Raw genomic sequence first — 72,089 nt, 5'->3', positions numbered from 1 at the left:
TCACGAAGGATGCGGAAGGCCTTCGATATTTCCAAGTCTGAACAACGCCTGATGTGACTCACAGGTCCGTTGTGGAGACTGACTTGACTAGATCGCCGGATGTGACTCACCGGTCCGATTAGACAAGGTGTTTGCTCGGATGCTAACCACACCTAAGTAAACTAAGAACAAGTTCTTTGCAATGAACAAAGAGAGAAAACTTAAGAAGTTTTGAAGGGAAAAATCGATAATCTTTATTCAGAAATGATGGAGTACTTATACAAGTTTTAGTCAAAATGAAATAAATCATTTTGTGTGAAAATAAGACATAGAAAATATAACAAAGACCAGATCTGGTCAATACACAGAAAATTATGTTGACTGGCCAAAGTGAACCCTTTGCCTACTCTTGTCCAGATTCGATGAATCTGGATGCATGTCCCGCGGTAAGGAGCAGTACATGGTCCGGACGGTCTGCATGATCGGATGAAGGAAACTCATGAACTGATGTGTTCCAAATGTGTCCAATATCTTCAGAGAGCTTAAGTATCCTTCCCCTTGAGAAGCTCAGATGATCAAACTGAAGAATCGGATCAAACTGGTAAGTCGGATTTTCAGAACGTTCGGCGGTACGTTCGGCAGTGCCCGCGGTAAGAGCCAGTCGGGTCAGAAATGAGAAGCTGCGGTCTGATTCGAAATCGGTGCGTTCGGATGAGAGTTTGGCTTGATCGATCTTCCTAACTTGACGAGTTGGTCGGGGTAGCCGAGCTTCAGTACGGTCAGATCGATCGTCTGGACGTGGATCCAAACGAAGCTCCATTCCGGACGTACGCGGGTCGATCCGGTACACGGCCCGGTCAGTGCGTTTGGTACGGTCGTCCGGATGAACCTCTGTTGAATATCTCGGACTGTTCTGATCTTCATGTTGGACTTGTCCAACGAACTGCTCCATGATCTGAGGTGCATCATTCCCTCCTCCTTTAAGAGGATTTGTCCACAAATCCGGAACATCTGCAAGAAAAGGAGATAAATCAGAAACGTTGAAGCTTGAAGAGATATCATAATTACCTTTCAGATCCAATTGATACGCATTGTCACTGATTTTTCTGATGATCTGAAATGGTCCGTCCACACGGGGCATGAGCTTAGATTTTCTTTCTTCCGGAAAACGTTCCTTCCTCAAGTGAACCCAAACCAAATCTCCTTCTTCAAAAACGACCTCCTTACGTTTCTTGTTGGCTTGTCGAGTGTACCTTTCTGTTCTGGCCATGATGTTAGCTCGGACCCGTTCATGCATCTTCTTTATTGTGTCCGCCTTCTTCTTGCCATCTGTGCTAACACGTTCACTCAAAGGAAGAGGTAAAAGATCAAGTGGAGAAAGAGGATTAAACCCATACACAACCTCAAAAGGTGAAAACTGAGTAGCTGAATGCATAGAATGGTTATAAGCAAATTCCACATGCGGCAAACATTCTTCCCAAGTTTTCAAGTTTTTCTTTATCAAAGACCTAAGCAAGGCAGATAGTGAACGGTTCACAACCTCAGTTTGTCCATCAGTTTGAGGATGACAAGTAGTAGAGAACATCAATTTAGTGCCTAATTTAGACCACAAAGTTTTCCAAAAGTAGCTAAGGAACTTAGCATCTCTATCTGAAACGATAGTCTTAGGCATTCCATGCAACCTAACCACTTCTCTAAAGAACAGTTCAGCAATGTGAGTAGCATCATCAGTCTTATGGCATGCAATGAAATGAGACATCTTTGAAAATCTATCAACCACAACAAAGATGGAATCCTTACCTGACTTGGATCGCGGCAATCCAAGTACAAAGTCCATAGAAATGTCTACCCATGGATGAGAAGGGATGGGTAGAGCTGTATACAAACCTTGGTTCAAGACTTTGGATTTAGACTTTTTGCACACAACACATCGACTGCAAATCCTCTCAACATCTTTCATGAGACCCGGCCAATAGAAATGATCGAACACAACCTTGTAGGTTTTCTTCACACCAAAGTGTCCCATCAAGCCACCTCCGTGTGCTTCCCTGACAAACAACTCCCTCAAAGAACATTGGGGAACACACAAGCGGTTATCATAAAACAAGAAACCAGCAACCTGATAATACTTCCCATAAGCAGTTTTGGAACTCTTTTTGAAAACCTCTTTGAAATCCGGATCAGATGCATAAATCTCTTTGATAAATTCAAATCCAAGAAGTTTGGTCTCAAGAGCTGAAAGGAGAACATACCTGCGTGACAAGGCATCGGCCACAACATTTTCCTTACCTTGTTTATACTTGATCACGTATGGAAATGTCTCAATGAATTCAACCCAACGAGCATGGCGCTTGTTAAGCTTCTGTTGTCCCTTCAAATGTTTCAGGGACTGATGGTCGGTATGAATGACGAATTCCTTGGGCCAAAGGTAGTGCTGCCAAGTTTGAAGTGCTCTCACCAAAGCATAAAGCTCCTGGTCGTAGGTTGGGTAATTCAAGGTAGCTCCTCCAAGTTTTTCACTAAAGTATGCGATGGGTTTCCTATCCTGCATAAGAACAGCACCAATACCCACTCCGGAAGCATCACACTCAATCTCAAAAGTTTTAGAAAAATCGGGTAAAGCAAGAAGAGGGGCTTGAGTTAACTTCTCTTTTAGGATTTGGAAAGCTTCCTGCTGAGGTTGTTCCCACTTGAAACCCACATTCTTCTTGATAACCTCAGTGAGAGGAGCGGCTATAGAACTGAAGTCTTGGACGAACCGTCGATAGAAACCAGCAAGGCCATGGAAGCTTCGAACCTCACTTACGGACTTAGGAATGGGCCAGTCGCGGATGGCTTTGACCTTTTCTTCATCAACCTTCAGGCCATCTTTTCCTACAACAAAACCTAGGAAAACAACTTGATCTGTACCAAAAGAACACTTTCCAAGGTTAGCAAACAAACGTTCGTCCCTAAGGACTTCAAGAACGGCTCTCAAATGCCTTTGATGTTCCTCATGGTTTTTGCTATAAACAAGAATATCATCAAAATACACAACAACGAAATGACCAATAAAGGATCTCAACACATGGTTCATCAGACGCATGAAAGTACTAGGTGCATTAGTCAAACCAAAAGGCATAACTAACCATTCATACAATCCTAGTTTTGTTTTAAAGGCCGTTTTCCATTCATCTCCCTCTTTCATTCTAATCTGGTGGTATCCACTTTTCAAGTCTATCTTAGAAAAGACACAAGCACCATGAAGTTCATCAAGCATGTCATCAAGACGAGGGATGGGATGGCGATACTTTACCGTGATGTTGTTTATGGCCCGACAGTCCACACACATCCTCCACGACCCATCTTTCTTTGGCACGAGTAGGACAGGTACAGCACATGGGCTGAGGCTTTCTCGGATGTATCCTTTGTCAAGAAGATCATCAATCTGCTTTTGGAGTTCCTTGGTCTCGACGGGGTTAGTGCGGTACGCTGGTCGGTTTGGCAAGGACGCGCCTGGAACGAGATCGATCTGATGTTCAATGCCACGGATTGGAGGCAATCCTTTTGGATTTTCTTCAGGAAATACATCAGAAAACTCCTGCAATAATCCTTTCAAATCACTCGGAATGTCCGGTGCAAGGTGAGAAGAAGATGAGGCCATAAGAGATTCCTTATAAACAAGCAAAAGGAATGGCTTTTTGGTGGCAAGGGTTTTTCTTACCTGACCTTGTTTGATGTAGAAGTTGGAATTTCTTGCTGATGCCTCAGGTTTGGAGTCTTGTTCTCGTCCCTTCTTAAGTTGGATTTGATCTTGGTGAACTTCTAAGGGAGAAAGGGGAACCAAGGTGATTTTCTTTCCATTGTGTTCAAAGGAGTGGCGGTTTGTGTAGCCATCATGGACGGCCTTCTTGTCGAACTGCCAAGGTCGACCCAAAAGAATGTGACAAGCGTCCATGGGAAGGACGTTACACACGACCTCATCCTCGTACCGTCCGATAGTGATCGGAACAGTCACCTGTTCCTTGACGTATTGCTCTCCGTCCTCATTCAACCATTCCAACCTGAAAGGTTTGGCAAGTGGACGTGTAACAAGTCCAAGTTTCTTCACCAAGGTATCACTAGCCACGTTGGTACAGCTGCCACCATCTATAATCAAAGAGCAAACTTTAGAAGAAACAAAACATCTAGAGTGAAAGAGATTCTCCCTTTGTTCCTTCTCGTCGGTTTTAGGCTGAACACTTAAGGATCGTCTAGTGACAAGAAGAGGACCAGTAGCTGGAAAGCTGAGATTGTCCTCGTCGTAGACCGGTCCTGTTTCTTTAACAAACGAGGAACAGAACTCATCAATTACTTCCTCAATTTCGTCCTCTAAGATCGGTTCCTCCAAGAGCTTTCTTGTAACAAGAAGTGGTCCACTGGCTGGGTAATCAAAGGGCTCTTCTTCCTCATCAAAAATGGGACCAAGGTCCTCTTTTTCCTCTTTGTCCTCCTCGGATTCTACATCACCATTTTCCAAAAGAACCATCACCCGCTGGTTTGGACATTTGTTGGCATAGTGTCCGAGGCCCTGACACTTGAAACACCTTATGTCTCTTGTTCTGCTGGGGTTTTCCACTGCTTTTCCTTTATCCACACGAGTAGGAACATCAGTTTTCAAAGCAGTATTTGTTGTGGCAGGATACTTACCTTTGTCTTGGTAGCTAGGCTTAGATGGAAAAGGTGATTTTGAAGGGAAGGTGGATTTGGAGAGTCCTTTCCTTTTGACTTGCTGCTCAATCAGGATAGCCTTGTGTAGCATCTGTTCCAAGTCACTATAATCCTGAAGTTCCATGCGGTCTTGGATGTCCCGGTTGAGTCCAGTGAGGAATCTAGCCATGGTTGCGTCTACAGGTTCATCCACATCAGCCTTAAGCATCAAAGTCTCCATTTCCTGATGGTAGTCCTCAACCGACTTTGTTCCCTGAAGTAGCCTCCTGAGTTTGTGGTGTAGGTCGCGTTGGTAATGGTCCGGTACGAAGCGTTTCCGCATAAGCGTAATAAGCCCCAACCAAGTCTCCACTGGTGCTTCACCTGTTCTCCTCCTGTGAGTCACAACTCGGTCATACCAGTTAATAGCATAGCCAGAAAATTCAGAAGCTGCTAACCTAACCTTCCTAATATCAGACAAGTTTTGACAATCAAAAACCAGTTCAATTTTCCTTTCCCATTCTAAAAAGACATCAGGATCATTCTTTCCTTCAAAGCTTGGAATTTTCAATTTCAAAGCACCCAACCCATTTTCATTTCGTTCAGCTCTAGCAAAAGGATTGACTTCACCTGGGTTTCGGTTTCTATGTCCTCTCCTGGGTCGGTTGATGGATTGATCATCGTTGGTATCTTCGTCAAAGATTTCTAGATCGGATTGGCTGTTCCGTCTAGGTTGAGCTCGTCTGGTTCCGGTTCTAGATCTGGTTTGTTGGCTCTCCTGAATCTCATCTAACCTTTGATGGATCTGCTCAAGTCCTGCATTCATAAGGTTAGTAAAAGTATCGTTTAAAGCCCTCATTTGGAGGTTTGAGAGTCCGGCTACAGAATTTCCGGGACGGTTCCGTTCTTCCTCACTGCTCATGGTTCTTCCTGAAATTCTCAACAATAAACGTTAGGGTAACAAATACCTCACACTCTCAAGTGTTTGTTTCCTCTCCCACTCACGTGTTTCTCTCAAAGATTTGAAGTGGTTCACACAAGATTTTGGTTTGTTCTCAAAGTTCAGAGAAAGACAAGTCCAAAGATACTCAGTGGGTCAGATCCAATCAAACAAGGGTCACAAGAGAAGGTAGATAAGAGATTACAAGGGGAACCCGCCTTAACCAACTCAAAGGCCGGATTACTCTTCAGCCAGCAGGCTTTCTCTTCCACCACCACCACAATCTTTTTTTTTTTTTTTTTTATACTGTTTCTTTTTTTTTTTTTTTTTTTATATGGTGGTAATGAGTGGCCCGGGTTCAAGATAGATAGAAGAAGAACTTTTTAGATGAAGAAGATGGTAGATGAGAAGATGGAATGAGAAGATGATACCGGTTGAGTGGCTCTGATACCACTTTGATAGACCCTTAGATCGGAACACTCAGCCGGTACGGTATTTGATAGGATCTCCGGATGGAGAAGTGATGGATCGAGGGATCTCACGAAGGATGCGGAAGGCCTTCGATATTTCCAAGTCTGAACAACGCCTGATGTGACTCACAGGTCCGTTGTGGAGACTGACTTGACTAGATCGCCGGATGTGACTCACCGGTCCGATTAGACAAGGTGTTTGCTCGGATGCTAACCACACCTAAGTAAACTAAGAACAAGTTCTTTGCAATGAACAAAGAGAGAAAACTTAAGAAGTTTTGAAGGGAAAAATCGATAATCTTTATTCAGAAATGATGGAGTACTTATACAAGTTTTAGTCAAAATGAAATAAATCATTTTGTGTGAAAATAAGACATAGAAAATATAACAAAGACCAGATCTGGTCAATACACAGAAAATTATGTTGACTGGCCAAAGTGAACCCTTTGCCTACTCTTGTCCAGATTCGATGAATCTGGATGCATGTCCCGCGGTAAGGAGCAGTACATGGTCCGGACGGTCTGCATGATCGGATGAAGGAAACTCATGAACTGATGTGTTCCAAATGTGTCCAATATCTTCAGAGAGCTTAAGTATCCTTCCCCTTGAGAAGCTCAGATGATCAAACTGAAGAATCGGATCAAACTGGTAAGTCGGATTTTCAGAACGTTCGGCGGTACGTTCGGCAGTGCCCGCGGTAAGAGCCAGTCGGGTCAGAAATGAGAAGCTGCGGTCTGATTCGAAATCGGTGCGTTCGGATGAGAGTTTGGCTTGATCGATCTTCCTAACTTGACGAGTTGGTCGGGGTAGCCGAGCTTCAGTACGGTCAGATCGATCGTCTGGACGTGGATCCAAACGAAGCTCCATTCCGGACGTACGCGGGTCGATCCGGTACACGGCCCGGTCAGTGCGTTTGGTACGGTCGTCCGGATGAACCTCTGTTGAATATCTCGGACTGTTCTGATCTTCATGTTGGACTTGTCCAACGAACTGCTCCATGATCTGAGGTGCATCAGTAACCGTGTGGCGTCGTCGATCTCAGATCTCCCCTCTCTTGCATCTCAGATCCATCCAGATCTAGGCTAAGGTGAGGTGTTCTACCCAGATCTGTTCCATGTTCTTTTATATTGTTGAATGGGTTGCTAGGATTGATTAGATCCTGTTTGTTGTTAGGTTGATAGATCATATTGCATTAGAACTCTCGTACTGATTTAAGATTCTAAATAAACTGGTGTGTTGATGATTGATTGAATGTTTGATTGGTTGAAGACCTGTGGTCGTGAATGAGAGCTAGGATGGTTATAGAGAAATGAACGTAGGATCTTAAGAGAACGGTTAACCGGTCTGTTAGATGAATGATAGAAAATCTATGAATGATTGTTGAATGAATTGAGTGTGACACCGAGAACGGGTGGCGTCTAAAAAGGAAAGTAAGAAAGAGTCTAAGGGTTTAAGGAAAAGGAAATGATAAGGAAAAAGGAAAGGTTAAATGATTGAAATACGAACCACCGAGGAACGGGTGGGGAGTATGGGAAATGAATAGAAATGGAATACGAACCACCGAGGGACTGGTGGGGAGTATGGGAAAACGCGGCGGCCGTAGCGTTCAAAAACGGCAAGTAAGAATAGAGGCGCCGGTAAGATTGAGTCACGCCGAGTCTTGGCGGGAAGGGGTCGTAATACACTGCAAGGGGTATGGACTACATCCAAGGGAACCGGATGCCGGGTGTACCAGGGCAGGCGACCTCACAGGAATGCAGCAAGAAAGGGGAGGGTTGGTCCGCTTGAGCTGTGTAGGTCCTAGAGTTATAGGATGAATGGAGTCTTAAATAATAAACCGAATTGTGTGCATTGAGCGATGACTGAGTTCATTGCACTGCTTGTTTTTTGTGAAATGAACTTTAATAGTTGGTTAAGAAATGTGTGTAGCGACTAGTCGGTTCTCGTTTCGCATTGAGCAGTATAAAAGCTCATGGGGGAGACTGGTCTAGAATCGCTTCACTGAGTATTAATACTCACCCCTCTTTTCCCTCTTCCATTCTTGCAGAACCATAAGTGGAAATGCCGACGGTAAGGAAGGAAATGCACCTGAAACTCATGGGACCAGAAACGGGACACACGGAGATGTCGGAAAAGTAGACATGTGTGTCCTAAACCCCGCGCCCTGGAACCCCGGTTGGAAATGGGGAGGGACGGGTGTCTCAATTGGTATCAGAGCCAGGTTAAGGTCCCTTAATACTAACTTAAGGGATCAGCATTTCTGAAATTGCCCATTTTCCTTTATGGTTCTGATTGACCGTCTTAGCTCATGTTGAAGGAGAATTCGAACAACTCAGAGTCTCCGGCAAAGATCCGATCAACAAAAAGTCCTCGTACCGCGGTGTAATGGAGTCTCAGAGGTTCAGGGATGGGTAACAAGGTGTTGTAAGGCAAGTATACAGAGGGATTAGTCGCCTAGCACGTCAAGTTAAGGGGGAATGGAAAGCCGGACATTCGAGCTGGAGGGAAGCGTCTCGCGGACGACACCGCCCCACACCGGGCCGGGGAGGCCTGGGAAGGAGAGACGGATGCAAGGCCGAGGCGTGCGCAGCTTCATGGAAGGATTAAACCCTACAAAGAAAGGGACTTTGGGCATTCAGATATCACAGTGAAGCTTGTTCCCAGTAGAAAAAAAAAAAAAAAAAAAAAAGAGAAACATGGGCGTGGGTCCCACCACCAGGGCGTGGGCCCGCCGACGCGGAAGGAGCAAACCGGGGCGGTCAAGGGCGGACGGACGAGACAGTGGGAGAAAACCGATTTCAGATTATAGGGACTAGGCTGAGGATCATCTTGGGGTAAAAAGGATGATGGAGAGTCATCATGGAACAGAGTGCAGAATACTAATAAGGATATGAGATCTTCTTAGGGAAAAAGGGGTGACTGTAAAAAAAAGATCATCTTGGGGCAAAAAGGGATGATAAGAACCACACCGGGAATATTGTCTGTTTAAGCAGCGCTAGTTTGAGAATTGATTGAAAACTGCCATCTATGCATGACTACTACTATGTTCTGATCAGGTCTTTGTTTTTACGCTGCAGGATGTCTTCACCAGTGCATCACGAGCTCGGAGAAAGACGCATGCGCTATGGACCAAAGGGGACAAGGGCTTACGCCCGCAAGCCCTACCGTGACGCTTGGGGCGATGTGGTACCTGCATTCTTCCCAGACGAAGAGGAAGTGGAATTCGTGGAGCCGCCGAACGCCCCCATCCAGGAGACGACCGTGAGGCGTCGGATTCTGATGCCCCATTTCCAGCGGGCAGCCGAGTACAGGCGATTGTACCAGGGTCAGGGTACTTTCCAGTTTGCACCGGAAGTGGACATGACGCCGCCCACAAGGGGCCGAGGGCGCCCCAGGAAGACGGGGCCGACCAGGGAAGGTCCGGGACCGATCCGGATGGAGGACAGTGTACCAACGAGGAAGCGGGGACGCCCAAGGAAGATTCCGAGCATTGATGCAGAGAGTCTGAGGAGAATACCCGGAATATGTCAGTGTGGAACATTGACGCAGGCCAGGCAAGGACCACGCTCAGTCCGGGAGTACACAGAGGAATTCCTGGAGTCAGCCAAAAGATGCAAGCCCAAGTCAGCGGAGGATTGGTGCCGGTGGTATACGGCAGGACTCCGCGAGGAGATTCGGGGCAAGCTGATTGGTGTGTTGGAACCATGGGAATTCGCCTTGGTGAACCGGATGGCCGGTCAGGCAATGGAGGCGGAACGGACACTTGCTCATCGGGTCGTCGCCATCTCGAGCTCTGAGGAGGACGTAGAGGTGGAGGAGGAGCCATCGGAGGACTCAGCGTGGGAAGAGGAGCCGGCGTCGTCGACGGGGAGTGGCCGTGTGGCTGGTCCTAAGCCGGACGGGGAGCAGAAGTCTCCAGTTCGAAGTGGCTAGCTGTGATTCCAGAGTCAGCTAGTAGGAGTAGGACATGGTTTTTCTTCTTTGGTTTTAGCTTTTCCTTTCTTGTTATAAGGGTATTCGCGGATTTTGGCGATACCTTGAGACCTATCTTTTTATTGTAGTCCTACTCCATTTCATTTATTAAATTCATTGTTGGTTTTAAATGATCTTGAGCAAGTAGGATGTCATTTCGTGCTTCCCTTGATTGTGTTTGAAAACTCCCCTCGGGTTTTGGATGTTAAGGTTTAAAGCCTGAAGATTGGAATTCGGGGCGAATTCCGATTAACAGGGGGAGAATTGTAACACCCCAAAACCCAAGTCCAAAAACTTTTTGTGGACAGGCCCGCTCTGCGGCCCATTTGGATTAAAAACCCTAGGGTTCCTTGCTTCCCCTATAAAAGCAAGCCTCCACCCTTAGCCTTCCATCACAAATTTAGAAGCGAAGCCCTGCAGAGAAGTCCCGGAGATCAGAAACCCTAGCCGTCGTCTCCTTCCTTCTCTCTCCCTGCGCCGCCTCTCCTCTCTTTCTCTCTCTTCGCCGCGGATCTTCTCTCTCTCTCTCCTCGCCGCGCCTCTTTCTCTCTCTCGGACGACTCTCTCTCTCCTCGCCGTGAGCAGCCGCGAGTGGTGGGGGTAACCGTGTGGCGTCGTCGATCTCAGATCTCCCCTCTCTTGCATCTCAGATCCATCCAGATCTAGGCTAAGGTGAGGTGTTCTACCCAGATCTGTTCCATGTTCTTTTATATGGTTGAATGGGTTGCTAGGATTGATTAGATCCTGTTTGTTGTTAGGTTGATAGATCATATTGCATTAGAACTCTCGTACTGATTTAAGATTTTAAATAAACTGGTGTGTTGATGATTGATTGAATGTTTGATTGGTTGAAGACCTGTGGTCGTGAATGAGAGCTAGGATGGTTATAGAGAAATGAACGTGGGATCTTAAGAGAACGGTTAACCGGTCTGTTAGATGAATGATAGAAAATCTATGAATGATTGTTGAATGAATTGAGTGTGACACCGAGAACGGGTGGCGTCTAAAAAGGAAAGTAAGAAAGAGTCTAAGGGTTTAAGGAAAAGGAAATGATAAGGAAAAAGGAAAGGTTAAATGATTGAAATACGAACCACCGAGGAATGGGTGGGGAGTATGGGAAATGAATAGAAATGGAATACGAACCACCGAGGGACTGGTGGGGAGTATGGGAAAACGCGGCGGCCGTAGCGTTCAAAAACGGCAAGTAAGAATAGAGGCGCCGGTAAGATTGAGTCACGCCGAGTCTTGGCGGGAAGGGGTCGTAATACACTGCAAGGGGTATGGACTACATCCAAGGGAACCGGATGCCAGGTGTACCAGGGCAGGCGACCTCACAGGAATGCAGCAAGAAAGGGGAGGGTTGGTCCGCTTGAGCTGTGTAGGTCCTAGAGTTATAGGATGAATGGAGTCTTAAATAATAAACCGAATTGTGTGCATTGAGCGATGACTGAGTTCATTGCACTGCTTGTTTTTTGTGAAATGAACTTTAATAGTTGGTTAAGAAATGTGTGTAGCGACTAGTCGGTTCTCGTTTCGCATTGAGCAGTATAAAAGCTCATGGGGGAGACTGGTCTAGAATCGCTTCACTGAGTATTAATACTCACCCCTCTTTTCCCTCTTCCATTCTTGCAGAACCATAAGTGGAAATGCCGACGGTAAGGAAGGAAATGCACCTGAAACTCATGGGACCAGAAACGGGACACACGGAGATGTCGGAAAAGTAGACATGTGTGTCTTAAACCCCGCGCTCTGGAACCCCGGTTGAAAATGGGGAGGGACGGGTGTTTCATTGTTGAACAGGCCAGAGCCGGTGACACGTCATTTTTCATCTTAAGTTATTTTTCCCATCAAGAGTTGGATTCATCCTGAGTTCTTCTTCTTTGGGTTTTGTCCTCGCAGTGTTATATTTACGGGAACGGTAATTGTTTTACGGCCTGATATATCGGCACTGGCATCACCTGAGGAGAGAGCAGAATGCCGTCGAGACTCATCGCAGCAGAAAAGCTCCACCGCTGGACACGAAGGAGTCAAAGGTCTCAAGGCTCTGGCAGTTAGAGATTTGTCGTACCGGCTTGCCTTTATCGCAAACTCAGTGCAGGTTTGTCAACGATATTAACTGTCGAATCGAAAACTGAGGTGTCGAACCAATCTCAATGTTTACTCTTCTTTTCAGATTGCTGATGGTAGCAGGAACACTGACATGAGGAACCGCCAAAACGATTCCAACGAAGATGATCAGCAGCAGTTCACGGTGAGCTTATCTTCCAGGGGACCTCTTATATACTTAATATATATATACAACTAATGAAATTGGTACTTGTTAAAACTTGGTAGAGAGAAGAGCTAGATGAAATTCAGAACACTCCTGATTACTTCAATAAGTTAGTTGGAAGCATGGCGCCAACCGTTTTTTGTCATCAAGACATCAAGCGTGCAATTCTACTTATGCTCGTAGGCGGTGTACACAAAACCACTCATGAAGGCATCAACCTTAGAGGAGACATTAATGTTTGTATAGTTGGGGATCCCAGCTGTGCCAAATCCCAATTCCTAAAGTACTGATTCCCATTGAATATTAACAGTGACTGTGGTTTGCTTCTTTTTTTTTTGTTTTTTGTCTTTCTTAAATCTAATTCTAAACCCTTCAGTGTGTGTTTATTTGTTGTTTTCAGGTATACAGCAGGCATAGTGCCAAGATCTGTCTACACATCTGGGAAGTCCTCTTCTGCTGTTGGGTTGACTGCAACTGTTGCTAAAGAAGCAGAAACTGGTGAATTCTGCATTGAGGTAATTTTTTGCATTGATGAATAATAGTAGAATGTGGGTCTTCCTGTGTGTTTCTACGATCTTTGTTTAAGATCGTTTGCTATATCTAATTGTGGTCTATATTCAGTACAACTTTAACCTTCCACCTGCCATTCTCTCGAGGTTTGATCTTGTGTACGTTATGATTGACGGCCCTGATGAGGTGACGGATTACCACATTGCCCATCATATCGTGCGAGTTCACCAGAAGCATGAAGCAGCGCTTTTTCCTGAATTCACTACCGTACAACTCAAGCGCTACATTGCATATGCAAAAACCTTAAAGCCAAAGGTTGTAAACTAACTCAAAAAACGGTTTTAGTTGCTAAAGGATCTTTTGTTGGGGATGCTAAAAATCTTTTTGGTATCTTCCTTCTTCTGTATTACTGAAGCTAAGCCCAGAAGCAAGGAAGCTACTGGTCGATTCTTATGTTGATTTACGTAGTGCCTATACAACCCCTGGCACAAGAGTTGCGTATAGGATGACAGTTAGGCAGCTGGAGGCACTGATTAGGCTCTCAGAAGCCATTGCTAGGAGTCACTTGGAAACTCTGGTGATTATCCTTAACGACCGTCTCTCTCGTTTCTCTTCTGTCTCTCGCCGTTCAGTTGCTCTATCTGGGAAGCCAACTTTTTTTTTTCTGGTCTAGGTAAAACCAAGTCATGTTCTTTTGGCTGTCACACTATTGAAGACTTCTGTCATTAGGTAACTTTCAAACCTCTCCTAAGTTTCTCTTATTTTGTTCCAATATTATAACCATAAACAATCATGTTTGCTTCTCTTATCCAGTGTTGAGTCAGGTGATGTTGACCTCTCTGAGTATCAAGATGCCAACGTTGACAACATTGACAACACAGATGATATCGAAAATACTGGTAATCGAGATGAAGAGCAACACAATGGTGCAGCTGAGCCAGCTTCTGCAACTGCAGGTACATACTTACCGCATGATATTTTCATTTCATATTCCTTTTCTACTTCAGATCCGTAACAAACATTACTAATGTAACAACAGATAAAGGAGAAGCACCTCCAAATCTGGTGATTAGCGAGGAAGAATATGATAAAATCACCCACGCCTTAGTTATTCGACTTAGACAACACGAAGAAACTGTTAGCAAAGAGAGTAAGCAACATCACTCACTCTTCAATTCTCCATACTAATGAGTTCTTACAACTCTTGAAACACATGAGTAACATTTACTTTTTATATTCAACTAAGATATTTTTGTTACACAAATTAAAATTTTGATTACTTTTGTTATTTTCATGTAGATTGATTATTGTCTTAGATTTGTATATATATTTTTAGTAAGATTATGTATAATTTAGTATATGTTGTTTTGAGAATCAGATAGTAAAAGTAAACTAAAATGTTGATCTATTAAAAGTTACATAAATAAATATAACAATGATATTTAGTTGTAATAATTGGTTAATATATTTATAATATTATTTGAGAATTTCATATCTATTTAGTAATATGTGGAGTCGTTCTATAATTTATATGTATAAAAGTATTATTATAAATGATATTATTTTTTATTTAATATTTTACTTTATATACAAAATTGGATTGGTCTAGTTACTCATTTTGAATAAAAAGGAAACTGACTTATAATTATTATATATTAATTATTATATATTAATTATTATTTAAGAAAAATCTAAATATAAAAAGGAAAATAACATAAAATAAATATTGAATAATGATAATTAGATATATTTGATTTATTAAGGGTATCATCGTAATCAACCACCATGAGAGTTAACGTGAGCATGACACATAAGAAACTGACTTATAATTATAAAATAAAGTGATGATAAATACAAAATTGCATAAAAACATAACTGATACATTCTAAAAGAGAAGATTAATTCTTTACTTTAATATCAAAATTATTCTTCTAAACTTCCTTTTTATTAGATCACATTATGTATAAAAACTATATTTTTTTATGTTTTATAAATATTTTCTTTATCATATATGTTATTTGAAAAATATAAAAGGGAACATAAAAAAGATTAAATTATTTTGTAATAATTTGAGAAATAGACTGATTTAAATAAAATGCATGATACTTTTAAAATATACATTACTAGTATTAACCCCATGCTTCGCATGGGAATATTTTTTCTTACAAATACAATATAAATTGATTGTTATTAAGTATAGATGGATAGTTGCGAACACATGAAAGATCCTGAAAGAGTGCTTTACCCGATCAGAGCTAATCTATGTACCACAGACGCGAAACTCAAAAGCGGATAGTCTAGCACGCAGTGCTAGAAACCAATCGTCTTTTGTCGTTCACATGGATGCACATCACCCGGTTTGGTTTACAGAGTCGATATGAGTCTGTATAGTTGATAACAAAAAAAAAAAATGAGAAGCACAATGATTTTCCAAATATATATATCAAGAAATATTTCAAAAGACTACTTTACAGAAAATGTATCAAATTGCTCACCATAGTATATTGAAGGAAGTTTCCAATCTACCTTATTGATGCAAAACTTATTGCACAGTAGAAAAACAGTTCAGAAATATGGGGCCTGTTTGTTTCTCCATCTGGATGGACCATCTCGATGAAGATGAGAGTTTTGTTTGTTTAGGCACTAAAAGTACAACTCATTCAGATGGATCATCCGGATGACTTTTGAAAATTTAGGCTTAATTTTAAAGACCATTCAGCTGAACCAATTTGGAACATTTGAATGGAGATAGTTAATTCAAAATGGTATAATGTCTATTATACCCCTAATGTAATTCACAAATTACAAACCTAAACATAATATCATTTTTGTCACAAACGAAAACTGACAAAACTACAAAAACACTTTTTCCCGTGCTAAAAACTACTTTTTCACGCCAAAACCCCAAAACACATTTTTCCGCTAAAATTGCAAAAAATGTTTTCCCATCAAAATTGCAAAAACGTGTTTCCCACAAAAACCGAAAAACATGTTTTCATGCCAAAATCACAAAAAAATGTTTTCACGCCAAACCCCAAAATACATTTTTCCGCCAAAACACAAAAAACTTGTTTTCCCGCCAAAATCGCAAAATGTGTTTTCCCGCCAAAATTGCAAAAACGTGTTTTTCCGCCAAAACCAAAAAAATGTGTTTTCTCGCCAAAACCGAAAAATTTCTATTTTTCCGCCAAAACTGAAAAATCTTGTTTTTCTGCGAAAACCGTAAAAATGTGTTCCCGCCAAAAACATGTTTTCTCGCCAAAACCACAAAACGTGTTTTCCCGCCAAAACCGTAAAAACGCGTTTCCTCGCCAAAATCGCAAAAAAAAACGTGTTTCCTTCCAAAAACGCAAAAAATGTGTTTTCCCGCCAAAATCGCAAAACACGTGTTTCCCTCCAAAAACGCAAAAAATTCGTTTTCCCGCCAAAAATGTGTTTTTCCGCCAGAACCGCAAAACGCGTTTTCCCGTCAAAACCGCAAAAATGCGTTTTCCCGCCAAAATCGCAAAAACGTGGTTCTCTCCAAAACCGCAAAAACGTGTTCTCGCCAAAAACGTGTTTTCCCGCCAAAACCGCAAAAACCTGTTTTCTCGCCAAAACCGAAAATTTGTATTTTCCTGCCAAAACCGAAAAATCTCGGTTTCCCGCTATAACCGAAAAACCTTGTTTTCCGCCAAAACAGAAAAAATGTGTTTTCTCGCTAAAACCAAAAAATCTTGTTTTTCCGCCCAAACCGCAAAAACAAAACTCGTTAATTTTGAAATAATTCTAATGTAAATATATTAAACTAAATAATTAAATGTAATATAATTAAAATTAATATCAAACATATGATTAAATCAATACAAGGGTATTTTGGTAATTTGTTTACTAAACTCATTTGAATGGATATAAAAATAAAGAAACAAACATAAGATCCATTTAGATTATTCATCTAGATGAGCTATGTGGATGGACAAACAAACAATCACAAAAATCTAAATGGATCATTTGAATAGATCATACAAATGAATCATTTGGATGGAGATGACAAATGGTGAAACAAACAGCCCCATGATCTTTTGTGGTCAAACAATGTAAACACGTTTACCTTTTATCAAACCCTCTTCTTCTGATTGTTCCATATCTGCATTTGAATTTGTGTTTTATTTCTTTTTCTCTTTTACTATGTCTTCTGCAGAAAACCATCCTTCGTTTTGTTTGTAGTGTAGGCTTTTCTTTTTCTTAATTATCTATTGGCCCAAAAATTTTGTTTTGAAAACTTGTATGTACAACAAATTTTGGCATCAGTAGAAAATCTCAACAGAGAGAAAAATGAAAAAGATGAAGCCATGGAGGATGACAGAGAGAGATGAAAAAGAGATAACGGCATATCAAAGAGAGAGTAAAATAATAAGAGAGTGAAAGATATATAGAAGAATTTAGCAGTTTTAAATCGTGATTTTTTTTAAACGTGGTGGTGAAATATGAGAAATTTTAGAGATTTAGTTATTTGGAAATTCATCAAATTTGGAAAATATTTTTTTAGTTAATTTTTTTTGCCAAGTGTCACATTTTGATTCGTCATATGACTTGTGCTTTAGTATATAAAGAATGTTGTTTAAGATTATTTTTTAAAAGAGAATATTATTTTTACTCAAAATCAATGATTATTTTGTGAACTTTCCTTACTATTAATTACTCTATATATAAAATATATTTTTGTTTTTAAAATTTAAAAAAAAAACTTATTATATAGGTTATTTGAAAAAAAAAGAAATCTAAATATAAAAAGGAAAAATAACATAAAATAAATATTGAATAATGATAATTAGATATATTTGATTCATTAAAGTTATCATAATAATCAACTACCGTGAGAATTAACGTGGCCACGATACATAAGAAACTGACTTCTCAAATAATATTATAGAGATATTACAATAATATCGGTTTAATATTACTAAATCAAATTTAATATAAACACACACATATATATATATATATATATATATAATATTTTTGTATTAGTAAAGTAAATATAATATAAATTTAACTATGATATTATCGTACTTATTCATCAAGTCATGAGAGTTCTCTCTCCTCTTCTCCGTTCGCTCACTACCAGATGAGACTCTTGTTTTTGTTTCTGTAAAATATTCGATCCAAGTGATCGACTTGTTTTCTTTGCGAATCTCTTCTTCATCTCGACGAATTTTATAGTGTTTCACTTCTGTGATTTTGTTGTCTATTCAATTGAAAAACAGATTAGATCTTCAAGATGTTTATTTATCTCTGTTTCTAAGTTGATTCAGTATTGGAGGCAGAAGAATTGGAGCTGCTTTATCTGTCAACAAGGTCCTGTTCTTGTTTCTCTGAAGCTTTTCTCTGGAATTAACTTCTGGCGTTTTGAGATGAAGACCTTATGTTCCGTGGCGATTAAAGAGCATGCAAGCAGATTTCAACTGAATTGGAGGCAGAGTTTGATGAGTTTTCCGGCAAGGTTTCCAGCACCACTTTCTCTTTCCTTGGTTCCGCAGAGAAGAAGCCACGACGACAAGCAACGCGTCTCTCATGCACTAAACCTAATCTTTTGTTGATGGGTTTCTTTTGGGCTTAATTAAAAATGTAATTAGTTGGATCTGTTTGTATTTATTAGGGGCGGGGAAACAAACGAAACGAACCGAGTCAAACCGAACCAGCCGAACCGAAACCGATTCAAATCGAACTAAAATTCTATTTCAAATCATTCGGTTGAAGATTTTTCTAACCCGAACGGTTCGATTCGGTTTTAAACCGAACCGACCGAAAAACCTATGTGTTTTTGTAATTATTTAAACTAAATATATACTAAAATTCTAATAGTAAATCACATATTTTCCATTTTTCATTCATTAACATACTTTTAACCTAATATGTAATCATCAAAATATTTGATTTTAAAAAAAATAGAAAAGTTTGTATTCTTATATTCATATACAGTATAACCTCTTTAAATTAATACTCTATAAATTAATATATACTAAAAATCTCTATAAAATAAGATTTTTTTTTTTGAAAAAGGGCATTCTATTTAAAAAGACAGTACAAGATGTGATTGTTAGATAACATAGTTTGGAAAAGTTGGATACATAAAGTAAGAAATAAAAGAGCTAATAAATCCAAAGGATTAGTACAACTCTTTAGTTTGACCAAGATAAGAATGATACTTCTCCGCTTGATTTAGGAACTTCGACCCCTACGGCCTCGTTTCCCTTTTCCACGAACTGTGAACCATTCATTTCCTTGATACTTTTCTGTAGGCTTAACCAACCTACCGCTTCTTGTCATACTTCCAAATTCATCCATTTGTTCGGTAATACAGAAATCACTCTCTATATCAACAAGCTCTTGCTTGGATTCGGTTGAAAGAAGGGTCATGGTTAAAGGATCATTTCCTGAGAGGTTAATACCCTCACTGATGATAATATCTGATGGAACATTGTCCACAATTTGGTGGAAAGTGGAGCAGATGATGAACCTGCTAATGTAGCGGCTGGAATAGATTTGGCATCCAAAGATGAGTGAGAGACAGTAGAGCTATCCTTCTGAGTAGTAGCTATTGGAGAGTGAGCAGGGAAGTGTGGTGGCGTTGAAAGAACCTGCTCAACACCAGCTTGGGTTTATTTAGTATATCGATAAATTAATATCTCTATAACTCAATAAATTTTTTTTTAGTTTTGGTGTAATTCCAACATTATTAATTTATAGAGGTTTCACTGTATATGTAAACATGGATATTAAACCTAAAACCTAAAACAAATTTTTTTAAAAACAAAAGTTCTTCTCTACAGCGTTTCTTTCCTCTAAGTTCCTGCATATTTTTCTTGCATCTAGATCTTTTTTGTGGTGTCAATTCTATATAATGGAATCATGGGTTTAGAGTAGTAAAGATATAAATAAATACTCGTATAGTTTGTGTATTGACATATACTAGTTATTGATTTGTTGCAGGCTTTTTTGATAATATCACATGGAAGATGATTCATTGCAGGTTTTTTAATATTAATGATGTTGGTTTTCTGATAAAAAAAAATGATGTTGGTTTTTTTACTTTACTTTAGTTAAGTTTCATTTGTTTTAATTCTTATATACTTTTTCTGACTTTTTAAAGGTTTTTGTTTCAGTTTTATATTGAATTTAGTTTACATAGTTTGTGTTTACATTATTTATGTTTTAAAACATAATTTCTCTTAAAAATTAAACTAAGAAGAACCTAACTAAACCAATCTAAAAAACAAACCGAACCGAATACAAACTGAACCGAATATAAACTGAACCGAACCAAACTAACTATGGTTTATTTCAGTTGGAAAAATACTAGAACCAAGCTAACCAAACTGAACCGAACTCGAACCGAACCGAGAAAATAACCGAAGTGCCCACCCTTAGTGTTTATGGCCATTGGGATTCTCTAATGAAAAGAGAAATTTGATAGAAAAAACTATGATATTATCGTTACAATATTTCAATTATGGATATGACAAATTAACAAATTTACTTCTGAAATAATAGTATGCATAGATAAAGTGTTTAAATAAAAAAAATGAGAAAACATGTTTTAAAAGCAATCATATGACTTGTGTTTTTGTTTTGAGAAAGGACCTCAATCATAGGGCTGGGAAAAAATCCGAACCCGAAAACTCTAACCGAATCGGATCTGAAAAATTAGTATCAAACCTTCACCAAAATTGGTTAAATATCCGAAGGGGTTCAAAACTTTGGTATCTAGAACCGGAACCGAATCCGATCCGGACCAATATATTTAGGGTATCCAAATATCCAAATTATATTAATATACTTAAATATATTAATTATTTTCAGATTTAATTTCCAAAAAGTATCCATAATATATAAGATTTTTTATAGTTGTCCAAAATACTTGAAAACATATACATATAATCAAAAGTAAATATCTAAAATAGCTAAACACAATACTCAAAACATCATAACTACATGAAATATCTATTGATTCTCTATTCAAATATTCAAATATTCAAGTTAAACCAACTTGTATGCTAAGTTTAGATATTTTGACATATATTATTCAAATTTTTATGTTATATAGTATTTTTTTTTGTTTTTAGATTTTGAGAAATTTAAAGTATATATGAATCTTAAATGTCTAAAAGTAATTTCATCAGGTTATCCGAACCCAAACCGAACCCGCAAAGATCCGAACATTACCCAAATCAAAATTTAAAAATACCCGATGAAATTTTTAACTCTGAAAACCCGAACAGAACCGAACCGAACCTGAACGCCCACCCCTACTGTCATATGACGTTCAATAACTTTCTTTAAATCACGACTGGTCTCGAGATTTAAGCCCATGATTTACCCGGGCTCTTAGGGTAGGGTTCTTAGCTTCGGCTAAGAACCATTTCTTAATTTTTAACTAAGAAAAGCTAAGAACCGTCTCTTAAATAAGAGATATAAGAGCCGGATCTTAGCCGAAAGGTGTAAAGAAAAAACAAAACAAAAAGTGTCAAATCATGAATTAAGAACTCCAAATTAAGAACCAGGGTTAATCATGCTCTAAGAAGCTCTAAATAATTTATGTAAGAAGTTTGGGAGCCATATCAAAGCTTCAAATTTTGGTCAATGTTGCACATGGTTATGCACAAAACCTGCTCTGTTTACTTGAGGACATGTTGTAACCATATGCTCGTAAAACTCTGAACCTGATGGAGATTGTCGAAGAAGTCCTCATAACAAAATAATTTTTCTTTATAAAACATAAATTCACTAACACATTTTATTCGAAACCCAAAAAAGTAAGTTAAGCTATGATTTCTCCAGTCTAAACTCTAAAGATGTATTGGATCAACAAGCAAAGTGGTGATATACTCCTTGAACATGCCTTCACGGTGGTTGTAGACATCGTCAGATGTATAGAGAACGTCTAATGAGCGTCCATAATTGATTATTTAGTTAAAAACTCTACGAGAGATGTTGGTTGTCTTCAAGCACTCCTTGTTAACGATCTTGTTGATATCTTTAATCATCTTACCAAACTCTTTTATAGCTTCTTCTTTGGTGACTCCATGTTGTTTTATGTAATAGTTGAGTGCGTTTGCAGTGTAACCTTTACCAATATCCTCCTGATCATATAAACCACAATCCAATACATGATATATTAGCCAAATATTACAACGGAGGAGTTTTTCAAAAGGGAATTAAACCTTTTGCATCTTCAAGTTGATTTTTTTTCACATACATTTCATTAAACCGCGAATTGAAAACCAAATCAATAATTAACTAGTCAAGTAGAACCAAATTTCTCGAAATAAACCTAATGTCATATTTGCGACTTAATAGTTTTAAAATTATTTTAGTAAAACTGATACCTCATAGTCGGTCATGTCATCCATTAGACGGGTCTTTGCGGCTAGAACTTGGACAACCTTTGGTCTAGATCTTAGCCACTCAAAATCTCTCTTCTTACCAATCTCTCCAAGTCCCATAACAGAGCAAGTTATGGTCGCATACGAACCAATCTCAGCTCCACCAGCCTCTATATACTCATCAAAGCTAGGCATGTAATCTTCTCGTGCCCATTTGACAAGTTGGAGGTTTGTCCTCACGATTATCTTGAACTAATAACAACAATATATAATGTTACCAGCCAGTTTATGTGAACATATTAATTATTTAAGCTTTTGAAAGTAAAAACCTCTTCTATCATTTCGTCCAACACAAATAATCTTCCTTGTGACCTCAATATATCTTCATACTCTTTATAAACGCTCATCACAAATTTGAAGGCCGTCTGCATGTGGCCTTGAAGTTTTCCCATGTAATCAGGGTCCCATCTATTGATAGAAGAATGCAATATTTCACTCATTACTAGCTAGCTTGTTGATTTTTATGATGCAAATTCCAATTTTTTATTTTATTTTTCATTTTTTACTAACAATATGTGTATTAGATTTAAATTAAAATAGTGTTACAAATGTAATAACATAAAATATTTTAATCTGAAAACAAATAAAAACATATAATTTTGTTAATTTGTTTTAGAAATATAATTAAAATATTAAAGATTAATAATAATAGGATTATTTTTTCCCAAGGGCCCAAAATGAAGTTGAGCCGGTCCTGGCAGCATCATAAATTTTCATGAAATATATATAACGAATGTACCTTTCTATACAATCAACCAGGTTCATAACTTCGTCAATAGAAGCATATGTATCGCAAGCATCATCTAGAAATGTGATTGCTAAGTATAACTTAGCCGACATAATTCTCCCAAGTGAAAACTGCAGCTCAAAGTACATCATCAATGCTGCTAACCAAGTCTCAATGGTTCTTTCTCTGAAATTAGGTGGTAATTTTGATGTATGATCTAGTCCCCTCCACCACCTGCCAGAAAATATGTACAAAATGTTAAAATATGAAATCACAAAGAAAACTTGCTAAAAGTAGATGAATATTCACATACAGGGTGATTGTTTTTAGTTCTTGGAAGTAATGAAGCTGTAAGAACTTGAAATTGAGCTTTGCTAATTTGAGCAGCGTGTTATCGTGGTTACCTTCTTGTTCATAAAATGAAATATACTCCCTTGCAACCAGTGCTTCAATGTTCATGTGTTGAGGTATGTGAAGAGCTTTTTGTATAAGCCTTGAAATATGTCCTGGACATGCTAATTGACTTGTAGCTATTGGCTCCAAGTGGCTCAATGTAATGTTCAATGCTTCATCCAATATATAATCCGTTGTTGTTCTGAAGTGTAGTGCTTCATAAAAACTTAGCATCCCTTTGAAATCATTTATTAGATATCTCTTGAACTTCTCATCATCTTCTATGAATCTTTTGAACACATCTATTTGGAAACAACCGTGTTGTTAAACACTTTTATTGTATTTTAGAGGTAAGCAAGATAGTTTGATATTTGAATAGGTGTTTTTAGCCTTTTGACTTTATAGGTAAAGATAAAATAATTAAAAATTATTTATAGTTCAGTTTAGTTAAGTTTCCTATCAAACTAAAACATGCATACTTCTTGATAGGTATATGTATATTTTCATTAACGCTGCTATATGAAATGAGAAACATGCAACACAAAGCATTCAATTATATGACATTTTAAAGTTTCTTACCAGATGACATGTTGTGACCATATGTTCTGAAAACGCGGAACATGATGGAAATCGTGTACAGGTCATTCTCATCGGTGATCAAATTCGCTATCTTCTCGAAAGCAACTTTCACTATGTGTTCAATCTCATTCTCGAAATGATATGCCAGACCAAGAGTGACTAGAAAATGAATTATAAGAATTTTCCTCTTCGTCGCCTCTCCATCATCTTCCGAATACAAAATTAGCATGTCCCTCACTTTAGGCTTTAGTACCTCAATTTCTTTTGCAAGAGCATCAAGATCCTAATAGTTAACACAATTCATAGATCGTTAGACATGCATGTAACATACAAAGAATTATGCACAAATGTATGATCTAGATTAGTGTATATATATACATATTAATATTTGGACTCACCGAGTCAGTGACGGTCACAGTAAGAAAGTGATCACCCCACTTAGAGGGTGGGAATTTTGTAAAATCAAAACCAATTTCATGATCAACTTTTCTTTTTTCTTCCATGTAATTCAAGAATGAGAGAAAGAATGGTAGTGGTGGGAAGAACAAGAAAGATCACTAAAATACCGAGATGTAGCGAATGATCAATTGATTATTTTTAGTAACCATATATATAGACCAGAGAAAACACTAAATACTCGCAAAAAGTAAAATTACTGAGTGGCCTTGGTAGTGGACGAGCCTTGGATGCAAACACATTCCGGGTTTGATCTTTCTGTTGCGGAAACTAAGTCACATTGTTCTACTCACCACGGCTACGGATACGTCTGTATGAATACTCATGAGAAGGCATGTCGTGCACTGTATCTCTCATCCGGAGATTAGGTTTGTATCTTTAATAAACTCGGGTTTAACTTTTCTTTTTTCAAAAAGAAAAGTAAAATTACTTAGAAATCATGAGTTACTTTTTTAGAGCCGGCACTTAGATTTTTGGGGCCGTATTCAAAATTAAAAAATATTACCTTTTATTTAAAAGTTATTAAATATATTTATTAAATTTTAAAGTATATTTAATTATTTTTTTCTTTAACAAAAAAATCAAATTATTAATTATAATAATATAATAGTATATCATTTTAATTGTACTATCGAATTTATTCATATTTAAATCACAATAGCATAAATATATTTTATATTTTATACTTTTCTCTAGGAACTATTTTTTATTTTAAGTTTTTTTAAATTTCCTAATAGATTTTACACTTATGTCAATGTATATGTAAATAAGCAATTTTTTTTTTTCAAAATATGGGCTCCTTAAAAATGGAGCCCCATTCGTATATTTCATATAAATGTTTCAGGTCCAGCTCTTTACTTGCTTAGCAGCAATAGGCTATAGCACAACTTGCAAAGTTAATTAATTTTAATTTCATAAAATTTATTAATTTATGCAATTCAGTAAAACTATTAAACAAATTAAATAAAGTTATATTAGTATATAATTTCATGACTAGTGTAGTGTACCTTTTGATGATTTTGATGATTTTGTTTCGATTATGAACGGTTATTCTATTATTTAAAGAATAAGTTTGAAGTGATTTGGGTAAACAAAATAAAATAGAATAACTAATGTAACGCAACTCTCTAAAGAATAGCCGCCGACGGTTCATATATATTAGTATACTTCTACTTGCACTATATTAATATATACTCGAGAAAATAAAGTACGCAGAAAACTTTTAGATTCCTAATTACTTTCGCTTTATATACAGTAATAAAATTTAAAAGCATATTTTCATGACTAGTGTACCTATGAATTTCTCTAGAGAATAGCTACCGACGGTTTGTATATTCTATTAGTATACGTCTGCCGTCCAGTATATTAATATATACTCGAGAAAATAGAATTTTAAATGATTTTTTAAGACAAAGTATATCAAAATCACAAACTTGCCTTTAAAGATGATTTAGATAGATAATATAAAAACTCAATTGATTGAAAAAAAAAAAAAAAAAAAAAACTCAGTTGATTGTTAAAGAACATTTTTCATGTGGGACAATGAGAAGACACACAAAATCAAAAATAGTGTCTTGTTATCTTTGTTAATATTATATTTATTAAAATTTTATTACTATAGGTAGGTATGGACATTCGGGTACCCGTTAGCGTTCGAATCGGGTTTTTCGGATTTCGGTTCTCTTTTATAACACCTCCTAGATCTCATTCTAATAAATTTGCAAGTACGGGTCGGGTTCGGATATAACACATCGGCTTCGGGTTGGTTTTGTATCACATCATAGAACCCATAAAGTAATCATATATCATTCAGATGGGTTATATCGGATCTGTTCGGATATACCCGAAATAAAATCTAAAATTTAAAAGTAAAACATAATAAATATATATTGCTTTATATATAATTAAGTATTTAAGGTATTTATTAAAACTTTAAATACTTACTATTAGATAACATATCAAAATAAATATGAAATTGAATATTTGAAGTATATATTCATGTTTTATATAATAATATTGTATATTTTTTTGGATATTCGGATCGGTTTCTTCGGATATCTTATCGGACTTTTTGGTTTTTTCGGTTTTTCTGGTTACTCGTTCTGGTTCGGTTAATAACACTTCGGGTTCAGATATGTTTTGTACCACCTTACAAGATTCATTCGGATATTTTTTACATTTCGGACCGGGTACGGATCGGATTTTTTGGTTTGGGTTCTTTTTGGATTCAGTTCGGATGTCGGGTTACGGATATTATGCTCAGGCCTAACTATAGGGTTGCTTCTATGTATACATTTTCTGTGTTTTTTTATTTAGGTATTTAGATTTTTTGAAAATTTTATTATTGTAAAATTGTTTTTTCTTTTTTTATTAGAGTTTTCGTTGATAACATTGGAACATATACATGTAAAACACGAAAACCTGGGAAACACATAAAAATCACTAAACCCAAAAGAAGGAAACTAAAACCCAAACACACGGCCGTCGTATCAACATCCAGAAACTACACCAAACTCCTACAATCCTTTATAAATCCAGAAGCAAACCATCAAAAGATAAAAAATAAAAACTCAATAATCTATAACTAGCAGGAACTAGTAGAAGAGGCGGCTACAACAATCACAAAAACGATACAACCCACTTTACACCGCTTCAAACCTCTCAAAATCAAAACCTGGTTTCATGCTTCCAGCTAATCTTTGCGGTTGCGGATAGTTGCGTGAGGGTAAATATTTTTTTTAATTTTTTGTAAAAATTATATAAATAGAAAAATACATAATTTTAAACGTTTTAAAATTTGAGATAACATAAATACTAATATATATACATAGGTTTAATAATATGATTTTATAAAAATAATTTATAAAATTATTATAATAATATGATTTATAGCTATAATTTTATATATATTATTTTATTACTGCGTTTTAAATTATCATTTTTGCAGTTAAATTTTCGTCTATCAAATAATTTTTTATTATTTTTGCACTGATGGCTAAACCACTCGAAAATGACCTGCAAACGCAACAATTTTCAAATGTTATGCCAATTATACAAAACACCTAATAGCGCTTGAAACCGTAACCACCTGCTTCCACAAACTTTTGCATCTGCAACCAATACGTTTGAACCAGTCAGATTCTGAGTATATATTTCTTTGATCTATATTCGTTGGATTTTATTTTGAATTTTTTCGATGAATCAAGTTTTTAGAGATATTATGGGGGAGGAAGATGAAAATAGAATGGTTCTTATTCAAAATGATAAAAATGGAAGAGATGATGACTGTGAATAAGAAAATGGAAGAGATGAAGATAAAAAAGAGGAAAATCAGTTTGTATTTGAGAATATGAGGTGGTAAAGTGAGATCCGAAATATGAGAAGAAATTAGAGATTCAAGATTAATATTGGGTCGGATTACGAGTCAAGTGAATGGGTTTGGATAAAAGTGGTTGGGTTGGTAAATAACTTAAACTTTATAGGTTTAAATGACATTTTACTTACTTTTTGAATTAAATTTAGTTATAAAAGAAATTCAAATTAGAAGAAGGTCACAATAGAATAAAAAGATTCCATGTGTGTCACGACAGAATTTGTTTTAAGGTATACTGCATGCATAGTATCTGTCTACACATTTAGGAAGTCCTCTTCTGCTGCTGGGTTAACTGCAACTGTTGTTAAAGAACCAGAAACTAGTAAATTCTGCATTGAAGTCATTTTTGCATTGATGAATAGTATAATGGGGAATTTGCCAAAACTAACCCACAACTTGATCTTAACCCCAAACCTATATTCAAACTTGAATCAAATGCAAAACTAACCTAAAAGTCTTGTGAAATTACAGCCCAATCCCTTATGATCAAACAACAAAAAACAAAAGTCATTTTTACGAATATAGCCCTAGTAAGTTGTCTGAGTTGTTTGAGATGTTGGAAGTCGTCTGGACGACTTCAAAGTAAGTATTCTGGTGTAGCTGATCTTAAAAATAATTTATAAATTTTTAAAAAAATATTTTGATAAGCGAAAAATTAAAATCATGTAATTATAAACATTTTTAAGTGATATAAATTAAAATATAACAAAATTGAATTGTTTTCAACATAAATGAGTGTAGGTAGTGAATCATGGTATTCTTTGGTCTAGGTTTGACAACATATAGTGTAGTATTGTATGTATTCTTAGAGTTAGATTTTGGAAAGCTTGAATGTTTTTTTTTGAAAAATTAATTTTTTACCTATACGTGTTTATTTTTGGGTATAGTAAACACTTTTGAAGTTTAATTTGATTTTATGAAGTGTTTAGTTAGTTAATTAAGTTTAGAGGTAATGTTTAGGGTCTAGACGACTTACATTTCAGTCGTCTGGTGAAGAAATTAAAACAGACGACTTACATGTAAGTCGTCCAAATATTCCCACCTAAAATTTTTAAAAAATTATTTTCCCGCTTAAATAATTTAAACCAGACGACTTACTTGTAAGTCGTCTGGGAAATCTTCTATTTTAGTTTCTCGCTAAAAATATTTTAATTTCCCGCTAAAAATATTAAAGTCTTCTGGACGACTTACAAGTAAGTCGTCTAGGAAGTCGTCTGAATCAAAAATATTTAACCTAATTAGATTTTTTGTCTCCCTATATAAAGAAAAATTTACACATTCTCTCTCCTCCTCTCAAATGGCTGCAACAAACATGTAATGTTCATCATTCTAAAACTCTTCAATCTCTCTCTAATCTCTTTGACTTGAAAACCCCAAACTTTATATGAATTTTTCAGTTTTGTCTCATGTCTTTCTTACTAATCTATCTTCTTTTGTAGGTTTTTAATCAGATGGTACTTATTTTCCACTCATTTAAAGGTAGATCTATTAATTTTAGATATGTATTTTTGTGTGTTCTATAAAGGTAGCTTTATCTAATCTTCCACTCATTTTCTTTGTTTTAAGTCATTCGAACGTTTTTGGATATGCAGGTTTTTCAGATCTGGATTTTATATACAGGTTTTTCAGATCTAGAAGACTTCCGGGACGATTTACATGTTAGTCGTCTAAAATATAATGCACTAGACGACTTCCAGGAATTCTTCCATTTCAGTCGTTTGGACTTTCTGGAAGTCGTATGGACTTCATGGAAGTCTTCTGATGAAGTCTCCCTTTCATAATAGATCTGAGCGTTTTGGTAAGTTTTTATGTCTGATTTTTTTTTCATTTTGTAACTTCTTGTTGTATAAAGTTCTTACTTTTTTCCCAAACTAAAACTCTCCCAACCCACACTAATCTCTTTGACTTGAAAACACCAAACTTTATATGAAATTTTCAGTTTTGTCTCATGTCTTTCTTACTAATCTATCTTCTTTTGTAGGTTTTTAATCAGATGGTACTTATCTTCCACTCATTTAAAGATAGATCTATTAATTTTAGATATGTATTTTTTGTGTGTTCTATAAAGGTAGATTTATCTAATCTTCCACTCCCATTTTTTCTGTTTTTAAGCCTTTTGAACGTTTTTGGATATGCAGGTTTTTCAGATCTGGATTTGATATGCAGGTTTTTCAGATCTGGAAGACTTCTGGGACGACTTACCTGTTAGTCGTCTAAAATATAATGCACTAGACGACATCCAGGAAGTCTTCTAGACGACTTCCATTTCAGTCGTCTGGACTTCCTGGAAGTCGTATGGACTTCTTGGAAGTCGTCTGGACTTCCTGGAAGTCGTATGGACTTCCTGGAAGTCGTATGGACTTCCTGGAAGTCGTATGGACTTCCTGGAAGTCGTATGGACTTCCTGGAAGTCTTCTGACAAAGTCTTCTTCCATATCAAGTGGAGTCCAAGCTTGTCTTTGTAGAGGAATGATCTATAATAGTTTTGTTTGTGGTCTGTTATGTGAATTGCATGTCTAATCTTTTAGTTGTGAATTTTTTGTAAAATCAGTAATAATTTTTCCCAAGATGTAATACATGTGCTAACAATGTGTTTACATCTGATTTACATTGAATGGAAATTCACCTTATTTGCAATTGTGTGCTATGTTAGACTTTTTCATTTCACATTATGTACATCCAAATTCATACTTGTCTTACCTGTTTCCAAAATTCTATATTTCAATTAGGGTTCGTAGTTTCAATTTAAGGTTTAGTGATTAACTAGTGTTCTGTCCTGTACTACGTACGGGCACAAAAATTAATATGCATATCTTATGAAACTCTAATATATACAATAATATTGGTCGAAGATCCAATGAGGTAACTGATGAGATCCTCAAAAAAAATTTCCTACCTGATATACTGTTGTTATAATCAGATCCAGTAAAATGATGTGGATTCTCTAGTCTAGTGTTGTGTTAGAAGAATTCACTCACTTGTACGCACATCGTTTTAACTTTTTGTTTTTGTTTTTATTGGCTCTTCAAATTTTGCATAATACTTGTGTTAATGGTCCACTAATCACGTATTCCCTCCTTTTCTATATAGAAACATTACCAAAACATGCAAAACTTCTAATAAATTAGAACTTTTTGATTGAAGAATATACCTTTCTAAAGATAAGCCATAAAAACTAATTTTAAATAGCCAATTCTTTATATAGAGAGAATGTACTTATGTTTACCTCATTTGCAAACATTGCTCTGGTTTCCCTGACCTTTTGAAGAATTAAGCTCTGAAAAAATTGAACACTCAAGTTACGTCTTCTATCTGAATCATTTTAAACGAATCAAATGATATTAATTTGAACATAATAGAAAAAGAATATGAATATAGTCACAGACATGTACTGATTTTTGTTTATATACTGAAAAGCTGGGGAAAAATGAATATGAAACTATGGAGAAGAAGAGAGAAAAAACACAGTTATGGAAAATTATATAGTAGAAGATGAAACAGGTTGAAGTCATATCATGATTTGAGAAGTTATATATGACGTGAAACAGATTCATAGATCAAAAGTTATGTAGGAAAAAAATTGTTTGAAGTGGTGAAAACTAATTTTGAACGTGGGGTGAGATCATTTGAGAAAATATAGGAGTTTAGTTATATTTGAAGTTGCAAATTTTGGAAATTACGTGATGTTTTTTTTTAACTTTTTTCGAATTCATTTTTTTTTTGAAAAACAATAGCCATATGTCATTATTTTAGTGGGCAAGTGACTTGTGCTTTAGTATATAAAGGATGTATAAGTTTTAGTTTCTGGAAGAATAAATTTCACAATTGCCGATATCATAACCTACTTCCATGAAGGCATACTCATATAAAAATTTGAGAAAGGTGCTAGAGTCTTATCATATTGCAAATGTCATTTTAACATTTCTATGTCATATGCAGCATGTAGAATATAAAGTCAGGGGTCTTGTATGTCGACCGTTGAGTTTTGTTTCTCGCATATTTGAGTTGCCATTCGATTAGGGTTCATATTTTCTATTTAGGGTTTAGTGATTAATTTATAAGTTTTAGTTTCTGGAAGAATGAATTTCACAATTGCCGATATCATAGCCTACTTCAATGAATTCATACCCATATGAACATTTGAGAAAGGTGTTAGAGTGTTATCATATTTCAAATGTCATTTTAACATTTCTATGTCATATGCAGCATGTAGAATAGAAAATCAAGGGTCTTGTACTTCGACCGTTGGGTTTCGTTTCTCGCATATTTGAGTTGTCATTCAATTAGGGTTCATATTTTCCATTTAGGGTTTTGTGATTAATTTATAAGTTTTAGTTTCTGGAGGAATGAATTTCACAATTGCCGAAATCATAGCCTATTTCATGAATGCATACCCATATGAATATTTGAGAAAGGTATATAATAGAAAATCAGTTGTCTTGTACTTTGACAGTTGGGTTTCGTTTCTCGCATATTTGAGTTGCCATTCGTTTAGGGTTCATATTTTCCGTTTAATGTTTAGTTATTAATTTATAAATTTTAGTTTATGGAAGAATGAATTTCACAATTGCTGAAATCATAGTCTACTTCTATGAATGCCTTCTCATATGAACATTTGAGAAAGATGTTAAAGTATTATCATATTATGACTGCCATTTCAACATTTCTATGTCATATTCATTTCTATGTCATATGCAATATACTCTTGCATTATATGTGTTTTATACAGTTGTCAAACTCGCATCATATAATTAGGTGTCCCTAAAAGAACCACGTCTCTTAGTTTTGGAAATGTAACTGGCAACTTGTTACCTGAAGGGGTAGAACCGACTTGATTGAAACCAAAAAGTCTGACATTAAATTATGTCAAAATCAATGTTAGTTCCCTAATTTGTCAAATATGGGGGACATTTGCTAAAACCAACCCAAATATTCAAGTCAAACCTAAAAGTGTACTCCACTTTCAGTCAAATGCAAAACCAACCTAAAGAGGTAGTGAAAGTACTACTTAACCTTTATGACCAAACAAAAAAAACAGAAATGTATTTTATGTTTCTATCTTTCGGAAGTCTACACGTAATAAAATAAGTCTACATATATAAAGACTTCCTACGAAGTCTCACTTATAGACTTATTTTGTAGTCTACACTCTAATTTGATCTAATAATTTAATTTTGAAAATGTATAAAAATAATTATTGTGATATTTTAACTAATCATCAATATAATGGATAATATAAGTAAATAAATTAAAATTTCATATAATTGAACAATTTTGAAGAATATATATTAATTTAGTTATCATGTGTTAGACAATGTTCATAGTTTATAAACACAAGGTTCTAACATGTTATGTCTTTTAGTGGTTGATTTCATAGAATTAGATTTTAGATTTTGATTTTTTTTTGTTTTATTAACTTAAATCTGCATATTAATGTTTAGTAGTTTATATTTTGTATAATTGAGACATTTTGATTATCAAGCAAAACATTTAAGGTTTGATATTTGTGGTTTAGGGTTTCGTAGACCTACAATAAAGTCTATTTATCTGAAGACCTCTTTTTCAGTCTATATTTTTTAATTTGTTTTACAAAAAATTATTATATTTAAACTGAGTTAAGTTTCTTAAGAATAAAAAAGTAAAATCATATACTATAACTATTAAAAAATAAAGAAATAAATTTAATAAATCATATATTAAAACTATTAAAATAATAAAAAATAAATAACAATAATGAAATTATTTTAGTAGACTTCCAAAAAGGTCTATTATATTACAGTAAAATGTACTCCAAAATTTTAATTTTAGTAGACTTCAAAATAAGTCTATAGTGTCGTAAATTTTAACCTAGTTACATTTTTGTCTCTCTATATAAACAAAATTTATACAGTCTCTCTCTAAAGTGGCTGCACAAGTGTTTAAAACTCTCTCCATTCTCTCTAAAATTCTCTCAATTGTTTCTAAAACTCTCTCATTTCTCTTCTTTTTCTCTAAACTTTTCTCAGGTCTTTTTCACAATATTATCTTGTCATTTTAGATATTATGATTCATGGTTTTCATCTATAGATTTTAAATGTGTATTTTATGTTATTTATTTCTCACAATATTTTTTTTTTTGTAGGTATTATCACTCATGGATTTCATCTTTTCCTCTAAAAATGTAAGTATTAAATTAATAGATTTTAAGTATGTATTTATATGTTTATATTCAAATAAATTTATTGATCAAGCTCTGTGCATTAATTTGCTACTAGTTTATCTTATAAATTCTATTTTGTAAAGTATTTTCAGATTTAAAATTATTTTCACATTTTAAAATGTATAGATTTTTCAGATCTGAAAATTATGAGACAGTGTAGACTTCTTAAGAAGTTTACTAAAGCTAGTAGACTTCATATGAAGTTTACAAAACCACAAAGTTTAAGCAGACTTCATTGGAAGTCTACAAAAATATGACTTTAATTTTTTTCTATGTTTTGAATAATTTTATATTATTTTACAGGTATTTTCTTCCATAGTTGTTATCTTCTCCTCCCAAAAATGTAAATATTACATCTATAGATTTTAAATATGTGTTCTAGTATTTATATTTAAATAAAGTTACATATTAAAATTCTATGTCTTTAATTTATTACTATTTTGTCTATTAAATTAAATTTTTAAAAGTTTTTTAGATTTAAACTTATTTCATATTTTTAATGTATATATTTTTCAGATCTAATTTTTTTTGATAGAGTAGACTTTGAAGTCTACTTAAAAGTTAAAGCTGATAGACTTCAAATGAAGTTTACTAGCCTTGACTTTTAAGCATATTTCATTAGAAGTTTACTCAAATATGATTTTAATTTTTATCTTACTTTTCATAATTGTATCTTATTTTGCAGGTGTTCTCTTCTAAAGTTTTCAAATCATCTTCCCAAAAATGTAAGCTTTACATATATTCATTATAAGATATTTTCATTTTATAATGAACTAGATTTATAGATTCATACTTTATCTTTTTTCTTTGTTACAAGGTTGACAAAAAAAAACATTTTGAAATATTTTTCAGAACAAAGTATTTTCGAATTTTATAAATGTACACTTTTAGATATGAAAACTTTCCATTAGTGTAGACTTCAACTAAAGTCTACTAAACAATAACTTTACGTAGACTTAGTAAAAAGTCTACTAAAAATATGATTTAATTTTTTATCCTATTTTTTTCTCATAACTCTATCTTATTTTGCAGGTACTTTTTTTCAAGACTTTATTTGAGGTATCAAGATTTTGAAAAATCAAACATACTCAAGAATACTTTTTAATATATTGCTCTGTAATAATTTTCATGATAAAATATTAAATTTTAAATAATTTTTTAAATAATTATTTAATGCATAATCTATAAACATTGTATTCATTTTTAGTTGTGTTTCACTTGTATGATATTATTAATTTTTTTGTTAGATATCAATATTTTCACAAGATCTAACCAACCAAACAAGTAAAACCAGAATAAGCTAAAATAATAACTAACACACATGTGAGAAGAAGAAAATCTATACAAAATTTTCCCAAAAAGTTTCAAGAGTAAAACTAATCAAAAATATTTGCAATAAGTTTCAAGTGTATAGTTATACCACATTAACTTTTGAAATTTATCCAAGACCATTAAAAGTTTACTAAAATACATTGTAAAATAATTAAATCATGAAAAAAATATGATGAGTAATACACAAATATACTTTTAATAGAATTTACGACGTAGACTTCAACTGCAGTCTATATTTGTAGATTTACAAAGACGTCTACACTTATTATCTAACATATATTCAATCAAAAAATTTCTAGTGTACTTGGCGCTGGCTTGATAGACAAACACGTACAAAGTGTGTCTTAGATAACTCGATCAAGTTCCGTACTTGTTGATCATTCGTGACATGCATAAGAAGAGTATTTGCCTATTTGGAGTCATTTGTTGTAAAATGACGTCTGGTAAGGAATATGTTAGCACCATCTTCTCGATTTTCTTGTAATGGTCATAATCTTCTTGTGCCATTTCAAGAAATTCACCATGTGTACAGCCATCATGCACAAGGAACATTCTTCCTCCTTTCCGATTATTGACCACAACCTCCCACAAAGAGTCTTTCACCACCCATCCTCCGTATACAACATGTAACAGAGCTATTTCTGGAAAAAAATACAGTTTACATAATTAGCGGAGAAATATTTTATGTTTCAAAAAACTATATAAGTAGACTTACAAATACGTCTACAATTATTAGCTAACAATATAGTCAAATCAAAAGTATTTTACTTTCATAATTATAACAGATTAGGATTAACTAATACACACTGTCAAACAAAAAAATATATTAAAAAACTTAATGAATAATATACGAATTCACTTTTAATATAATTTTTTATGTAGACTCCATATTCAATCTACGAAGATGTAGACGTTCTTTTCAGTTTACTAATGTAGACTATCAAATAGGTCTACTCTTTGGGTTAGTTTTTGCAATTGAAAATTTTACGGGTTACTTTCTATATTTAAAAAAGTTGTGATTTTATACAAGTAGACTTCAATTTCAGTCTACACTTCAAAATAGTTAGGTTTTTGAATTGACCAAAATTACCCATGATTTGACTTTCGGAAGTAGACTTTATATGCAGTCTATATTTTTGATTTTTTTAAAAGCGGTTAGTTTTGCAATTGAAAAAGTTTGACTTTCTACGAGTAAATGGAAACGAACATCTATATAATTTTAGACTTCGTTTGAAGTCTACTCTCAAATTAAACGGGTTAGTTTTGCATTTGACCAAAATAAAATAGTAGACTTCACATGTAGTCTACTTTTTTTTCTAAGTTAAGAAGACTGCATATGAAGTCTACAGTTTAACAAAATTTTAATTAATTTTTAAACTTTTTAGTCAAACACAAAAGTAACATAGTTTTGGTCAAATGCAAAACTGACATTTTGCAAACTTTTCAGGCAGTCTACAATTCGTAGACTTCCGTTGAAGTCTACCATAAAAGTCAAAAGTTCGGTCAAATGCAAAACTAACCTCTTTTACATAGACGTTTTAGTAAGTTTACCTAAATTTTTTTTTGTTGTCAAAGATAAAGACGAAGACTGCCGGGGAAGTATGCGGCAAAAAATAAATTGTTTGGTCAAATGCAAAACTGACATGTGCGTTGACAAGTAGAATGTATCGTACATCTGCATATAGGCGTAGACATACAAAACAGTCTACTATCTCGACACAGATCTGAAAAATGATGAAAACCATGTAAATAGTAATCTTTTTATGGTGTAAAGTTCGTTTCCAACCTTCTCAACCGTCCAAACTCCAAATATGAACAAAAAGAACTGCCTTTAACGATTCACTAATGAAAAAAACTCGAAAATATGAAGTTTGCGTTTATGAAAATGAAAATTATGAGAGTTTTCTAGCTGGAAATGTAGAGGAAACGAGAGGAAATGAAGATTTGTTGGTTTAGAATGAAAAAAAAATGGTTGAAAATTGAATTCTAGAGCTTTAAAAGCTTAAAAATGGTGGTTCATGATAGTTGGAAAAATTAATGATAATGACATTATTGTAAATAAGAAGAAATAATGTGAGTGTATTTGGTTTTCTGTGAATTTTGAAATTAATAAAAAATTAAATAATAATGGTAATTTTATAAATAATTCAAAAATATAGGAATAATATATAAAATTCATTGATGAGTTGGTTTTGAAAAACTTCTCAAATATGGCTATCTTGCCAATAAGCCCTACAATTAAAGTAACGGCTATCTACTTTTTAGTTCTCCGATTATATAACTGGATATTTCATTTTATGATCCTGCAATGATTTTCCTCCATAATTAATATATGACTTATAACCAACGCCCATTTCGCTAGTGTGATTTGGGTTGCTGGATTAAATCTTGAGAGTAGAAATTTAACAGATCTAGTTGAAAGGTCGTCCCATTATCAGCAAAGGTATGCGAAGGAACATACGGCATTGAAAATGATATTATAAACAGTCACCAAGAATAAATAACCAGTCATTTAACAGGTACCAAGAATAAATAGCCAGTCACCAAGAATAAATAGCCAGTCATTATCAACTAAAGTGTGAAAATCGAGAAGGAACTATGACCGTGATTTACTAATTGTGTACATAAAACTGCATAGAAAGTTAAAGCTCAAATTTAAATGGCGAACTGAAGGTAGAACAACGACTGCATTATACAACACCTATCAATTAGGTAATAATATAGGAACATGAGTCTGTTTTACAAAGTGACAAAAAAAAAAAAAAAAAAAAAAAAGAGTCTGATTTACAAAAAGGTGAAAGATAGAGTAGAGATAAAAGTTGGATAGAACTTAGGTTCATCTTCTAGGGTGAACCTTTAAATTCACTCAACCTTTTAAAACTAATCAAATTTCTGCATACATTATTAATTAAAAAATATTAAATTAAATAAAAAATAGCTACAAAAAAATAAAAACGCTAAATTTAACGACGCTAACGCTTACACCTAAATCCTAAATCTTAAATTTTAAACCCTATACCCTAAATTCTAAACTCAAATCCAAACTCCTAAACCCAAATCCTATACCCTATACCCTAATCATAGACCCTAAACCCAAATTATATACCCTAAACCCAAAAACTAGACTATAAACCTAAACTCTATACCCTAAACTCCAGTTCTAGACCATAAACCCAAACCGTAAACCTCAAACCCAAATTATATACCCTAAACCCAAAACTTTAACCATACGTCCAAACAGTAAATCCTAAACCCAAACCGTAAATCCTAAACCCAAAACCTATACCCTAAACCCAAATCCTAGACCTAAAACCCAAACGGTAAACCCTAAACTCAAACCCTAAATTTAGGTTTAGGATCTAGGATTATGGTTTAGGGTATAGGGTTTGGGTTTAGGGTCTAGGATTAGGGTTTAGGGTATAGGGTTTGGGTTTAGAGATTTGGATTTGGGTTTAGAATTTAGGGTATAAGGTTTAGAATTTAAAATTTAGGGTTTAGTGTTTCGCTGGAAGCGTTAGCGTCGTTAAAATTAGCGTTTTTTTTATTTTTTGTAGCTATTTTTTATTTAATTTAATATTTTTTAATTAATAATTTATGTGAAAATTTGATTGGTCCTAAATGGTAGGGTGACTTTAAAGGTTCACCTTAAGGAGTCACCCTAAGTTCTGTCCATAAAAGTTCGGGTATACAAACAACTAAAAACACCCAAAAAGCCAAAATAGCAGAAGAAAGAACATGAATTCAGAGGACCGCAACCCGCTCTCGGTAAATCATAACGGCTAGCCTCTCAACCTCAGCATCAAGGACGCTGCTGTCATTATGCATTTGCATACGTCGACACCTGCAACCTCATGTGCTTGGATTAGAAGAACTGCAGTGACGGTGGATTCCGACTGCTTGGGATTATGTGGCACAATGCAGGGCCTGTCAACAATCACAGCTTTCAGGTCTTCATCTTAAGAGTTTGCCAACTTGTGGGGGAAATCAAGACTAGAACAGAGGTGTTTTAATAATATGGAAGGAAAAGATGAAGATTTAAGAAGCTATAGGTTTTTTGGAGACTCCATTATGACTGCGACTTCATCTTTATCGAGGGCGTTTAAAATTTTACTGATACATGAATGTTTGTGATAAGGGTCAAAGGACATCATAAAGGAAAGGGAGGATGATGGATTACACCACCGCTAGGAGACATTAAAATCTTGGCGCTATTGGATGGTTTGAAAAAAATATATCTATCTAGCTATATTATAACAGTTGAGTTTCTCTCCCTCTAAAGCTGTCCACGTCGACATGACTTTTATTTATGGGTCCCACGTTCATGTCCGGTTTGGTTATCACGTTCGATTTGGTTATTAAATAAATATGTTTATGTTCTTCTTCTTCATCCCGTGAACCGTCTTCATCGTCTCCACACCCTATCAAGCGATCTAAAGTCAAGATCGATGCCGCTATTGAATCTGTATATTAGTTCTTGTCCTAATCTGAGTTTCTTTTTCTTTTGGTTTCAAATCTAATTTTTGTTTTTTATAACCTAGGTGGCAGCGGCAGAACCGGCGGGGACTTCGTCGGCGAGCGAGGTTCCGGTTGATAATCAAAGAACGGTTTCGGATGCTGATTGAAATCTGGAGAGTCGGAGTTTGATTCCTCATCCGCAAACTATGGATGCGGAGAAGCCTCTTTTAACTGACATGCCTGTGATGGAGATCTCTCTTGAAGCCGGCACAAACCCTGAAGTCGATGTCTTGGCGACACCTACAATAGCAGGTTTGGTGGTCTGTCTCACGATTTTGTCTGATTAATTATCATTTCTAATGTTTTTGTGGATTTAGGTGAAGTGGTGACGGATTGCAACAGTTGACTGTGAAGATTAGATCTCTTGATTTCTTTATTCCACCGTAGGAAACATGTGTAAAGCTGTTATACAACTCTTCATAACACTTGCTTTGCCGTTTATCATATAAACATTTGCAGGTTTGTCATACCCGTATTTTTTTTTTTTGCATCTCATGCTGTTTCTCTGCTTTTGGCTGGTATCTGATTAGGATTTGTGAGATACTAATTTTCTATTATCTAAATATTTTATTGTGAACAGAAATTCAGAAACACAAGGTTTCAACCGGAGATTTCAAAAGTTACCAGTATATACTTTCACAGAATACTTTTGTGCTTTCCCTGAGCTATGTATGAACCACACATGCCTCTTGAGAATTAGTCACTCTTTAGAAAGGCTAAAGTCTTGAAGGCAAACATGCTACAAAAAGACATGTATGTATCTTTTTATAATTGTGTTTATTTCTTTCACAGGAGAACCTCAAGTAAAGAAGATGACATCGATGGATATAAAAACTTAAGGAATTTTTATGCTCCACTGCATAACAAACCTGAATCTTTCGTTCCTAATTTTTTGAATTATTTTTGTTAATGGTGTTGCTTATATATCAGATTTCATTGCTTTCATCTTGTGTTCTTGTTGATTTCTTATCTATTTCTCTACATGATTAATCTGAAATCCAATATGAGTTTTAAGAGGAATCATGGAGATTAATGAGTAATCACCTTTTGAATTCATGGGTTAGGGAGATTAAGGGTGATTAGGTTAGTTCTAGGATGTTTTAGTGTAGATCATTCTTGTTCCTTGCTAGTAGAGTATTCATAATGCATCTTCTGAGTTGGCCACTCAAAAGTTGATCAATAGACATTTTCCACCCAAAAGGTGTTTGATGAAATGCCTGAGACAACTCTCCTAGGCTTTTAGTATACTTTGCCAAAGACATTTGTTGTTAAAGATGCTAAGATAGCTAATAGACTTGTTAGTAATGATTGCTTTCATATTATTCAACCAAAGACATTTGATGTTTGAGATATGTTAGCAAATGAGCATTCATCTAGACATAAAGCTTGCTTAGAATTGTGTCTAGGCTTAAGGTTGATAGTTTGATTGATCATTTGTCATCCTTAGTTCGATACTTGATCACCCAAGGTCTAATCCCTATGCCCATGAGTTCTCTTTTTCCTTAGTCAAGAAAGTATCATTCTGTTATTGCTTTCTAGTATTAGTAGTAGTTTAAAACCCATCTAAATCATTGGTTGCACTTAGATTAAGTGAGTACTTGCATTCTCAGTGCTTTGTTATCCCTCAGAACTGGTTCGACAATCATTTATACTATAACATTTGTTTTAGGAGCTTTGAAAACTCCTAACATCAATAAACGTCACAATGTCCATCCATGGTTGAACGAATGATTCACAAAATAGTTATAGCTGGTTCTTACATGTTATTAGCCGATACCATATCAAAAATGAGCACTCTTATAAACGTCACAATATCCATGGTTGAAATAATGATTGACAAATAATATTAGATTAGTACATTGTATATTACAAAGGTTAGTATTTCATATAGGATATGCATTAATTTTCCTTTTATATGATTTATAAATTCAGGATTTCCCGGATCAAAGGCTGCATGTGAACCTTCATCTACCGGTTCTGGACCAGTAACATTCATATTTGAGAAAGTATGTTTGTTTCTCCCGGCGGTGGAAAAGTCACGAGAGGTAAAAATTGTGGAGGAAGTCGTGAAAACTGATAAACCTTTCAAAGAAGAGGGAACTCCAAGTAGTGAAAAAGAGATAGAAATAGTTGAAGAGAAGAAAGAAGAGGTTAAACCGACATTTGTTCCTGTCCCCGCTGCTGCCGAGGAGAAGAAGCCAGCCGTGGAAGAGGAGAAGAAGGCGGTGGTGGAAGAGAAGAAGCCATCCACGGTAGAGGAGAAGAAGCCAGCCGTGGAAGAGAAGAAGCTAGTCGTGGAAGAGGAGAAGAAGCCAGCCGTGGAAGAGAAGAAGCCAATGGAGGAGGTCAAAAAAGAAGTTGTTGCCCCAGTGCAAGTAGCTGAAACTCCATCCACTAAGGTCACAGAGGCTCCAGTGGTTGTAACTCCGGCCAAGGCTCCAGAAACTACTGCGGCTGCGACACAAAAAGCTTGAATTTTTTCATTATACATTTCTTTAGAAAATATTGCTCGTCTTTGTGTCGATGATCTATTTTGTTTGTTTTATATATTTATTATCCATGTAATTTTCCTATACATTAATTTGTTTGCTTGAATTATCCATTTTATGATCACATTCTTATCTTTCTAGCAACGTTCTTTAAACTTTTTATTCATTTTAAATTCAGTTTCAGAAACTAAAAATCAAAATTTAAATTTAATTTTAGATTCTTGTTTTTAGTTTTCATTTATTAATTCACATGATCTGAGTAAAACTCTGAATGTGTGTTAAGGAGTTTAATCCAATGACTCAACTCACCCCAATTCAAACCATACCAAAAATCGCAAATTTAATCCAACATAATATAAACTAGATTTTAACATGCACGTTCGTGTGAATATTTTTTCATTTTATAAATGCATCTATACTATTAAAGCAGGATCTTATTGTCATAATTACCTTAGGGGTATGTTTCCTTCACTAACATTGCATGTTTCATTAAGGGCAATTAAGTAATATTAATAACAAATCTATATTGGGTCATTATTTTTGGATCCAGCCCAAATCAAATCTCTCTTGGGCCATTTGGGCCTATTAAAAAATCAGATTCAATTCTCACTTTTTTTTTTCCTTTGGCCCATTGAGTCCAAGTTCAAATAATTTTTTTTTCAACTATTCTTAATTATTATTTTTTTCTTTTCTTAATATAATTTAAGCATTCATAAAAATAATTGAATTTTTTTATTGAAAAGTATAAATCTTTATTAAAAGTATATAATTTTTTAATTAAAATATTAACCCCATAATAAAATTAATTTATCAGAGTTATACCAACTTAATTCATTAAAAAAATAAAGTTTAATTTTTTTAACATAAATAGTCATTTAAAATGAAATACGATAAATAAAGATAAAATTTTAAGTCTTTTATAAAATAAAACACAAATATATGAAAATGTGACATTTACTAAATATTTGTTAATTGAAAAAAAAACAAAAATAAATCCGCGCTTTGAAAGCGCGGGTCAAAATCTAGTTAGATATTATTACAAATGTTTTAAATATAAAATTTTCAATTTAGTATTATATATTATGTAACTCTATAATATTATTGTTTATATTTTTTATTCAGCATTATTCATATATAGTGATTTTTAATACATTTTACTTTGTTATTAATGTTTATTTCTTACTAATATATTTTTTGAGTTAGATACAATAAAACAACAATATGAAATAATCAAATAGAAAACTCTTTCAAAATATTTTTTTTCTTTAATTTATACATTTTGTTATAATACATTTTAAAATTTTAAAATTTATATTATAGAAAATAAATATGCTCAAGATAATTTATATTTGCCTGCTCCGTTTAAAAAATATACTTTAATATATATTAGTTTAGTATATTACAGAATTTAAGTAAAAACAAATTGTTTAAATATTATAGCCTGTTATTTTAGTAAATTTTATACATAGTAGCATCTATCATATTATTTTACTAAATTTTGTTGATATAAGATATTTTTTGGATGCTATGATATTAAGTTTTTTTTTAATTATATTTTCAAAATATTCGGTTGCTTTAATTTTTACAATATATATAGTTTGTTTTTTTTCTGTGGTGCATTTCAAAAAATTATTCTTTATTATCTGTGACTTAATATTTTGTAAAATTTGAAATATTATCATTTCGAGTTTGAATATTTATTTTCAAAATTTATATTTTGTCAAGTAAACTTTGAAAATTACAGTACTATATTTGAGTTTGGAAGATTACATTTTGAATTTGTTTTTGTTACTATATTAATACATTATTTTATAATAAATTAAATTTTGGGGATATTTTCTAAATTTTCTCAACAGATTTTGTTATAATTAAGAAAATATTATAATTATAATTTGATTTGAACTATTAAAATTTCATAGTTTTCTAATAACATATTTTTAAATAGTATATGAATTAAAGGTTATTATATAATATTATATCTTTGTATATAAACATTTTAAAAAATATTTTCAAGAGTTTCAAAATAAATAAAAGATAATACAAAGTTGTAGATATAAAAGTTTAACATATCTTTAAAAAAATTATTTTTGTATAAAAATATTATATAGTATACGATTTTTAACTCATTTTAATGATGAGTGCTAATTTATTTAAATGAAACAATTAAAAAATAATTTTTTTTAATTTACCTATTTAATATAATTATATCATATTTAACTCTTATAGAACTTCTATTTTTATATAATACAGAATCTAATTATATAATTTATTAAAAAATAGTATATAATTTTTTATTTTCTTTTTTTAATAATAAAATTTTAGTTAACATTGATTTATAACAATATTATATTATTAATTACAAAATTAATTAATATGTTATTTTATAAAAATATTTAAATTTTAAGTAAAATTTTGTTAGATTCTTTCTCAACAGATTTTGTTATAATTAAAAAATAAAATTCAAATTTATAGTTGGTTTATTATTAATGTAAATAATCAAATATGTCATATTAACCATTTTGTTTAGGTGGTCCTACTATGACTTGCTAATGGTAGATAAAAATAGAACCCTAAATTAATAGATTAGATGAAACTATTCTTTCTAGTTCAACGAAAACGATTATGTCTTTTGAAATAAACTGAGGGATTTATTATTAGAGACAAGTTATTCTATTATCAGTACTCACTGAGTAAACGAATTCGGTCCAGCAGTAAAAACGGTAAGAGAAAATCAAATCAGCAAAAGAAATGAAAAATACCTAGCCAACTTCTTATAAATAGAGAGGAAATCATTCTGAAAAAGGAACATTTACAAACAAGGAAATCTATAGAAAATTAAAAGGGAAATTTGCCAATATGGATCTAAATCTCTAAAGTATTGTCCCCTTAGAACTAAATTAACTTTTCACACATTTGGACAGTGACTACCCTTTTTGTATATAAAAATTCATAAGATTTTTTTTACAAAGAAAAAAAATATGGAAAAATAGTTAACTTAATATAGATAAGCATGTACATGTGAGAAAAATATTTTTGACATCAAAAGATGTTTACATAATAATTTGAAAAATTGGCTAAATGTGCTAGTTAACCATATCTGCCATCTACGGCGGTTTAGAATACGTAATCTGAAAGAAACACAATGTTCTAAGGCATGTAGGCTGCATATTATAACGGAAACGTATACAACTAGTAAGGCAGAATATGAAGTTCACGATTTCCTCTATGCTCTATATTTCTGGTAGATTTAAAACACTAAACAATGTCATCTCATCAACCGCGCTAGAAAATAAAATCTAAATCCTTCCTTATTATAAACCACGCAAGAAAATACAATCTACAACATGTCTTTGTATCTACTATAGTAGTATATAACATCCTATTTATTATTCTATTTTCTAAATTGGTAGAATGCAAGTTCTATAACGGTTAGTAAACTAAATCCGGAAATCTTGGTAAAAACGGTTATGAAATATTCTCTAAATCTTTTAAATATTTTGTTTTCCTTTTTTAATTGTTATTTTTCCTAAATTGTGGTCTTTTTCATCGTTGTCTCACGATTTCTTTTTTTTTTTTCTTCTTCTCTAATTTTTTCCTATCTAAACTATGGATTCACAAGAAGAGGTTGAATGGTGTGACAAAGAGAAGACCAATGGAAATGATGTGCGATTTTCTTTGGTGGATTTTGTGAAGGAGGGTCAACATTTTATTTCGAAAACGCTTTTGAAGGCAGCATTCGAAATATGTGCAATGAAACATAATTTCGACTATAATCTTGTCAAGTCGGATAAAAAAATGTGGTACATTCGTTGCGCAGATGATGATTGCAGCTGGCGTGTTCGTGCAGAGGGGTTACCTGGTTCATCTTATTTTATCATCAAAAAGTATGTACCTCATCATTCATGTGCTGCATCCAAAAGGAAGGGTTCTGTTCGGACAGCTTCAGCAAAAACAATTGGTACTCTGGTTATGCATATGTATGAAACTGCTAAAGAAGGGCCGAGATCTAATGATATAGTCCAGTATATGCGTTCAGAACATGGACTTGAGATATCCTATTCTTTGGCATGGGATGCACGTGAGTATGCAATCAACAAAGTGAAAGGCCTTCCAGAGGAAGGCTATGAAAAAATTCCCAAATACTTGCACATGATGAGGGAAGCTAATCCAGGGTCACACACGTCTTATGAAAGGGATTCTGAAGGGCGATTCAGATTCCTCTTCATCTCCTTTGGTCAGAGTCTTCGCGGTTTCTATGTTGCAATTCGGAAAGTTATTGTTGTGGATGGGACGTTCTTGAAGAGCAAATACAAAGGGGTATTACTGGTTGCTACTGCATTAGATGGAAACTCTAATTTATATCCTATTGCATTTGGAGTTGTCGACTCAGAGAATGACCTTGCGTGGAACTGGTTTATGAGACAACTTAATGCGGTCATTGCTGACGAGCATAGTTTAGCTTTTGTGTCTGATAGGAATTCCTCGATTGCTAAAGCTATTGCTAACGTGTACCCGCAAGCTCATCACGGAATTTGCATTCACCACTTGCTGAATAATGTCGTAACATATTTTAGTGGGAAAGGTGTGGCTGGTTTGGTTGCAAAGGCTTCTAAAGCTTATCGAGCTGCTGATTTTCGTAAGCTGTTCACTGCTATTTACTCTATTAGTCCTGAAATTGGAAATTATCTAATAGAAGCCGATGTGAGGAAGTGGGCTCGTTGTCAATTCCCGGGTTACAGGTATGATATCAACACTACTAACCCTGCGGAGTCGATAAATTCTGCTTTGCGTACGCCTAGAGAGTTTCCAGTAATACCTCTAATGGACAGCATTAGGGAAATGATGACTCGATGGTTTTTCCAACGTAGAACTTTAAGTTATAAGCACTCGAAGCCACTGACCATTGCTGTGGAGAAGAAGATAGACAGAAGGATTGAGAAGGGTAAAAAGTTTAAGGTCTTCCCGATTAGCGATGACAGGTTTTTGGTTCAAGGTGACACTTTTGACTGCATGGTTGACTTGGTCAGACGCACGTGTTCTTGTGGGAAGTTTGATCTGATGAAAATCCCATGCAGGCACGCCATAAAAGCAGGCTTCAGTGTTGGAATACAAGCACACACACTCACAGACGACATATACACTACTGCGTCATGGCGCACGGCTTATGAAGAAAGCATAAATCCTATTGGTGTCCCTGAAGATGCTTGGACTGTTCCATCTCATGTGGAGCAGACGAAAGTCCTTCCTCCAGAGTCTAGACGAGCTGCAGGTAGAAGAAAGAAACGCAGATACGAGACAGCCGAAGATAAGATCCGTTCGTCACAAGGAAATCAAGGCTCTAAAGGTCGCAAATGTAGCCGATGTGGGATTCGAGGGCACGATAGGAGAACATGTGATCGAGCAATATAGGATACTCAGTTCGTTTCATGCAAGCTTTGTTTATGTTGATTTATGCAAGTTATGTTTCCGGTTTTTTTTGGGTTACTATGTTTCAGACTTTATGCAAGTTCTGTTTACGCAAGCTTTATTCATCTTGATTTATGCAAGTTATGTTTCAGAGACTATCAAAGTTATGTTTCAGCTTTGTTCATCTTGATTTATGCAAGTTATGTTTCACGTTTTTTTGGATACTATGTTTCAGGGACTATGAAAATTAGGTTTTTATTGATAACGTTGTTCATAACACGACAATAAAACTGGAAATCAGATTGGTTCAATATTTGAAAATGTAACTTGAATCAGAGAACCATTACAATATCAATCACATTTGGACCAGAGACATAACAAACTGAAAAGGGTTCCTACGCAACCTACATCAAGCGAATGCTTATGGTTCATAACTTCTTCCTGCACTGTCTTCTTCATGGAAATTCTCAGATCTTCAATTTCCTCAGCAACTCTCGCCTGATGCTCAGACATCCTTTCAATCTCATCAAGCAGAGCTTCGTCCACCCACTTAAAAAGATGATTTTCTTTTTTTCTCTGTTTCAAAACACAAAACAAATCAATTGACATATAGAAGAATATGAAGTAATGAATTATCAGATTTACCTGTAAACCAATCTCACATCTGAAGAATCGTCTGTATGGGTTCTCTTCCGTTTTTGAAACATAAGTGACAATCTTCTTTCCACACCAGCATCTGGTAGGGATCGCTCCATGGTATTTCGTATTCGTCATTCTCTTTTGAGGAGAGATTTTTTAAGAACAAGTAGGAGAAAAAAACACCGCAAGATGTAGTGTTTGTGGCCGCTTTATGATCTTATATAAGCAATATAATTAGGGTTTACAATGTTTCTAATCGGATGGGCACATATGGTCAACTTGTATGTGTTTTCATTATAAAGATTTGTTTTGATTATTATGAATTTTGCAGATTACTAATGAAATCGTTTGTCTTCCTTAGTGTCATTTAGGGTATAGGGTTTGAAATCGTTTGTCTTCTTTAGTGTCATTTAAGGTATAAGGTTTAATATAGTTTTTCCTACTTTAATGCCATTTAGGGTATAGATAGGTTTAGATTTCGGTTATGTTTTGATAAGAATTAGGACAGCGCATATCAATCATTTAGGGAATAGATAGGGTTTCATATTGTCACCTAAAAAGTAAAGAGAAAGCAACTTCAAGAGTCAAATAAAACAGTGAAATAAGGTAGTAACTAAAGGAGTAAAATGGTAACTAAAAGAGTCAAATAAAATCACCAAATAACAATATACTTCCTACACAAGTCATAACAGAAAGAATTTTATTCAAGTTCCACTAGAGCACTTGAAATTGTCTTCGGGGGAGTGAATTTTGCCATCCTTTCAATAAGGACAGGATCAATAGCAGCTTCCCATAGGTCATAAGCAATCTTCTGCCGCGCTTCACGAATGTTGTTGTCATTCACCAGGGAAAAGTCCAAGCCTAGAAGATGGCATTCAATGTGCTTCAAGGCATATACTCCACAGTCACTGCTACTTTTGTTCAATAAGAAGGGCATTGAGACGTAGGAGACGGTATACTGCTTGACTTGATACTGTCGACTCTTAGAAGACTGAATGGCTTTGACAATTCTAGGGATGAGAACTGCAAATGGCTCCACTGCACCGGGGTGTCTCAGTCCCTCACAGTCAAAGACCTCTATCGACCGAGTAACAAAGTTGACGCACATAGAGATCCAGTGCTTACCAACATTTAGGGGGACATACATGCGGTTAACATCAAGATCCCACATTAGTCTTGTTCGTCCGTGTGCTGGAAGTTCGCCAATGCCGTACTGTTGTAGCAGTCCGCCCACTTTGAATTTCTTCTTGTCCTTCTTATACTCGTTGTAAGAGTTCGTAATTTGATTACTGAACAAGCATGTCATGAAGGCTACTTTATTTGGAAACCATCGCCGCAAGGAAGTCCTCTCAGTGAATAACCACATCATACCATCAATTTCCTGCATAATTTGATAAAAGACTGTAAGTTTGTGTACACAAAATAAAAAGGAACAAGGTAATAACTGACCTTATTCAGGAGCCACTCTGAAGGTCCGACGACACGAGTTACTAACTCATTTGTGAGCATAGATGGTCCAATTTTTAGTTCTCTGCATTACAAAATTCAGTATCAAAATGGTAGAATTGTTAAAAAAATTTAAAAATATCAACTTACTTGAAAGTTTTGGTCCAGTCAACAAGTTTGCCCCATGATGCCTCAGGGACAAACACTAGTGAGTAATCGGGATCATGTATCCGGTCCTCAAGTGAGTCCACGTCTTTCAGAGTAGGTGGTCTCCAATCCGCAGGCTTAAACGAAGACAGTGGAGTGGCAAAGTCAGCTGGTTCATCACCATCCAGATGTTGTGAAGGATCAAAACCTTTAACATGAGATGCTTGAGAAAGGTTTCCCATGGCTTCTTGTAAAGAGTCTTGGGTCCCCTTATCTACACATCTCGCTGATTTGGTCAAATTCTTCAAAAAATCCATCATTTCATTTTCATCAGTTTGAACATCCTGTTAATAAAAACGAGCATAACATTAATACTAAAAAGACAGTCCATAGCAAAATATAGAAAAGTACATTACAAAATAGTCAATCCCACAAGTCATCATCATTAGTTCATACAAGCCGATATATTACATATTACAATACAAGGACATTACATCAAAAGAGTCGACATAGCAAAATACACAGAGCTTCATTTTTTGGTTACCTCTCTTACTGGCCGAGGGCTACGACGAACCGGAGGAGGATCCACATTTGCAGATGCCTTGCCTTTTCCCTTTCTGCGGGAGGACCCGTACTATGAGATGATGGTCCTTGGTCTTTTCCAATTGTTGCTGAAGGAGAGAGAATCTCGGATGTGTTGCCTTTTCCCACTGTTTCCGATAGACCCTTAAGCTGAGAGACTTGTTCCTTGAGTTGAGACACCTCATTGGCAACGTTGTCAAAACGCTCATGTATGTCCTTCTGCACCACTTCCTTAAAAGAGTTGAAAGAAGCGGTGAACAAACCTTCAATGAAGGTCTTCATTTCACTAGAGACACCACTGTTGTGTTCAGCCGCACGTTGACAAAGCAGTTGTTTCTTTCGAGACTCGGCACCAGGATCAATTAGCTTGCGCTTGCCTCTTTTCGCAGTAACAGCCGGTTCCCCTGCAACTACAGTCGCTTCCTCTTGTTCTGACGGTTCTTCTGCAACATCAGCCGGTTCATCTTGTTCTGAATCAGAAAGGTCCATATGTGCAGGCAAAGACTCAACTTCCCAATCGAAATGCGTCCAGTCTTGTTTCGCATTGATCAATTCAACAATACGACCAACTCTTTCGTCCTTCTTTTCATCTTCCCTAAGGAACTCAGTATCAGCAATCACATCGAAATCACCAGTAGATGATATAAATGTGAACAGCTCTCCCTGCAAGAACAAACAAAACACTAAGCTTACATTGAACATTTATTGAACTCAATATTTAAAGAAGAAATATCAGTTACCTTATCAAAGTGGGACTCTAGGCTGGTGATATCTTGGTAGGATACTTTACCACTACCTTTCCAATTCCTACATCTCATTTTCTTCACGTTTTTTTTTATTTTTTTACCCACCATAGAACCAATGTCTGGAATTGCCTCCATAATCCATATCTGAAACGCATATGAGAATCCATCCAACACGTAGCTGTTCTTCGTATGCACATCTTCTCTTGCTCTGAGTATTGATGCAATCAGCTCATCATAAGCGCGAAGACCCCAAGGATACATCCTCAATTTCTCAAAATCCATCACCAAGCGGATGTATTCTTGAGGGATATACACTTTCCAATCCTTAGCCATGAGGAATGATTGTATAATGGACAGATACACTAACCTCACTCTGTCCACATACGACCACTCGTTACACACCTTAAGGAGCTCATCCCTTATAGTATATAAGTTGATCTTCGCATTGGTCTTCAGCGCATTAGCCCAGAACCCCTTATCATTCTTCCAGTTAATGAAGTCTACGTCGGGTTCCTCTTTGTACTTCAATCCAGTCACAGCATAAAATTCTTGCATAGAAAACCTAAGAGGCCTCTTCGCAAAAATAAACCACAGCTCGTGAAGCTTGGAAACCCTGAGCTGCTTGCACATGAAGCTGTGAATAATCTTCCCTGAGTAGATGAGGTTGTTCTCTATGATCGCCAGAAGAGGCCCGAAGACAGGGTCTTTCAAAACTTCCTCATACTCATCTTTCAGAGCCACCTTTACCGCCTTCAGAAGCGTCCTTCTACATGTGTTGTTAATCTTATCCATTTGCGTCTCAGCACCTTCTTGAAGAATGCGTTTAGGAAACTGGTGAGCCATTCCTAAAAAACATGGATTCCATAAGTTAACAGCGAACCAAAAATAACCATCTCACATTTAACTAGTTTTTTACAATTCAAAACTAGTTAGAAACACAAATCAAAACAAAATATAATCAACTAGCAAAAGTGTTTTCCTCTAAAATAAAACAGAGTCAAAGCTACGCACCAAATGAATAACAAAAGACTACACACTATCGACAAATTCAATTCAAATAACAAACTCGATCCCAAAACAAGTATGTAAAATCGATGTCTAAAGCATGTCAAAGTCATTAGCTTTTTCAAGTCTATTATGAATTCTAAACCTTAGTAAAGCCGATACCAAACAAACTAGAACTCAAAATCACCTCAACAACAAGCCAATCTCACACCCCACTCAACCACATTCCGCCTCTGAAAACCATAAACTTGTTTCGATTTGTGTTTTAAACCTACAATTTGTAGTACATGCAAATAAACATAAAGAACAAACAAAAAAAAAGCAAAATCGTAAAGGGGATTTCAAAGCCTAACCTTCAAATTGTCAGAACCGAGATGAAGGAAGAGCAAAAGAAAACAACTGTGAAACTAATCGTCCTTAATCGGGGAGGAGAAGCTACTCCCGAGCTTGAGCAGCTTCGATGGTCGGCGGCGGCGGAGATAAGAACGACAATCTAACCGGTGGCACTAACAGAGGAAATACGCAAGAAGGAGGAGGAAGAAGCGATGAGTCTCCTCGTTGAAGCTCTCCGACGAACCAAGAATCTCAGAGGCGGAAGGTGTCGCCGGCGAGAAAGAAATCGTCTCTCGATTGGGAAAGAGAGTCGGAGAGAACGAGATGGAGAGTTGGGAAAAATTGCCCTATTTTTATTTAATTAAGTATTTCCTTTTTAATTCATATAGTTTTTAAAATGTTATTAACTATATTATAAAAAAAAGGACAAAATAGTAGATTCACAAAGTATTAGTTCTAAGGGGACAAGAATTAATTCTATACGGACAAGGTTAGAGAATTTAGTTCTAAGGGGACAATACTTTAGAGATTTAGTTCCATATTGGCAAATTTCCCAAATTAAAATGTATAGATTTATCGTCTTAAAACATTGGTGTTGATTGGTTTGGTTGTAGATGTAAAGTTGTTACTGTAGACTTTTATGCAGAGATTTCTGCTTAGTTAAATTTGTTGTAGCTTACAGCTATAGACCGTAGATATTTTAAAATAAAATATTTGAACCATGTGATTTATATATGAAACAATTATTTTTATCAATTAAATAATTTATATTAATATTATTTTTATAAATTATCAAAGTTTACTATTATTTAAAATGTGGTATGAAAATAATATTTCGATTATTTAAAATATTTTAATAATTTTAGAAACACCAAAACTAAATTAAAATAGTTAAAAATATTTTTATTTATGACTATCTAATTTATTTTATAATATAGATAGTTTTCCATTTTTCAGATTCTACAACCTATAAAAAGATAATGTAGGGTTTTTTGTTTAAAATACATAAGAAAAAAAATTGCTTTATTTTTTATTACTGTAGCTTTAAAAATAACTAGAGCTTGACCCGCGCGCCCGCGCATGTATTAGTTTTTACGTATTTATACATTGATATTTGTTTTTCATGATTAGTGCAATATATTTTAGATATGTCTCCATATAACTAATTGTATTCAAAAAATCCGGATATAACCGGATAATATGATTATTTTTGGTTCAAATATCTAAATCATTTTCAAATACATTCGTTATTTGAATATTTTTAGTTTTCTGTACATCAGAACCAAATTCATACATGCCCGCGAGATCCAATTTGAAACTCACACATAAATTTATATCCAAACATGGCCTAATTTCAAAACCCAAAAAATTTATACCTGAAAAACGATCCGTACCTAAATGGGTACCCGAATATCTATGCCTAACAGATTCCATAAACAAATATATATATATATATATATATATATATATATATATATATATATATATATATTATATATATATATATTTATGTGTTTGGCTAAATTAAGTGATATAGAAAAAAAATTATTTAGTAATATTTTTACAATATTAATAATGATCAATATATGAATATCGATTTGTTTAGATAAGTTTTGGAATTGTAATTAATTAATTTAAATTGATTTTAAATGCAGTGGTAGAATCCGTAAATAAAAAGAAATACAAAAAGGAAGTAACTAAAAAGAAATTTCAAAACCCAAAAAATCTATACCCGAAAGAAAAAACTCGTACTTAAATGGGTACCCGAATGTTATGCCTAACTGATTTTGTAAACAAATAAATAAATTGTTTTAATGTGTTTGGCTAAATTAAATAAAATATAAATTTTTTTTATTTAGTAATATTTGTACAATATTAATAATAATTAATATATGAATATCGATTTGTGTAGATAAGTTTTGGAATTGTAATTATTTAATTTAGAATAATTTTAAATGTAGTGGTAGAATCCGGAAATAAAAAGAAATAAAAAGAAATATCTAATTTATTATAAATGCAATGACTAAATGTGTAAATAAAAGAAAATATATATGTTGCTATTCAAGTTTCCAAACAATTCTCATTTAATATTGTCATCCATGTTTCCAAACAAACCTCTTTTTTAAACTGTAACTAGATTTTGACCCGCACGCCCGTGCGGGTGTACTTTTTAAAAAAAATATGATGCTATTTGATTTTTATGTTAGTATTTAGGATTTGGCAAAAAACTCGAATTCGAAGAATTGAATCGATCCCAATCCGAATAAGTAGTACTAAATCCGAACCGGAATGATTAAATATCTGAATTATTCAAAATTTTGGTATTTGAAGAACTGAAATCTAATCCGATCCGAACCGAAGTATTTTGGGTATCCAAAATAGATTTATATACTTACTTGTATATATTAATTATTTTTAGATTTAATATATATAAAAATATCCAGAATATATATAATACTTTTAAGTTCGCTTAAATGCTTGAAAATATATACAAATAATCAAACGTAAATATCTTAAATAGTTAAAATATACTCAAAACTCCAAAAATACTTAAATAATTATTAATTCTCTATCCAAATATTTAAACCAAACCTATTTAAATTGATTATCCAAATTCGAACCAAATCCTCAAATATCTGAACTGAACACGAAATCCCAAAAAGATCCGAAAACGAACCCGAACACTCACTCCTAATCACTATTATATATATATATATCCTATATGTGTCATCATAGGTTACAAAATATGTGTTATCATATAATTAATCGTATTTTATACGTACCATCAAATAAGTTTTCTTATAATTAATAATATTTTATACGTACAATCATATAAATAATCATATATATTATATTTTAAAATTTAATGTGAAATATAAAAACCATAATTTAAGTTGGTGTTTGAAATTGAGCTTTGTATTGTATTTTTTATATTTTTATAATAGTTATTGGAAAATATGTTAGTAAAAATCAAATTTTGAATATATATATATATATATATTTGAATGAATTTTTGATATAAATTAATTTTTAAATTATTATTTTGATTTGAATATATATATATCAAGTAACATAGACCCATTACTTTTTAATATAATGTAATGGACTTCCAATTTTTTTAGTAGCATAAGCCCATTATTTTTTTCATAACTTACTGATATCTATGTTTCCAAACAGTACTATTTTTTAACTACTATCCATGTTGCCAAACAATCTCAATGTGTACTTCAACTTTAATAATATAGATTCATGTTTCCAATCAAACTTAATTTGTACTTCAGTTTTAACAATATAGAAGTTAAAGCATGATTGGTAAAAATTAATAGAAACTTAATGTAGGCTTTAACTTTTTTTTGGTGTAAATGTAGGCTTTAACTTTCAAAAATAAATATACAACATGATTGGTAAAGTTTAGTGATTTAAAAGAAAATAAATATAAAGTATAGAAATAAAGCCTAACCAATCATCCCTGATGTTTGTTAGCTAATTTATTGTCTTTGGCACGATTTCATATACTTTACCTTATCAAGTGTGATCCTTCTAATAAACCTATTCCAGATAATCTAACATCAGATCGGTGTTATAATCTCAGAATACATCAAATCCAGATTCAAAAATCAACATTTCTTCTCTTAGTTAAAAAAAATATTGCGGAAGACAAGATTGGTTAACGGAGAATGCGATGTTGGGTGCAAACAATGTGGTTCCAAATGCTTATGTTCTTTGCCGTAAGCAATTATCCGTAGCTACGGGTCTTTTCTCCACTACAAGAAAACACTTGGGAGGGTGTATTGAACTGTGAATTTTAAAGTGTTTTGGTATTGTTTTAAAATCCCATGTTATTCAACTAATGATTTCTAAAAATGATTTCAAATCATGTGTTATTGAATATGACATTTCTCTAAAGTCTCTACAAATTATTTGCAATCCACTGTTATTCAATTAATAATTTATAAAAGCTAAATTGAATCCACTGTTATTGAAAGACAAACAATTTTAAAAAGAAAAAACTATGAAAATAATTTGAAACAAATTTTATCATCAATTTCAGTCAAAACTAACATTATACAAATCACAGCTCTATATATGTTATTTGGAAAGACCCAAAATCAAATATAAATAATTGGCAAAAGAAAAATGATGATCTATACGACTCCACCACCAGTATCTGCACCAGCATATTTCCCTCTCTACACCTCTATGTTGACTTGAATCTCAACAACGTCTCTGACTTCTTTTTCACAAGTACGACAGTGACGATGAAGCTTCTGCCGTCTTCGTTGATTCCTTACACGGAAAGTTTGCACCAATGGCAAAAATGACGACAGTTTGTCTTTTTCTTGATATTGCGGCAAAAAAAGATCAGGAAGTGCATCAAATGGATGTCTACAATGCATTTTTGCATAGTGATTTACAGGAAGACGTATACATGAAACTGCCACCAGGGTTCAAATATAAAGGAGAAACACGTGTGTCAACTCCAAAGGTCATTATATTGATTGAAACAAGCTCCCCGGTATTGGTTCGCAAAGCTTTCTCATACTCTCCGAGCGTATTGATTTAGCAGTCACGGTCTGATCATTAATTCTTCGTATATCATAAGAAAGGAGTTCGGCTGTGTATACTGATTTATATTGATGACTTGATAATCTTCGGCACGTCGCTTCAAGATATTCAACTATTTAAGGATTACTTATCAACATGTTTTTATATGAAAGATCTTGGACCAGTTAAGTATTTTTTGGGTTTGGAAGTCGCAAGGAGTAAGGAGGGCATCTATCTTTGTCAAGGGATGTTGTCCCGCAGGATCTCCAATCGATCAAAATCAAAATCTTGCGAAGTCAGACAGTGTATATCTGGCTGATCCCGAAACATATATACCAACGCCTGGTGGGGCGTCTTATATATTTGGCAGCTACTCGACCTGATCTTGCATACTCTATTCACATTCTCTCACAGTTTATGAATAAACCGTGTGAGGACCATTGAGTGGCTGCACTCAAAGTGGTTCGATATCTGAAGGGAACAATGGGGCAAGGTATTTTACTACGTGCTGGTTCGCCAAGACACTTGACGGGATGGTGTGAATCAGATTGAGGAGGATGTTCACTGACCCGACGTTCGCTTACAGGCTGGATAGTGCAGTTTAATGATTCACTTATTTCATGGAGAACGCAAAAAAAAAGATGCAGTTTCTCGCTCTTCCGCAGAGGTGGAATACAGAGCAATGGCAGATTTGACAGCAGAACTTCGAGGACTGAGGACTTTTGTCTGAGTTCGACATTAGTCATGAGAAGCTAATGACGATAATATGTGATCGTAAACCAGCTATCTGTATTAGTAACAATGCAGTTTTTCATGAAAGAACTAAACATGTAGAATCGGATTGTCATTTCTTTCGTGATGATATTATTAGAGGGTATGTGATATACTAACGAAGGCATTGGGCAAGAAGGAGTTTGATGTTTTTCTTCACAAATTAGGCATTCAAAATTTGTATGTTCCAACTTGAGAGGAGGTATTGGAATATGCTAAGATCCCATATATTAAGATTGAGTCATATCTTTATTATGTAAACTTTCCTATAAACTCGAGATTGTCTTTGTATATATATGAGGGCTTGTTAACGCCTAAGGAATAAGAGAAACAGATTGAAACCTAAAGTGTAAGAAAGTTAAATTCCGGTCGTTACATCTTTCTTAGCCAGTTAAACCGGTCCCATTCTGTTTTGAGAAAGTTGGCTTAGTCACAAAATGTTTTAATGCATGAAATGTTCTTGTACGATTAGTTCAATTGTTTCTGTCGTTTTGTTTATCAATGCATCTCCTTATAGAGCCTTTTCTAAATTCCAAACGTGTTTAGCCTTTCAAAAACAATCTTTTTGTATTCCATTTTGTAAGCAAAAAATTGCTTGAAGTGTACAAAAGCTAATGTGATTCATTAGAAATATGATTACACTATTTAAATGAAAAAAAAATACAATCAAACAATCGTGTTTTAAATTTCATAGAAAAGAAAGACGCAAATGAAAAGTCAAGAAGTCAATACTTGTTTAAGCTTTGGGTAGCTGAGATTGTCCCAAGAGTAAGTTAACTTGCCACAGAACAAAAAAACAAAATAAAAAGAGATAAGAAATCTAAGTTTTGATTTTTTCTCACTGAACCTTCACAACCACCAACACCTAAAATTAACCCTACAAAGTTAGATTGTCAGACAAAAGACCAAATACAGACACTCAAACTCACATATATATATATATATACTCACACAAACACAACACTCTTTCACAGATTACAACACAAAACAATTACCTCTTAAGCAAATGGCGGTTTCAAAGCTTGTATTGGCTGCTACAAGCACTAAAAGCTGCAAAGTACTCTTAGGGCTAAGAGTACTTGCCTTCTCGGCTACGCTATCTGCAGCCATTGTGATGGGATTGAACAAAGAGACAAAGACGTTTGTTGTGGGAAACGTTGGAAATACTCCGGTCAAAGCTACTTTCACCGCTAAGTTCCAACACACTCCAGCTTTCGTGTAAACCATCATTGCTTTAAATTATAAATTTGAGATTTCAAATGTTAGTTGTTTGTAGACCAATCTTGTTGATGATTCTTGGCGTGGGGGAAATAGGTTCTTTGTAGTAGCTAATGCAATGGTGAGCTTCCACAACATGTTGATGATTGCTGTGCACCTATTTGGAGGGGAAATGGAGTTCACTAGTTTTCGTCTTCTCTCCGTCGCCATTCTCGACATGGTAAACATACATATCACATATGTACAATTATATGAATATATAATCTCCACATGATAAACATATACGTATGTACAGTTCTATGAATATATTCTCGAGATGGTAAATATATACATAGGTACACATATGAATATGTTAATGTTTCTTAAAGTCCTTAGTTGTTAACGTCTAGACCAACTAGTTGGAGAAGGTAGACTAGTATGTTAATTTTTTTAATTTAATATAGGTTATAATAATCCCTTATATATTAAAAGCTAAGCATAGTAATAAATGCATTCACACTATAATAGATACGTGGCAGTCTCACAATGGTTTGATAATAAATATGCTAACGCGTTCACACTATATTTATAAATGTGTTTACACTATATATTTTGTATTTTTTTTTAATCTAGAACTTACATGCATAGTTCCAATAAAACTTTGAAATTATCTTGTTCGAATCAAAACAAAAAACGAATCAAAAGCTAAACTATATATATTATTTTTATTGTTTGCGGATAAAATTGGGCAAAATATTTATATGTTTTGATTCGATTCGTTATCCGTTTTGATTTGAACAAGAAAAATATGGATATTCGTAACTCTATGAAGAAAATCAAATACTAAAATACAATATAAAATAAAACAAATCACAAATACCAATATTTTAGGAACGGATATCTAATTTGATATGTTATATGCATATATATACATATATGTACAAAATTATATATATATATATATGTTATATATATTATAGTTTATATAAGTTTTACACTATTTTTATTATATTAGGTATTAAAATTTTAAAAGTTAAATAATATTTTATTTTTGTAATAAAATGTTATTATAAAAAATTCAATTATTTTTAAAAATTTATTTTATTTACGGATCAAATCGGAGAATCTTAAAATTCTAAATCATTTCAGATATCAGAGTCACCGACTATCCATGTGGCTAAAGATTGAATCGACATAAATGCCTTCAAATACCCAGATATTCGATATATGCCTACTTCTATTTACGGATACAATTTATTTTTATTTATATGAAAAAAAATCACTAATATCAAGGCCTTTTAATTTTTAATTAATTTTAGTTTTATCTTTCATGTATTATTTTGAACAAAAATGTCATTCAATATTAATTAACAATATCTTTATATATTTGTCAACTATTTTTATATACTTTTACATACACATACATGTGCACCTTGATGTGAGTACGTTGTAACTGAGTATTTACCACAACTGAAATACTTTTTTTTTTGGAAGTTAAAATTTTTTTTTTCTTAATGCTTCTTTGACTACCAACCAAATTGTAGTGAAATGATTTGTTTTAATAATTTTCTTTTATTTTTCTTGAACAATTATCCGTTTACAAACTAAGATATAAAACCATTGGTTCGACATCACGACTATTTAAAATTCATAACATGAAAATAAACAAATAATAGTAATTTTTGGTTTTTACCGAAAAAACTAAAAAATCAAACATTCTAACCGAATAAACCAAAATAAATATTAATTTAAAATAATAATTATAATTTAGGAGATTAGAAACCAAAAAAATAAACTTAAAACCAAACCTATATCGAGATTAAACAGATTTAATGTGTTTTTATTAAAAATAACGAAACTAATAATCACATTCCACGCAAGGCGCATATTATATTACCTACTATGCAAACTATAGTATGTTCATTTCATGAATTTGGAAACAATACTGGCATATCTTTGTCGAATATTAGTTTAGAAAAACTGCATTTTCCGAATTTTTGGCTGACTTGGCTTCTTCATGGCTCATGCGCTAAACGTTAAAACAGCTGAATGTGACACTGATTTCGGCGGCAGCTAACGCGGCGGCGTTCATATCGGAAGTGGGGAAGAATGGGAACAAACACGCGAGATGGGACAAAATCTGTGATAGATTCGCCACTTACTGCGATCACGGCGCCGGAGCATTGATCGCCGCCTTCGCCGGTGTGGTCCTTATGCTCATTATCTCCGCCATCTCAATATCTCGTCTTGCTCAGCCTAATAAATGCTCCTCCTCCACCGCCGCAGCTCCCTCTGTCCTCCCCTGAAAACATCACCGCCTCAAAATTATACAAACACACATGTCTCATTCCCTTGTTTCCTTACTTCTTTGCTGCTTTGTTGAGTGTTGTAGTGTGTGTATACATCGAGTGATTGTGTAACCATGTAAGCATTTGTCTTGTCTGTTACTCTGTTAGTAATCAAACTTTCTTCTCGTGATTTGTGTTGTTTTGTTTTGTTTTGGGTTTTCTTAAATACAATGTGATGACCCGACCGACTATAATCCAATTCGACATGTCGTACTTGATCACGTATCCAGTATCCGGCTGCTTCATCACATATATGATGTACTATTGGTATATACATAGAACATAGTTACAAATAATTAACTCTATGTGAAATCTTGCTGCATGAAAATACAACTAGTATACAATTATTTTCTGAATCTTGTGATGGTGTTAGCTATGAACCTTTTAGATTATACAATACATTTTTGAATCTTATAATTGTTGACTATGAACTTTATAGATAAAAACTGTGAATGGCAATACATTTCTCAAGGTCATGCTCAAATCATGAAGCCTTAGTTCGAGTGGTTTAGGTGAGTGGTAGAAACCCAACGTTAAAAATGCCAACCTTTTTCTCCTCATCGAACACCTCTCTTCTCCAAACTCAAAATGGCCACTTATAAATAAAGCCCTCGTAAAGCTCAAAACACACACACAATCACAAGGAAAGAGAGCTCAAGAAACACCAAGCAACAATGTCAAAAGTCTCAAAGGCTTCTGCTCTCAGTTTGCTCTTCGCTGTCTTATTCTTCCTCAGTTCTCAACCTGCATTCTCACTTCGTGTCCTGAAACCGCAATCAGAACGAACATCACCTCAAACCATAACGGATGATTCGTCTTCAATGGGAAAGATCGACCATGCAAAATCCATGATTGCTGGATTCTTCAGCCACAAGTTTCCATTAAAGGGCTGGCCTTTCCCCAAGTACCCACCTTTCAAAATGGTTAACCCAAACATTCCAACAAACCCATCTGGAGTTCAAAGGGAACCAGAGAAGCTACCTTTTTCCCCACGCAAAGGCAAGAAAGATGGAGGAAACGCTTGAAGATTAAAGTTTCCTTGTGTTTGAAAACATGTCTATCATTTTACATTGCATCAAATAAAAATTGTATCTTTAACAACTGAAGCTAAAAAGAAAGAAGATATTATCTATCTAACTTTCAGCTCCAAGCGGTTAATTTCGCTATGACGGATACATGATAATTCACAATGTGTCCAGTGTTCCCAAACAATTCTATTCTTCCAAAACTACAACTTAACCTATTCTTAATATTATCTAACTTACACTATTTTATAATATATATATATATATATATCCATAATATTATTTTGGGCAATTCTCTTAAACAGATCATTTTCAAGAGTGGGTTTTATGCATGCAAAAAGCGAGAAAAAATTCTCTCAGGCACATCTACCGAGAACGGTCCTTAACTTTTGGGTTTTAGGCAGCGTCGAAGAGCTGACTTTCCATTTCTAGTAAAGATTCCCTTGCCCCTACTTCTGACTTTTCAAATTTTTACCGTCTTGAGGATAATCTGCGAGTCACTCCCCGGGCCTGGTCCTAGACCAACGGTCCCTTCGAAATCCTCCGGCCGCCTAAACGTCGCTACCGGACTTTTCACCGTCGCCTCTCCGCTTCACCGCCTTCTGCCGCCTTCGAGAGACTGGAATTATGTCTCCTACCGCAATAACTCTGTAATCAACTTTGGATACCTTCAGAGTCGACAAAGACTCCTCTGAAAAGGCGACTCCATACCGGCTTGGTTTTGCAACTGTCTCCTACATACAGATCTTCCTCGCCTTCACTCAGACTCACTCCGCGCACCTCTCTTCTTTTGCATAACAAACCTTGTGACTGTGCTGCGCAAAATGGACTCTCGTCGATACACCGCAGAGGAAAAAGGAAAAGGAACCACCCAGGCGCGGGATGAACAAGTTCATAAGCGCATCAAAGCGCCTGTCTTTGATACCTCGGCCCTTATCAGAGAAAATGCTCTCACCCTGATAGGGCGTGTACTAAATGCTAAAGAGCAACCTATTGGAGCCTTGATATCCTCTCTACCGCGGAGATGGAGTCTCAAAGGGAACGTTGTAGGCTCAGATCTGGGACAGAGCTGTTTCCAGTTCAGATTCGACCTTGAAGAAGACCTGAAAGGCGTGCTAGAATGCAGACCTTACCATTACAACCACTGGATGCTTGTACTGCAGAGATGGGAGCCTATCATCTCCCCCACCTTTCCCTCTCAGATTCCTTTTTAGATCAAACTGCACGGCTTACCCCTCCATTTCTGGCATGAAAAAATGATCTATAAGATGGGCCATGACCTAGGCACCCTGGAGGACTACAAGATTACGAAGACATCGGCACGTATGCAGATCCTCCTTGATGGTCTGAAACCGCTCACAAAAACAACGCTAGTTGAATTTGATACGGGGAGGAACTTGTGATCTCTCTAGAATATGAAGGCCTGGAATATCACTGCTCACATTGCAACCGTCTTTCCCACCTTGCGAGGAACTGTCCAGAGCTACCACAAAGAACATCCCTAGCATCTCGTGCTAGTAATGTTGCGCCGGATCCAAGGAGAGACCAGCCGCTACACATCACCTCTGGAAGCTACAACGCTCAGAAGCAACAAAAATCAGCTCACTCTCCTAGACAAGATTCAGCTTTTCAACACCGCGTGGATCGTCATGGGAGACCATTTGGAAATAGAATTCCACTCCCACCTGCTAGAGGACAACCCCTCAACAACAAAATCGTCCCACAAGCAGAAACCGTAAAGCACAGAGGCTCCTCCCACCCCCGCGATCGACCTCACCCGCACCATCAGAGTTCTAGTGCTGCTAGTGATATCAGAAGGGTAGATTCCTCCCCTCGCGGGACCTCTCCTCAGAGAGTGTGGAGAGAAAAGCAAAGACCTTCCTCTACAAACCAGATGGACTTACAGATAGAAGAAGCTCCTCTGGCGCTAATTTCTCCAGTACAAGAAAGAACTCCTCTCCCCCTTGAAAGGAACCTGGCGCTTTGTGATTTCCCTCAACCACCATCGGGCATCCCCACTATGGAGGAGGTGATGAATGATCTCAGGGAGGTCACCTACCAATATACTAGCTGTGCGGATCCTACGGAGAGCGCAGCGAGACGTCAGAGGGTGATGAATCCACAAGATACAGATTTGATGGCTGATACTGCAGCAGGGATCATAGCAGCGTCTTACCAGAACCTTGGACGAGAGCAAAATCCATCTCCGCTAGTGGCAGTGGAGATAAACACTCCCCCTACAGAGACTCATCGGACCACCTCACGCCTCTCTGTCAGACGCAGCATTGGAAAGCAAACACGATCAAGAAGAATCCCCCCCAGTCCTCACTATGGTGGATCCTCCTTCAAGAGACGCATTCTATCTCAAGCACATGCCTCATCGTCAAGAAGAGAAGCATCAGCTAGACATGGATTTCCTCATGCTTCCCCGGTCCAGCCTCTCCCTCCCAGAAGTAGGAATCACCAAGATACACCCCCAACAACTGTGCAGGTCCAAGACTCCTCGCCTCCACGAGAACCTGCACGGTCAGATCAAGCTGCAAGAAGATCCCAGTCGGATTTTCACACCCACCATCCTCCTCTTCCTTAGTGGTTCTGAGCTGGAACTGTTGTGGCCTAGGGAGCACCATGACAGTCCAGAGGCTCAAGGATCTCAATAAAAAATGCTCACCTAACATTATCTTCATATCTGAAACCAAGAATCAAAGCGAGATGGTGCTCAAAGAATTTGAACCATTAATGCTGAACTCACACTTCTTAGTACCTCCATCCTCGCCTGGAGCTGGAGGTCTAGCTCTTTTTTGGAAGGAAGACGTTGATGTACAAATTCTCTCCTCGAACCAGAACTTCATAGATACCTTGATTTCGTTCAAAGGGGTTTCGTTTTACAGCACGTTTGTCTACGGAGCTCCAGAAGTTTTTAAACGCCAAGATGTTTGGAATCTCCTTACTGACATCTCCGCCACTAGAGCCAGCCCCTGGTTTCTTACAGGGGATTTCAACGAAATAGTCGGAAACTCAGAAAAGTCCGGAGGCAGGGAAAGACCAGAAAACTCCTTCACAGGGTTTAGATCCTTCCTATCTTCTTGTGATCTCTTCGACATTAAACACTCGGGAGACTTCCTCTCATGGAGAGGACAAAGAAATTCCCACCTTGTGCATTGCAGACTGGATCGATCCCTAGCCAATAGCTCCTGGTCTGACCTCTTCCCGGATGGAAGAAGCCATTACCTCCCCTTTGAGGAATCAGACCACAGACCAATCCTCTCGGTTTTCGACTCAAAACAGAGAAGAACAAATGGGATCTTCAGATATGACTGACGACTGCGAGAAAATGAAGAAGTCACAGCTTTAGTGGAAAAAACATGGAACGAATGGCCAGACATCACAGTGGTGGAAAGACTAAGTAGATGCAGGAAAGCCATAGCAGCTTGGAGTAGAGTAACTTACACTAATAGCCAGAAGATTGTTGAATTGAAAGCTGCCCTCGATAGCGCCATGTCAGCCTCCACAGCAGATAATGATGCAATTTCAGAGATCAACCACAAACTTCTCCATGCGTACAAGGCAGAAGAGGAATATTGGAAACAACGATCTCGTCAACTCTGGCTCACTTTCGGGGACAAAAATACCTCTTTTTTTTCACGCAGCTACAAAGAGCAGAAGAGCAAGAAACCGTATCACTGTGATAGAAAACGAAGATGGCACCCCGGTCTTTGAGGATGCTCAAATATTAGAGGTCATTTCTGCTTATTTCAAAAATATCTTCAGCTCCTCCAACCCCCCTGCAACGGAGGAAGTGCACAGAGCAATTCAACCTTGTATCTCCCCGGCCACCAACGAAGCCATTACTTCCATTCCCTCAGATAGTGAGATAAAAGAGGCAGTTTTTGCCATTCACCAGGATAAGGCACCAGGGCCTGATGGCTTCTCAGCAAGTTTTTTCCAAACTAATTGGGACATTGTCGGTCCTGCAATTACAAGAGAAATCAAAGGCTTCTTCACTACAGGGTCTCTTCCGTATTCTATCAACTCGACACACATCAGACTGATACCTAAAATCCAAAGTCCTAAGCTTGTCTCGGAGTACAGACCGATAGCCCTATGCAACGTATACTACAAGGTTATCTCTAAGATCCTATCTCTCAGGCTGAAACCAGTACTAGAAGATGTTGTTTCAGAGAATCAATCTGCATTCATACCTGGAAGAGCTATTTCGGACAACGTTTTGATTACACACGAGATGCTCCATTTCCTCAAGACCTCAGGAGCCGTCAAGCACTGTTCAATGGCAGTAAAGACAGATATTAGTAAGGCCTATGATAGGCTCGAATGGTCTTTCGTGCGCTCAGCCTTGGAAAAGATGGGATTCTGTGATACATGGGTAAACTGGATGATGGAATGTGTCTCAACAGTCTCATACTCCTTTCTCCTGAACAATCAAGTCGTGGGCATAGTCCTTCCAGAGAGAGGCATCAGACAAGGGGATCCCCTCTCGCCGTACATCTTCATTCTCTGCGGCGAGGTCCTCTCTGATCTCTGTAAAAGAGGACAGGAAGTTGGAAACCTCACCGGGTTAAGAGTATCAAGAAACAGTCCAAAGCTGAACCACTTATTGTTTGCGGATGATACTATGATATTCACCACCACAGACGCCCACAGCTGCTCCACACTGGTTACCATCCTACAAAACTATGAACAAGCATCAGGTCAGATGATAAATCCTCAGAAGTCATCGATCTCTTTCTCGTCAAAGACGCCAGCAGAAGTAAGAACAAGAGTCAAGAATCAGTTAGGAATTGACAAAGAAGGAGATGTGGGCAAATACCTAGGCCTTCCTAAACACTTCGGCCGCAAGAAGAAGGATTTGTTCTCATCTATTGTAGACCGAATGAAGCAAAAAGCGATCAGCTACTCCACACAGTTCCTCTCAACGGCTGGTAAAGCCATCATGCTTCAAGCGATCCTGTCGGCAGTTCCAACATTCGCTATGACATGTTTTTTACTACCAATCAGTCTTTGCAAACGTATACAATCGGTACTCACCAGGTTCTGGTGGGATGCAAAAGATGGTCAGAGGAAGATTTGTTGGCTCTCATGGGAAAAGTTAACGCAGCCGAAATGCTTAGGAGGTCTTGGCTTCCGTGACATCCAAGTTTTCAATGTGGCCCTCCTAGCAAAACTAGCATGGAGATTATTGACCAAACCCAACTGCCTTCTCTCCCGCATACTTATGAGCAAGTACTGCAGCAAAGCCTCGTTTCTCAAAGTCACCCCCGGAGCCTCAATTTCTCACGGATGGAGAGGAATTCTTGCAGGGAGAGACCTCCTGCTGCAACATCTGGGTAAAGCTGTAGGGAATGGAGACAACATCCATCTTTGGTCTGATAATTGGATAAAACCATCATCGAGCCTAATGCCTTTCGGGCCAGTACTCCTACAAGACCAAGATCTTATGGTGTCAGATTTGCTATCGAGGGAAACAAGAGAATGGAACAAAGCACGTATTGAACACTTGCTCCCAGAGCTTACCTCACATATTCTCTCCCTAAAACCCAGCCTTCTGGATACTCATGACTCCTACATTTGGACTCTGCGAGAGGATGGAGTGTATACAGCAAAATCGGGCTATGTTGCAGCACAGACACCTCAATCAAGAGCGCTTTAACCACTCCCTCAAGACGACGACGACACAAGTAACTGGAACTGGAAAAAACACATTTGGTCGCCTCCTCTACTCCCGAAACTCAAATTCTTCTTATGGAAGATAGCAACTAACACACTCCCCACTGGAGAAAACCTACAAATTTGAGGTGTGTTAGTTCATACAACTTGTAAAAGATGTGGAGAGCTAGAGACAATCCATCACCTCCTCTTTCAATGTGATTTTGCAAAAGAAGTTTGGAGCTATGGCCCATGGTCTGACAATCCAATGCGGGATGAGAAATCTTTCAAACTCTTACTACAGGAGTCAGGACAATGGATCAATCTCCCACCGCAAGCCGTTACCGGTAACTCCTTCCCTTGGATATGCTGGAACATCTGGATTGCGCGGAACCAACTCATCTTCGAAGATCGATCTCCGACGCCACGAGAAACGACAACAAAGGCCTTCGCAGCACAGAGGGAGTAGGAATCAGCATTGGGAACACCTGCTCACAAAACCCCTAACACGATCACACATCCTCCCCCTGATGCTTCCGCTTGCAACTCTGAGCTCTTAATCTTCTGTAACAGCGACGCTTCGTGGAGAGCAGATCGAGAGGCAGCGGGTCTAGGATGGATCTTCACCACCAGAAACGCCTCAGAATTGACCAGAGGCTCCAGTTTCCAGGACCATGTCTCATCTCCCCTAATGACAGAAGCTTTGGCAATCAGATCAGCGCTTCTACACGCCGCGTCAATCAACCTCACACACATCTGTCTTAGAATAGACTCCCAAGTGCTCACACGAGCAATTGCATCGAGAAGAAGACCGACGGATCTCCATGGAATCCTATCGGACATCATCTCTTTGATATCTACACCGACCTCTCCGTTTATTTTTGCTTCTGTTGTTTTTGTCTCTATAGCCTCTAATGGGCCAGCAGACTCTTTGGCAAAGAGCTGCCTATCTTCCAATTTAGGCCCAAGGCCATAAAACCTTTATCTCCTAATCAATGAAATTACTATGTGTTCAAAAAAAAAAAAAAAAGATCATTTTCAAGTTTTGATCACAAAAATATACCACAAAGAGGAAAATTACCAAAATGTTACATTTAATAGGTAAAATAACACTAATACCCTAGATATAAAAAAATTAAAAAAATTAAAAAATTTTAAAAAATATTTTATAGTTTTAGATTATATGTTTTCAAATTCAAAATTTTTATAAATTTTTTTTTTGAATTTTTTTTTTAAATTGTTTTTTATTTTTTTCAAATTTTCTTTTGTAATTCGAAAATACTTTTTGAAAACATTTTTAAAATTTTTATTTTAAAATTTATTTTTTATTTTATAAAATTTTAAATCTCAATTCAAATTTTCACCCCTTAACTCTAAACCGTAAAGTTTAGATTAGTTAACCTAGGGGTATAAATGTATATTTACCTCTTTAATAAAACATTTTGGTCATTTTTCTCCTTGTTGTTTATTTTTGTGACCAAAACTTTTTTTAGTGCTATCCTAGGATATTTTTCTATTATTTAAGAAGTCAGTTTCTTATGGGTCGCGGTCACGTTGATTCTCGCAAAAGTCAAATTCATGAATACCCTTACTAAAAATTGTTTTTTTTCCTTTTTATTAATAAAAATTAATTTATAAAAAGGAAATATATACAGATTTTGCCTATATAAAACGATTTTTACTTTAAATAAAAGAAAATATCTATAATTTTAAAATCTATAATTTATATATATAACATAATTTGGAAAACATTTGAAAAATAGTTTAGATATCTGTTATCTTAGATAGTATTTTATAATTTTCAAAATATATAAATTATTATATATAACATAATTTGAAAAAAAAATGGAAAAATAAAAATAATTTAGCTATTGGTTTATTAGAGAACATAATTGATCATCTAATATCATATTTCTCAAATCACATTCCAAATTAATAAAAATACAAAATTAAATAATATTAATTTAATTATTATAGGGCTTAGTTATTTTATAAATATTTATACATACATTTAGTTTTCAAAATATTATAGGTTATATTTATTAATGCAACTCCAACATTGTATTTTTGTTTTCTATATTTTTGAAACAACATATATCAAATTTTATTAGATTAATAAATATATTTAAAATCTTAGAGGATGTACCAAATTAAATGTAGCTAAGAAAATGAAAAATTCATGTTAAACTTAATATAAAATAATTTTTTTTAATTTGAAACAATATATGGAAATCAACAGACCATACATACAAGAACCAATCCAAATTATTATACATGAAATCGTATAACAAATTAAAAAGACAATATAATGATATTTAATACAATATTATTTCTGATAGTATAAATTAAAATGACTTCACACTTATAAACCGACATGTAAATATTTATATCCATTCATAAAAACACAATGATACTTAATAATTTATTTTACTCATCATAAATATAAATTATAAGATTACTTAAAAAATTATACACAATAGAAGCGAATATTTAATAATTATTGTGATTTAATTATCTTATAAATATATATATCAAAAACAACTGATGCCAATATAAACATATTGGCTACATACTACAATTGTCACAACATCTTGCCATTTTTTTTTTGTAATGCTCTTAAAACGTTTTTTTTTCTTGTTTCATTCTAAATGAGTTTGCTTGGTTGTGTTGATCCAACCTCGGCAAACATGTTCGGCGTTCCAAGCCTATGTTCCACACTTCCACCATTAAGGGGGCGACTGGTTTTCCCGTTACCACCCGCAAATGCAGCTTTTTACGGTTGGTAACGGTTATCGGCGGTTTGCAACAATCACTCAAATCGCTCTAAACCGCTTCAAACCGCTCCGAATCTCATAAATTCAAACGCTGGCTCCAGCTAGCATTTGCGGTTGCGGACAGTTGCGGGAGGGTAAATTTTTTTTCTTTTTTTTAAAATAATATATATAAAAAGTAATTTAATAAAAAATTTAAAATTGAAATTATGAAAATATTAAAATATATCTATTATATTTTAATTAATATTATAAAATTTTATAATAAAAACAATTTCAATAAATTTTTTAAAAATTAAAATTATAAATTTCTAAATATAAATTTTATATTTATTATAATTTTATAATTTTTGATATTTTTATAATTATGTTAAATGTAAATATTGTTAATTTATTATTTGACTGTTACTGTATTTGGTAGTTAGCCAGTCATAAGTCACCCGTAAACGCACCAATTTTTAACTGCAGTACCAGTCGTACAAATCTCTTAAAACCGCTAGAAACCGCAACCGCCCGCATCCACAAACTCCTGCAACCGCTGCGTTTGAGCCAGTCAGACCCTAAGTACATAACCAATCGCAATATATCTTCTCTATATATATTATAAGCTATAAAAGCTCTCAAAAATTATTCAAATTCAATTTGTTGTCGTTTCCTCTGTTTTTAATAAGAAGCATAACCATGAGGATGGATGAATTTGAAGACTATCCTGAAGATTAGTGAATCGAGCAGTCCAATTCAAATCTCCCAAAATCTTTGTCGGATCACTAGGCAAGAAGTCTACTTTGATCTCAACTCCTGTTGCCTTCTTACAAGCCTCCACAAATTCCTTACCCGATCTTCCTGTTTCACCAAACCACAAAACGGTTAATGTAATGTCAAACTGTACCTAGCATAAAAACTTGGAGGTACTGAAACCTAGAGTTTCTTTTTTTTTCCAATGAAAATGTTAAGAAAGCCGGGACTTTAGGAGGCTGATTTTTCTCGAGCCTTCACGTGAGCATCCACGAGGCCAGTAACATCTATATAGTCTCTAATGCAAGTCCCATCAGATGTTTTGTAGTCTGTTCCTTTCACCTATCACAAACCATATCATGTAATGTTTCTACCAAGAAGAAAATTATAAAAATTATTCATGTTGAGAAAGGTGAGTTATTTACTTGCA

General features: G+C 35.1%; 7 protein-coding genes and 1 pseudogene across 7 annotated transcripts; 5 read left to right on the top strand and 3 right to left on the bottom strand.

The window, feature by feature from the left end:
• The first annotated feature begins 11,368 nt into the window (after positions 1–11,368).
• LOC106434019 (DNA replication licensing factor MCM6-like) lies at positions 11,369–15,790 on the top strand. Its single transcript, XM_048759594.1, has 9 exons — positions 11,369–12,127; positions 12,203–12,280; positions 12,364–12,584; positions 12,702–12,816; positions 12,923–13,126; positions 13,227–13,388; positions 13,485–13,540; positions 13,625–13,767; positions 13,851–15,790. The coding sequence occupies exons 2-9, from the start codon at positions 12,230–12,232 to the stop codon at positions 13,997–13,999; spliced, it is 1,101 nt and encodes a 366-aa protein (XP_048615551.1). The 5' UTR covers positions 11,369–12,127; positions 12,203–12,229; the 3' UTR covers positions 14,000–15,790.
• A 2,121-nt stretch (positions 15,791–17,911) lies between these two features.
• On the bottom strand, positions 17,912–25,678 carry LOC106434025 (annotated as a pseudogene).
• A 14,278-nt stretch (positions 25,679–39,956) lies between these two features.
• LOC111203133 (plasma membrane-associated cation-binding protein 2-like) lies at positions 39,957–42,722 on the top strand. The gene is made up of 2 exons (XM_048753123.1): positions 39,957–40,062; positions 41,743–42,722. The coding sequence occupies exons 1-2, from the start codon at positions 39,957–39,959 to the stop codon at positions 42,282–42,284; spliced, it is 648 nt and encodes a 215-aa protein (XP_048609080.1). The 3' UTR covers positions 42,285–42,722.
• Positions 42,723–45,905: 3,183 nt separating this feature from the next.
• On the top strand, positions 45,906–47,708 carry LOC106434018. The gene has a single exon (XM_048753117.1). It carries the CDS (start codon positions 45,906–45,908, stop codon positions 47,706–47,708), a length of 1,803 nt encoding a protein of 600 aa, XP_048609074.1.
• A 348-nt stretch (positions 47,709–48,056) lies between these two features.
• LOC106377645 (uncharacterized protein At4g04775-like) lies at positions 48,057–48,479 on the bottom strand. The gene is made up of 2 exons (XM_013817908.2): positions 48,351–48,479; positions 48,057–48,281 (listed from the first exon to the last, which is right to left on the bottom strand). Exons 1-2 carry the CDS (start codon positions 48,477–48,479, stop codon positions 48,057–48,059), a joined length of 354 nt encoding a protein of 117 aa, XP_013673362.2.
• Positions 48,480–49,044: 565 nt separating this feature from the next.
• LOC106434016 lies at positions 49,045–53,268 on the bottom strand. The gene is made up of 5 exons (XM_048753108.1): positions 51,260–53,268; positions 50,544–51,182; positions 49,941–50,281; positions 49,794–49,875; positions 49,045–49,725 (listed from the first exon to the last, which is right to left on the bottom strand). Exons 1-5 carry the CDS (start codon positions 52,106–52,108, stop codon positions 49,045–49,047), a joined length of 2,592 nt encoding a protein of 863 aa, XP_048609065.1. The 5' UTR covers positions 52,109–53,268.
• A 5,600-nt stretch (positions 53,269–58,868) lies between these two features.
• On the top strand, positions 58,869–61,594 carry LOC106434023 (CASP-like protein 1B1). The gene is made up of 3 exons (XM_013874860.3): positions 58,869–59,137; positions 59,234–59,357; positions 61,162–61,594. Exons 1-3 carry the CDS (start codon positions 58,926–58,928, stop codon positions 61,420–61,422), a joined length of 597 nt encoding a protein of 198 aa, XP_013730314.1. The 5' UTR covers positions 58,869–58,925; the 3' UTR covers positions 61,423–61,594.
• A 489-nt stretch (positions 61,595–62,083) lies between these two features.
• On the top strand, positions 62,084–62,601 carry BNAA02G22710D. The gene has a single exon (XM_013874861.3). It carries the CDS (start codon positions 62,139–62,141, stop codon positions 62,487–62,489), a length of 351 nt encoding a protein of 116 aa, XP_013730315.1. The 5' UTR covers positions 62,084–62,138; the 3' UTR covers positions 62,490–62,601.
• Positions 62,602–72,089: the final 9,488 nt, after the last annotated feature.

Source organism: Brassica napus, chromosome A2 (assembly GCF_020379485.1).
Source record: "Brassica napus cultivar Da-Ae chromosome A2, Da-Ae, whole genome shotgun sequence".
NCBI lineage: Eukaryota > Viridiplantae > Streptophyta > Magnoliopsida > Brassicales > Brassicaceae > Brassica > Brassica napus.
This window is presented reverse-complemented; position numbering and strand designations above follow the sequence as displayed.

Bases quoted from the DNA above. Each gene is read 5' to 3' on its own strand.
- LOC111203133 (XM_048753123.1), top strand. From the start codon at position 39,957: ATGGATGCGGAGAAGCCTCTTTTAACTGACATGCCTGTGATGGAGATC. The intron at 40,063-41,742 runs GTTTGGTGGTCT...TTATAAATTCAG, and splicing joins GGCGACACCTACAATAGCAG to GATTTCCCGGATCAAAGGCT.
- LOC106377645 (XM_013817908.2), bottom strand. From the start codon at position 48,479: ATGACGAATACGAAATACCATGGAGCGATCCCTACCAGATGCTGGTGT. The intron at 48,282-48,350 runs GTAAATCTGATA...GTTTTGAAACAG, and splicing joins GATGTGAGATTGGTTTACAG to AGAAAAAAAGAAAATCATCT.
- LOC106434019 (XM_048759594.1), top strand. From the start codon at position 12,230: ATGAGGAACCGCCAAAACGATTCCAACGAAGATGATCAGCAGCAGTTC. The intron at 12,817-12,922 runs GTAATTTTTTGC...GTCTATATTCAG, and splicing joins CTGGTGAATTCTGCATTGAG to TACAACTTTAACCTTCCACC. The intron at 13,768-13,850 runs GTACATACTTAC...ATGTAACAACAG, and splicing joins GCCAGCTTCTGCAACTGCAG to ATAAAGGAGAAGCACCTCCA.
- LOC106434016 (XM_048753108.1), bottom strand. From the start codon at position 52,108: ATGGCTCACCAGTTTCCTAAACGCATTCTTCAAGAAGGTGCTGAGACG. The intron at 51,183-51,259 runs GTAACTGATATT...TTGTTCTTGCAG, and splicing joins TAGAGTCCCACTTTGATAAG to GGAGAGCTGTTCACATTTAT. The intron at 49,726-49,793 runs GTCAGTTATTAC...CAAATTATGCAG, and splicing joins CAGAGTGGCTCCTGAATAAG to GAAATTGATGGTATGATGTG.
- LOC106434018 (XM_048753117.1), top strand. From the start codon at position 45,906: ATGGATTCACAAGAAGAGGTTGAATGGTGTGACAAAGAGAAGACCAAT.
- LOC106434023 (XM_013874860.3), top strand. From the start codon at position 58,926: ATGGCGGTTTCAAAGCTTGTATTGGCTGCTACAAGCACTAAAAGCTGC. The intron at 59,138-59,233 runs GTAAACCATCAT...TGGGGGAAATAG, and splicing joins CAACACACTCCAGCTTTCGT to GTTCTTTGTAGTAGCTAATG. The intron at 59,358-61,161 runs GTAAACATACAT...ACGTTAAAACAG, and splicing joins CCGTCGCCATTCTCGACATG to CTGAATGTGACACTGATTTC.
- BNAA02G22710D (XM_013874861.3), top strand. From the start codon at position 62,139: ATGTCAAAAGTCTCAAAGGCTTCTGCTCTCAGTTTGCTCTTCGCTGTC.